The sequence below is a fragment of the Aquarana catesbeiana genome, linkage group LG08, assembly GCF_042186555.1.
Source record: "Aquarana catesbeiana isolate 2022-GZ linkage group LG08, ASM4218655v1, whole genome shotgun sequence".
Taxonomy (NCBI): Eukaryota; Metazoa; Chordata; class Amphibia; order Anura; family Ranidae; genus Aquarana; species Aquarana catesbeiana.
This window is the reverse complement of record NC_133331.1, coordinates 204328971-204389918: the sequence shown is the minus strand read 5'-3', so window position 1 is coordinate 204389918 and position 60948 is coordinate 204328971. Positions and strand designations below refer to the sequence as shown.

General features: G+C 42.4%; 2 protein-coding genes across 2 annotated transcripts; one reads left to right on the top strand and one right to left on the bottom strand.

Moving 5' to 3' along the window:
- Positions 1 to 1453: 1453 nt before the first annotated feature.
- TMEM254 (transmembrane protein 254) lies at positions 1454 to 30026 on the bottom strand. Its single transcript, XM_073596837.1, has 4 exons — positions 29839 to 30026; positions 27078 to 27181; positions 13196 to 13255; positions 1454 to 2076 (listed from the first exon to the last, which is right to left on the bottom strand). Exons 1-4 carry the CDS (start codon positions 29929 to 29931, stop codon positions 1959 to 1961), a joined length of 375 nt encoding a protein of 124 aa, XP_073452938.1. The 5' UTR covers positions 29932 to 30026; the 3' UTR covers positions 1454 to 1958.
- Positions 30027 to 57360: 27334 nt separating this feature from the next.
- Positions 57361 to 58287, top strand: LOC141106723 (olfactory receptor 5AS1-like). The gene has a single exon (XM_073597658.1). It carries the CDS (start codon positions 57361 to 57363, stop codon positions 58285 to 58287), a length of 927 nt encoding a protein of 308 aa, XP_073453759.1.
- Positions 58288 to 60948: the final 2661 nt, after the last annotated feature.

Here is a 60948-nt window from a genome sequence, read left to right as displayed (position 1 = left end):
ATTAGGTGACTTCTGAAGGCAATTGGCTCCACTAGATTTTAGATAGGGGTATCAGAGTAAAGGGGACTGAACATACATGCATGCCACCCTTTTCAGATATTTATTTGTAAAAAAAAAATAAAAATTTATCAATTTCCTTTCACTTTACAATTATGTGCCACTTTGTGTTGGTCTATCACATAAAATCCCAATAAAATACATTGACATTTTTTGTTCTAAGATGACAAAATGTGGAAAATTTCAAGGGGTGTGAATACTTTTTCAAGGCACTGTACATTCAAACAGATGTTTGCCTATACTCATTAATAGGGGTGGGCTCAGGCGTGTTCAGACCATAGTCTCAACTCACCTGAGCAATCATGCCAGGAAGCCCTCACTGCACACCACCAATCAAGAGCAGCATATGTGCAGCTGTGAACCAGGAAATGCCTCACTGCCTATGATTGGCAGTGTGCAGTGACGGCTTCCTGGCGGGACTGCTCAGGTGGGTTGGGACTAGGAGCCAAACATACCTGATGCCATCCCTACTCATTAACTGCTCTTGTATGGCCCCCCATGCCCAATTGTTAGAAACCTGCTTTGCCCAGCCAGGTGTATGGCCATTGTCTGTGGCCCAGTTGAGTATCAGGTGCTTGGCTGATGAAGTTTTCAGCACTGTCTCCTGTTGAATTGAATTTCCTGCTGCCAATCTGTTTCTCTTATCCTTCCTTGATTTTGCGATTTGTTGCTGCTTCCCTGGCTGCTGTCTCTCCTGTGGTTCTGTCTAGCATTTCTTGAACTTTAGGCACCCTTCTTGGGCCCTTCTTTTTCTCAAAGCTTAATTGAACAAGCTGAAGTTAGAAGCTGATTGGCTACCATGCACAGCTGCACCAGATTTTGCACTCTCCAGGTTTAGTAAATCAACCTCACAGTGCTCTCCTCCAATGATCAGACTTGGCCTGACACACACCCCCTTCACAGCCTTTCAGTGTGCTGCTGTTTCTTTGTCCCCAGCTCTTTTGCAGCTGAGTACAGAGGGAATGTGATTACTTAAAAAAAAAAAAAAAAGGGAGGTGCTTATATATTTTTTTTTATATCTATACATAAATGTTTTGCCTTTCATTTCTATTTTAAACAGAATAGGTTGTAAGGGTTTACAATCACTTGAAATTATTTAGGTGCTACTGCCAGCGAGGATTAAGGCTGGGTTCACATATGTGAGGCTGCAGGTTCGTGCCTGGGGTTTGGCACATGTCTGTTCAGGTGCGATTCAGGTCAGAATTTTTGCCTAAATTTGCACCTAAACTGGACCCAAACACGCACAGGACCCTTTTTTAATCCGGATCGCGGCTGCCCTGGACATGTGTGAACCGGCTCCATTGAGAGCCGGTCACACTCACATGTCATGTGAAATAAGGGCTTTGTAGGCAAAAGAATCAAGCATTAAAAAATATAAAGGCATTAGATACTATAATGAACACAAAGTTTTATAACCCTTTATTTGATAAATTGTAGTCTCCAGTTTAAAGCCTGCTATGTAAATTGCTTTTGTACTTGTATTTGGACACCTTAAAACAGAAAAGAAAAATGTACAATAAGTTTGTACTGTATTTGTTTTCAATAGCATGCTTACTGTCTCACTGCAATTCAGGTTTACTAAAAGGTGACCATTGTGGGTCATTTATTATTTAGTCTTGGACGATTTCCTTGGTAACATCATAGTTATACAGGTTCTACCTACTTCATACTTTCACTTAGAATTTGTTTTTTTTCCCCTATAAAGTTCCTGCTTGTGGTTTCTGAGGTTAAACTGAGTCTGTATTAAAAAAAAAAAAAAAAAAAAAAAAAGAGCCAGTGCATGAAAGTCTTTCAATTGATTTAAAAATCCCTGCAGCTTAAAGGTTTTGCATGAACATATACAACAGGTCAATCCAGGAAACCCATGGAAGCATGCTCGCCATACTGTCCTTTCATCTGCTCTAGCGTCTCTTCTTCACCGGCTTGTACGCAATAAGCAGAGAGAGAGAAGCGATTCCGAAAAGGAAGGTCTGGAGGACCCAATATCTTCTGGCTCCGGAGTCTGTGATTCCTTTTGCACTGGAAAAAGTGTGTCATGGATTAATACACAGCATATAACCTTTAAAAGGCAAATGGAACTTGCAGCGTAATTAAGAATAAAAACACGACTTGCATTTTAGAGATCATAATTGGTAAAAGCTGTATACTTTTTAACCTTTTAAAATGTCAAGACAGTTTACTTACAGATCTCTGGATGACTGAACAAATCTGCATTTAATTCTTCAGAGAATATTACCCCCCCCCCCCCCCCACACTTCCCATTTAAGACAGGATCCCTTTCAGAAAGAGATCTTCATGTAAACCAACTCAAAATCCTGGTACCTCGGGGTATGAGGGGGCACATGACATGGTCCCTGCCAATCCACAATACAGTAATTGCAACACAAGGGGCTGAGATCAGAGGAAATGGCAAACAGCCCCAAAAAGGTACATTTAGGCCCCAAAAAATGCTTAACACATGGCAGTCAGTTTGTCTTTCAATTCAAATTAAGTGATAGGTTTGTTTGTTTTATACTTACAGGAAAAAGAGGTCTTGTTCAAAGTTTCTGGAACTCATTTTTGCCTAGTATATTTCACACAGATTACTAAAAGTGGAATGCATCTTGGTATATTTCAATTCCGTTTCATAACAAATTATAGAAACAACAAACCAGATGTGCTGTGCTGGATATTTATACAGAAATGATTAACACAAATCACATGTTATAACAGAGAACGGGTCACAATACCTCCAGGTTTAGTTTAATCACACAGAACAGATTCATTTTAATCACATTGGGTTGCTATGGTGTTAACAAAAATAATTATTATATGCTAACTGAAAATATTGCAAAAAATAAAAAAAAATAAAATAATGTTTAGGATTGTAATTGTGGGGTCAACAGACGGTGTTTAAACATCCATTCACAGAGCATAGTGCCATCTGGTGGATAAAATGGATATTCCAAACTTTAAACAAAAGAAGCCTTCAAACACTGAGCATCATATTCAAATAAAAACCAGCTCCCACTGAGCAATATTTGGTTTTATGAGCATGGAGACATCTGCAGGTCCCCAAAGCCACCAGGATCCATTGTGCTGTAGAAATGGGTTATAATTAGGGGTGCTGAAATTAATCGTTGCATCGCGATTCGGGTGTCCCCGGTGCGGCATCGATGCATAAGGACCGGAAAATCGATGTCCGGTGACGTCATTAGTAGCCCCGTCCCTCCCGGGAAAGCGCTCCGAGCGTGTTTTTAAAATGACTTAATTTTAATGAATGTTGTATGACAATAGATGCTGTGCCCCCGCTGTATGTGCTTTTTAAAAAACAATGTCGCTTTATACCAAATTTCACCGTAGTAGTACGATCATGTGACTCCCGTCCCGTCCCTCTCCCGAGTCCTGACGTCAGCGGGGATTTCTCAGTCCCGCCCGCCTCTCTTCTGATACGATAACTATAGTCAGCGGGTGGGACTGAGAATTCCCCGCTGACGTCAGGACTCAGAAGACACGTGAGAGGAGAGGAGAGCGGAGAGGGCCGGGACGGGAAGAGCCGGGAGTCACATGATCATACTATTACAGCGACATTCGGTATGAGGTGACATTGTTTTTTTAAAAGCACATACAGCGGGGGCACAGCATCTATTGTAATATAACATTAATTAAAAGAAAGTAATTGTGGGAGGTTAGTGATGGTTGCATTTAATGGGCACAGGTGGCTGCGTTTGACGGGCACAGGTGGCTGCGTTTGACGGGCACAGTAAGGCTGCATTTGATGGGCACAGTGAGACTGCATTTGATGGGGGAGGTTCAGTATTTTTCAGTTTGTTTGCGCCCCCAAAAAAAATTTTGAGCACCAGCTGCCACTGGTCCAGCACAGAGACAGTACAGGGAACTTCACAGGGCTGTTTGTCATCTGTGGATTCTATCCCTTCTGACTTCCAAGCAGCCGTGTGTGTGTGTGAATCTCTGTACCCTGTAGTGCACCGGATTTGTGAACTTTTTAGGGAGTGAGGTTATTTTTAATTCAAAGCAGAGTTCCAGTCAATTTTTTGTTTATTAGAAGTCAGCAGCTACAAAAAAAAGTGCATCTTCTGACTTTTAATAAAAAGACACTCACCTGTCCCACAATACAGCGACATGGCCACCCAAACCCTCCATTCTCTCCCCTGCCTGTCCACAGCGCTGGCAATACTATTGTGGGCATCCGGCTGTGACAGCTTGCAGCTTCACAGCCGGGTGTGCATGTCTCACTGCACTCTCCTGCATAGCTGGGCAATCTTTTGGGAACTGTGATGTGTCCCAGAAGATTGCAGGGTGGAAGGGCCGCCTAGGTGGCCCAAGCGGAAGTGGGAGCTCGTCAGTAATCGTGATGCATCACGGAATCGAATCGAAGACCAGATAATCGTAATCGAATCGTGAGACCAGTGAAGATGCGCACCCCTAGTTATAATTACGCTCTAAATATTGCGCCATAGCCTTCTATGCAAATACTTTAGAGGATAAAAAGGTAAAGACTGGCGGGACATTTGAGGCACTACATATTATTTCTTTAAAAATAAAAAATGTATATAATAAAACAACACCTATGAAGCACAATACAATTCTTTAGAGAAATGATAAACAAAAGAACAATGTAGTTAAGAAGTTATTAACCCATAACAATTTATAGCTCTATCGTCTGTTTCAAGCAGTCCATCCAGCCCCCTTTCACGGTTATCAACAGGCAAGTTTGGGCTCAATGCGTTTCCCAGATTATAAGCAGAGTGTTTGGAGTCAATGCTCTGAAAATCTTAACATGTACCATTTAAAGAATTCATATACAGTGGGGGAAAGTATTCAGACCCCCTTAAATTTTTCACTCTTTGTTATATTGCAGCCATTTGCTAAAATCATTTAAGTTCATTTTTTTCCTCATTAATGTACACACAGCACCCCATATTGACAGAAAAACAACACAGGATTGTTGACATTTTTGCAGATTTAATAAAAAATGAAAACTGAAATATCACATGGTCCTAAGTATTCAGACCCTTTGCTCAGTATTTAGTAGAAGCACCCTTTTGATCTAATACAGCCATGAGTCTTTTTGGGAAAGATGCAACAAGATTTTCACACCTGTATTTGGGGATCCTCTGCCATTCCTCCTTGCAAATCCTCTCCAGTTCTGTCAGGTTGGATGGTAAACGTTGGTGGACAGCCATTTTTAGGTCTCTCCAGAGATGCTCAATTGGGTTTAAGTCAGGGCTCTGGCTGGGCCATTCAAGAACAGTCAGAGTTGTTGTGAAGCCACTCCTTCGTTATTTTAGCTGTGTGCTTAGGGTCGTTGTGTTGTTGGAAGGTAAACCTTTGGCCCAGTTTGAGGTCCTGAGCACTCTGGAGAAGGTTTTCGTCCAGGATATCCCTGTACTTAGCCGCATTCATCTTTCCCTCGATTGCAACCAGTCGTCCTTTCCCTGCAGCTGAAAAACACCTCCACAGCATGATGCTGCCACCACCATGCTTCACTGTTGGGATTGTATTGGACAGGTGACGAGCAGTGCCTGGTTTTCTCCACATACAGCTTAGAATTAAGGCCAAAAAGTTCTATCTTGGTCTCATCAGATCAGAGAATCTTATTTCTCACCATCTTGGAGTCCTTCAGGTGTTTTTTTAGCAAACTCCATGCGGCTTTCATGTGTCTTGCACTGAGGAGAGGCTTCCGTCGGGCCACTCTGCCATAAAGCCCCGACTGGTGGAGGGCTGCAGTGATGGTTGACTTTCTACAACTTTCTCCCATCTCCCGACTGCATCTCTGGAACTCAGCCACAGTGATCTTTGGGTTCTTCTTTACCTCTCTCACCAAGGCTATTCTCCCCCGATAGCTCAGTTTGGCTGGACGGCCAGCTCTAGGAGGGGTTCTGGTCGTCCCAAACGTCTTCCATTTAAGGATTATGGGGGCCACTGTGCTCTTAGGAACCTTAAGTGTAGCAGAAATTTTTTTGTAACCTTGGCCAGATCTGTGCCTTGCCACAATTCTGTCTCTGAGCTCTTCAGGCAGTTCCTTTGACCTCATGATTCTCATATGCTCTGACATGCACTGTGAGCTGTAAGGTCTTATATAGACAGGTGTGTGGCTTTCCTAATCAAGTCCAGTCAGTATAATCAAACACAGCTGGACTCAAATAAAGGTGTAGAACCATCTCAAGAATGATCAGAAGAAATGGACAGCACCTGAGTTAAATATATGAGTGTCACAGCAAAGGGTCTGAATAATTAGGACCATGTGATATTTCAGTTTTTCCTTTTTAATGAATTTGCAAAAATGTCAACAATTCTGTGTTTTTCTGTCAATATGGGGTGCTGTGTGTACATTAATGAGGAAACAAAAAATAACTTAAATGATTTTAGCAAATGGCTGCAGTATAACAAAGTGAAAAATTTAAGGGGTTCTGAATACTTTCCGTCCCCACTGTATCACACAACAAATGCAAAATCCAAAAGTGATAAAGGATACATCAGGTCCTACCAGGTGCAAGGAGCATCCAAAAATTGCCTGACACTTTGTCATTTTGTACTAAGCTTATATGTCGCCTTATAGGTGATACAAGCTTACCATTACTACTATAATATAAGAGATCATGTTCCTGTTTCTGAAACGGGCTTTTGGTTTTACCCACATAAAATGCGCCACAGCCACAGGCCATATAGGTAGACCACTCCGACTGTGGCGCATTTCACGTGGTGTCTGGATAATTGGAACATTGGGCTATGCCCATGGTAAAGTGTGTTATTGCCTGAAACAAAACCATAGAGTAATAACTTGTTAAAGATTGTTCTTTAGTTTTTATTTTTTTCTAAGGACATTTATTGTGCTTAATAGATGTGTTTTTATATAAATAAAATTTGCTATATAATTTTTAAAGAAATAATTTGTGAATTTGTAGTGCCTCAAAAGTCCAGCTAATCTTTACCATTATCTTCTAAAGTCCTTGTGCTATGGCTGAAAATCACACAGACAATAGAAGTGGCAAATGTGTGATTAAGCACTTGCTAAAAGCACTGTCATTTTTAAATGCAGAGCTTTTCCTACAATCTGGAATACCCATGTGCCTATGGCAGTCAGCAGCGTTTTTTTAATACTCTTGGTAAGGTGTTGCATTACGGATGTACCAAAACATATTGGCCGAAAATTGTGTTTTCGGCACATTGCCAAAAGATAAAAATTGCTGATAATTGAGCCAAAAATGGGGTGGGGCCCCGTCCCTGGTGCCGCCCATTACGGGGGTGTCCTGGCACGCCGCAGTCCTCTCCTCTCCTCTCCTCCTCCCTCCGCGATCTCCGTGTATCACAGAACTTAACTACACAGACCGCAGTAACAATGTCCCACCTCCTGTGACATTGAATCAGTGTGACATGATCACAGGAGGCGGGACATTGTTACTGTGACCCGGGTAATTCAAATGCAGCTCCGTGACACACAGAGATCGCCGCTCTGATTCGGGAACTGGCAGGCTACATGATGGGCACTGGCAAGCTGCATGACAGGAACTGGCAGGCTACATGACAGGCACAGGTGAGGCTGCATCTTATGGGCACAGGCAGGCTGCATCTTATGAGCACTGGAGAGGCTGCATGATGGACACAGGCAGACTGCATCCGACAGGCACTGGTGAGGCTGCATTGATCTCTTGTATCATGTCCCCAGTCTCTGACCATCTCCTGTGCCACGTCCCCAGTCTCTGACCATCTCCTGTGCCACGTCCCCAGTCTCTGACCAACTCCTGTACTATCTCTGCAGTCTCTGACCATCTCCTGCATCACATCTACTAGATGTGCACCGCATGGAAATTTTGCTAATACTATTAGCAAGGTGTTATATAAAAATGTATACATTTTATTTAAAAAAATACAAAAATAAAAATATATATTTTTTAAAACAGTCATTTTCGATATCGGTTTCAGCCTAGTGTATTTTTTATTTTCAGTATCGGTTTCGGCACCAAAAAACCCATTTGGTGCACACCTATGGTGCATAATCACCACATTGTCCCTTGAACTGGGAATGAATCAGATCATGTATAGCTACACAACAATCTAATCAATTAAATATAAAAAGGTCTAAAGCCAGCCAAAGATGGTTCCAATCTCGGCCAGTTCAGCAAGGAGCGGCGGGATTCAAACCATCTATGGGCAGGCTGATTGTAGAGTGAGAGAATCAGCAGCAACCGCTGATTAGTGTATTCTGATCATGTCTAGTACTGCTGTCAGAATATAGTGTCCTGACATTGGGATTCTTCCATCCAAGATTGTGCTGAGGTTTATACAAGTCTGAAACTCATGCTTGTGAGAGAGCAATCAAAGCATTTTTTATGGGTACAAGAAGAGTTTTGTTTTATTTAACCATGTCCCTTTAACCACCTCCGTAAGGTTTTACCCCCTTCATGATGAGAGCTTTTTTTGCTATTCAGCACTGCACTACTTTAACTGGCAATTGCATATTGTCATGCAACACTGTAGCCAAATTAAAATGTTCACACAAATAGAGCTTTCTTTTGGTGGTATATGATCACCACAGGTTTTAATTTTCTATTGTATAAACAAAAAAAGAAAAAAGACCAACATTTTCTACTTTTTATTATAAAAAACATATCAAAAAAAAAAAAAAGGACCAACAAGTGTATATTAATGTAAAGTTATTTACGCAGCTATAGACCCTATACTGCAATGGCAGTGATCAGCGACTTATAGTGGGACTATGATAGGGTGGCGGGCACTCTGGTGCTAACAGACACTGGCTGAAAGGGTCGCTAACTTACACAGACATTGCTAGTGAGACTAATACTGTATTCAGAGGTTATTAAGGGGTTAACTGTGTTTCTAACAGTGTGCAATGTGTGCTGCCTCTACTTTATCACCTGGCTGTTTTTTCTCCTTGCTTTTCAGAGAAAACAGCCAGATCAATTTTCCTATGTACACACAGTTCTGTGCGTATATAAACACAGAACTCTGTGTGATTGGACACAGCTGATCAGCGGGTTTCAGACAAAATCACTGGCCGAAATCTGCTGCACCCCAAACCCGGAAGAAGGCCAGTCACGTACATGTACGTGACTGTACCTGCCACCCACTTGCAGTACATTTCCTGTGAGCAGTCAGCTGGTGGTTAAGCTCCTCCTACTGTTAGCGTAATTCGGCCACACCCAGTGTTCACCATGGCACACTGTGTGTGCCGCATTACAGCTCTGCTTAGGGTGGCCAAAGGTTCCCCAGGTCTTTTACAATCCTAAAAATACCCCTGGCTGACAGATACACTCTTGAGATGAAACTAACTGTAGGAAACACTGATGTGCTGGAAAGATGGGGACATGTAGGTTACACGGTCTTGATGGCTACCTAAGCTAGAAAGTCTCTCTGGTAAAGGGAGGCAATAACAAACCTGGTGTGTTTCATACGGAATTTCTAAGCTCCAAGATGAGGTGGATGCCCACTTTTCGGTTTTGAAATGGTTTACTGAATAGAGAAGAAGCCCCAAAACCAGTCTACCACAGAAACTGGGGCAATGACACCTTGATCCAAAAGACCCCAGAGGGCTTGAGAGAGATTTGCTAATTTGTGCAGTAACACAGGAAGTTTAGAGATGAGAAAAAAAACTCTGGCTTGTAGTCCTTGGATACCACACCTCCCACACCCAGGCATGTGAGATTTAAGCAGTCCTAATGTTTGCAAAGGTTAACAAACATCCCCCCACTCTGGAACATGAGAGCACACCTTCATGCCGGGGAAGGTTTGTCTGAAGATTTACAGTACATAGTTTATAGTTGCTAGACTTTCAGCCACAATCTTTGCAGATGGACAGAAAATTAGGCTTGGGGGGATCTGAACATAGATGATATGGGAGTAGAGAAATGAAAGCAACCTCTCTTACCTGACAGAGAGGCAGAAATCTGTTCCTTAAGCTTATTTCTTTCACCATCAGCAGCTTTCTTGATAATGGTATCATGAGCAGATCGAAAGAAATTACATCCCGCAAAGGCCATGCAGAACAAACACTTCCTAGATGCGGGTTCTGAAGTCCAGCCAGCACTTCAGTAAAAGTGTCCTCCAGTGTACAAACAGGGGACCCATGCAGGAAATGACACTGTACACCTCTTAGCCCATCATAACTGTAGGCTAAAGCTACAATCATTTGCCTCAAAGGTTCAATAACCAAGGGATACACCTCAGCAGTGGCAAGATCTGCTTTAGGGACTTTGACCAACAAGAGGGAGCAATAGCAGAGAACTAAGACTCCCCAGAGGCAAGCTCATCAAGTAAAGACTAGAATGAATCAGTCTCAGCAGCTGATGGCTCATCAACCACCAGGGCTGTGGGTAGATAAGATACAGAATCTAAAGGAGCATGCTTGTGGAGTCTTCCGTTAGAGCCAGCAAACTAACTGGTTGATTTGGGCCAAAAAGTCTTTCATTACTCTGGAAAAACCTTAGTTGAGAAGGCAGACACTGGCGACACTCAGCAGAGCTAAGAAAGACTCTGTCCATAGGGCAGACTCTAGCAACAGAGGGCAAAATGACAACAGGCTGCAGACATCAGCTAAATAAGTAGGTGTACTGTAAATAGCCCCAGGGCCAACAGTAGAGTGTGAATTGGGGACACCAGGTACAGTGGGGCTGCCTTCTCTATCACCTATCCCTCTATGTCTAGAATCAAGGGTATGAGGCAAGGTCTCAGGTACTCCTGAAACCCAGAGAGCTGGTAGCAGGTGAGGATCAGAGGTGACCAAAGTCAATGTAGGTGGACAACAGGATCCGAACAGAGATTGAAGTTCCGAGTGGCTCTTTGCAAAGTAGGAGCAGCAGCAGAGAGATGCTTTCTGAACATTGTATGGTGAGAAAGAGTGCAGACACTCCACCAAGTGGATGACTTCAGCAGCTCACAGACCTTTATACTTGAGATATCTTGTGCTGCTTGGCGTGACAAATCCATTCAAAAAGCAAATATTCAAATACAGGGCAAGAGCTGGGGCAATGCTAGAAGCTCTAGACCTGGAAAGCACTCTGGCTAACTTTTTATGAGCATGAAGTCTGGAAAGTGCCCTATGCAGAACCCAATGCCTTAAGGTCCAGGCTATTCACACAAAGTCAAGTCCAGCATGGCCCGGATGCGGCACACCAAAGGCCAGGCTGAAAAGGCTACCTGCAATTGGAGAGACCAGCTTTGGCAGCAATGTAGAAAAGTCTTTAAAGAAACAAAGAATTTTGACATTTTGAAAGATAAAAAAAAAAAAAAAAAAAAAAAAAAAAGTTGCTAGTAAAAAATAGGCTAGTCTGTCATGCAGCAGAGCTGAAGAAGAAAAAAAAACGTTCATCCTCCTAGGACACTAGCATAAAAACAGAGACATGCTGATAGTAGAAGGGGCCATCTTGAGCTGGCCTACAGTATTGTTCAGTGTCCAATCATCCTGTATGCAACAGTATAACCAGAAGGTAAAAGACTCTCTGTCCCTCGTAAATGAGGTATATGCCTCCAATGATTTAAGGCATTAAAAAAAAAAAAAAAAAAAAAAAAAAAAAGGGGAGTGTATGGTGGTACTCCATCATCCTAATAACAGTAGTCGACATGAAAGCCTAGGGGGCACCCCCACTATGCCCCCAGCAGGGAAAATGGACTATCTCAGTACACAAGAATTACAAAAAACATAATAAAAATAATGATTAATAATGTTATTTATACAAAAATATCAAAAGAAAAAAAAAAAAAGACAGTTCTATATTAATATTAGGAAAAAAAAAAATAAAAAAAAATATATATATATATATATATATATATATATATATATATATATATATATATATATATATATATATATATATATATATATATATATATATATATATATATATATATATATATATATATATATATATATATTTATTTATTACACACACACACACACACACACACACACACACACACACACACACACTGCCCCCCACCTCAGGCCAAACGCGGTACTGCACACCGCTGTGGCTTGAATCCTGCTCGTTTTGCGAGACAACACTTGCAAACCGATTTTTACAAATACAGTGCTCGTATTGCGAAACGCTTGTTAACCACGTTACTCGCAATCCGAGGTTTCACTGTATATTTACATACACACACTATATTATATATATTTATATACACATACACACACACACACACACACACAAACACACGGTGACATCTTCAAAGCATATATTGTTCCAAGCTAGTAACATAATGTCCTCAGGTAGACCTAAGGGAATGCAATATAATACACTGGATCCTCTACATGTTTTGCAGCAACAACGGCTTCTTCAGGAGGATTTATATAGAGATCATCTATAACAGAACAATGGAACATCACACTAGTTCAAAACTCATATAAAAAAGGGGAATAAGGGAGGGAGAATATCATTAAATTGCTTACCCAAGAGAAACCAGCATTCGATGGCAGTGAGGATAAAAGCGGCACCTGAAGGTACTACTAGTTCTGTTATATATAATCTCTATACAATTCCTCCTGAAGACGCGGTTGTTGCCACGAAACATGTAGAGGATCCAGTGTACATCAAAGAGAAATTATATTGTATGCCCTTAGGTTTACCCGAGGCACTTTATATTACCAGTTTGGAATATATGCTTTGAAGAGGTCATATATATATATATATATATATATATATATATATATATATATATATATATATATATATATATATATATATATATATATATATATATATATATATATATATATATATATATATATATATGTGTCTCTTTTTCAATATTTTTGTATAAATAAAATTAATCATTTTTATTATGGTTTTTTTTAATTCTTGGGTACTGAGATAGTCGTTTTATCGTGCTGGGGGCACCGTGGGGGTGTCACTAAGCTTTCATGTCATCTCTCTGTCCCTCAACGAAAAATAAAACTATATATTTTAGTTCTGGCTGCAATAGATAATTTAACCACAGAAAAAAAAAAAAAAAGTTAATAGTTTTAGTGGCATAATTATAAAGCATGAAATGTGACATTCACCAAACATTAACTGTAAGTGAATCAGTCACTGAAATTTAAAACCACATTCACCAGAAAGATACAAAGGTAAGCTGAGAAGTGTAAACCATTGTAAAATAAGTATTATATACTAACCTGCAGAGCCGTAAACTATAAGCAGCTTCAGCGACATGTATTAACCACGCCACCCAGAACCTGGCAAGATAAAAATTGATAAAATAGAATGGATTTACTTATTGCAAGCAGCATGTGAATCTAACACATCTAGCATAAGCAACAGAAGGAAGGGGGAGGGGTGATACAGTTCAAGCAAAGCTGAATGACTGGCTGCCTAAAGTTCACTGGCTCTTTTTGGTGATATCAGATTAACACGTGGATACATTTGATAATACAGATGGACTCAAAGGTTTCTGGCAAAGCATTTATGATTTCTCTCAAGTTTTACACTTACCAGTTTTTTTTTGCTGACCTTTTAAAGCAGTTGTAAAGTTAAACATTTTTTATTTCCTAAAATAAAAATAAACAATGGTATACTTACTTGCTCTGTGCAATGGTACTGCGCAGAGTGGCCCTGATCCTCCTCTTCTGAGGTGCCCTGTTGGTGCTCTTAGCTCCTCTTTTTCTCTGCACATCACCATAGGGAGTAGCTTCCTATGGGGCACATGTGCTGACTCGCTCCTGAACCAGGCTGTGAGTGTCCATTGGGACACACATCACGGCTAGGCCTGCCCCCTGCTCTCTGCTAATAGGATTTGATTGACAGCAATGGCTCCCGCTGATGCCTCTCTGTCCTGTGAACTCAGGAAGAGAGTGAGGACTCCTGTTTAATGTATAAAGCAAGGGGGCGATACTGGTACTGAAAAAAAGACCGAAAAAAAACATGTCATTTTTCTCCTCCACTGATGTGCACTGATGAAGCTGCACCGATAGGTGGCAATGATAGGTGACACGGATTGTCAGCACTGGTGGACACTGTTGGGACTGCACTGATAATCAGTGCCCATGTCCCTTTCACACAAGCCCATTAATCAGCTTCTCCTCTCGGAAAGGAATGCAGATAACTGGCTTTACATCGTGATCAGCTGTCTCTGGACACAGCTGATCAAGTGGTAAAGGGCCACTGATTGTCCCGTTACCCCGATCTGTGATCAGCTGTGTCCTAAGGACACAGTGATCACAGAGCACAGCACGATCACGGGAGGACGTTCACGGACGCCCTCCTGGCAATGTAAGCCCGCGCTGTAGCCGTTTTTCGGTTATAGCGCAGGCGGGAAGAGGTTAAGGTAAAAAAAAAAAAAAAAAAAAAAATGTTTAGGCATCGGTATCCCACCTTACCCCCTCATTCCATCCAGCGCTGTGCACGTCTGCAACTTTTCTATCCCCTGACTTCCTGGTATCACTGGCTTTGCTGAGGCAATGGGAGCCATTGGTCACTGAAAGCCAGTGACAAGTCTTGCTGTCTGTGTCTATAGACACAGAGATTGAGGCTCGGAGGCAAGCCCCCACAATTGCCCCATAGAAAGTGGCTTTCTATGGGGCAATTGCCATAGAGGAAGAGCCAGGAGTGCTAGCAGAGAACCTGAGAAGAGGAGGTCTGGCACCACTCTGTGCACAGAAGCATTAAACCGGTTTGGTATTTAGGGGGGAAAAAAAAAAGCATTTACAATCATTTTAACGCAGGCAATGCATTAAAAAGGTAAACATTTCTAGCCTTTACAACCACTTTAACAAAACAGGTTCTCCAAAAATAATAAAGCGTTTCCAAAGTTTTTATGCCATTTATGACCCCCATGTAAAAAAAATGTGCACTGATAAGCTGCTTCTGCCCACCCAGTACATCAGTGTTGCTGTCTGAAAACACTGCCTGCATGGTAACAATGCTTACATGACTCCCCTGCTGTGGGTATAGCTGAGACCAGTGGATGAACGAAGCGCAGTGCAGGCACTGGGTAAAAAGAATAAATTTTTTAGCAGATTAGGATTTAAAGTAGTGGGAGGAGGGGTGGAAAAAGGCTGGCTTAAAATTTCATTTAAAGCTGCATTATAAGGTGCAGTGCTGGTGAGAATTCCTTCAATCTCCTTTTAGAAACCTCAACATGAAATAAGACAAAAAAATATGTACCCTCCCTGAGTTTAGTAGCACAACGCTGGAGGTGGTGGAAGGCCGGTGTAGACAGGCCAAAAGACTCCTATTTATCTGGCAATGCTCTAGATACTGGAAAACTGCATCTGATGAAGTCAAAATTGTGATATTCTTGAAAAGGTTCCACTGAAAACTAATCTGGCCATACACTATGAGATTTAATCTAACAGGTTCCTCCATCCTCACTACATAGTATGGATGGACAAAGCACTGTGCTGGGCTACTTTAATAGGTCAGCCAACTACAGCAGCTGTCAAAATACCCAAACAATAGAGGCAGCCATTGTATGGCCAACATATCTATCAGGCTCTTTTGATTCTAAAATCACCAGTGCTGCCAACAGAGCCTCCTACTGAGCGAGTTTTGGCTGGTTCATCAGGAAATCGGACAAAATTTGATCAGTCTATGGCCCCCTTAAAAGAGAATTATGGCAAAAAAAATAAAAGAAATATTATTATATATATATATATATATATATATATATATATATATATATATATATATATATATATATATATATATATATATATATATATATATATATATATATATATATATATATATATATATATATACACATACATACACACACACCGGCTCCAAGAGTGGGTAATCACATTACTGCTGATTGCTCAGTTCTCGGGCTCCAGTGAATAGAGAGCGGTGACTGTCACTGGATCAGTGTTTCTCAATCTTTTTTCAATCAAGGCACCCTTTAAAAATATGGACAGTCTCGAGGCACTCATTCTAAAATGTAAAAAACTATTCTAATAGTTTTACATAATGCAGCAACATCAACACACGTAGGAGACCCAACATTAGAGGCGGTTTATTCTTCCAAAGCAAATACATTTTTGCACACTGGTACAGACTAGTATTCCAATGTTTCTCTTCTCCCTCAATTTCTCGCCATCATTTAGCCAATGTGACCCCAGTGCTGAGGGACAGAGGGGCAGGAGGGTCAAACAAGGATGCTAAGGAGGAAACAGACATTCTTATCAACTGATGACGTCATTGGTTGTTAGAATGCCACTGAACAAAAAAAGGAAAAATAATTGGTGGGACTTTATATGAAGCACATAACTAAGTCAGACGAGCCAATCCATGTAAAACATATTAATTTATTGCAAAAGGTATACATACACATAAAGGATAATAAAAGATATACAATCATATAATATAATATTGAATCTCATTGAATAAATAACATTCCTAGATAATTCATGATAAAACAAATGTCTCAACATAATGTGCATAGTAATATAGTATTAGGTCTCAATATAAAAAACCCGAACAATACATAATATAAGGCGCTTGTCTCGACATCTTAATATATGATAATAGACTTATGGTATGTAAACTGCAATTGTAATAGTAGCATGTAGGTATAGTAGCAAAGAAGAATTGGTTCGTACTAATAGACTTCAATATAGTAGAAATGGGGCCTAAAAACTGTGACGTAGCATCGTAAAAAAGCTCTACGCGTTTCGTGGCTACATTGCCACTCGTCAGGAGCAGATGCATGATTTTAGAGGTATCTATAATAAAAAATGCCAAAGGAAAAATATAAGAGATAATAAAAAATAAGGCAAAAAAGAAAGAAAGAGGGGGAACAAAAATGTCCCAAACACTCTCACCTATCTTTAACATATGGGTACGACTGGTGATGATATTAATGGTAGATGGCACTGCAAGAGATGCTGTTCCCGGGAGCTGAGACGGTACCACTGGAAACACGGCTTTGAAACTAACCACCAAAATAGAAAAGATACCAGATTTCAATCGGGGTATAGATGGTTGATAGTGTGACCGGTTCACAATGTGAGTGCTTGCCAAAGCTTATCTGTAAAAATAGATTATTAGGGTAAGGTGAACTGAGACCACAGCTAATGTATTGAATAGAATGCGACCTAGTGTGTGTATGTAAGGGAAAAAGTCCATAGGTGTGGAAAAGAGAAAGAATAAATGGAGAAAAAAGAGAGATTTCAAGTGACCAAGGATATGTCGTGAGGATGAAATTGTGTATAAAGTAGAATAGTTAGTGAAAAAGAGAATACCTATTTACCTTGGAAGGTTTTGGGAAACCAACATAGAAAATCCAGAGGTGCAAAAATGTGTTACCTGATGGTGCAGACTGAAGTGTAACAGAGGGCGTGTAAGGTACTAAATATCAGCCGCAGACCAATGAGAACCGGCAACGTCACGCAGCCTGAAGAGGGAGAGGTAGCGCTGAACATGTGGGCGTGGCGTCGACTCGCAGCGAGCGCATCACCCCGCCCCCTAATAGGGGGTGGAGAGGGAGCCCCGGTGCGAGTCGCAGCTCCCGGGAACAACAATGCAAAGCCCAACCCCATCTAACAGAGCTGTTCCCAATGAGAGAAAAAGAAACGTCTTGGCATGTACAAGTCACAAATAATAAGAAAGATAGTTAATGGTTTAGTTATGTGCTTCCATCCCCGGAACTTAAGAAAAACAAGACCTAAGGCCTGAGTGGGACTTTAAATGAGGCAATCCTAACATTTACCTCCATCCCCAATGCGTTTGAACAAAAAAAGGAAAAATAATTGGTGGGACTTTATATGAAGCTTTTTCTCTCATTGGGAACAGCTCTGTTAGATGGGGTTGGGCTTTGCATTGTTGTTCCCGGGAGCTGCGACTCGCACCGGGGCTCCCTCTCCACCCCCTATTAGGGGGCGGGGTGATGCGCTCGCTGCGAGTCGACGCCACGCCCACATGTTCAGCGGGTGACGTCATTCGTGACGCTGCGCCGCTGACATGCGTCTCCATCTGCATGCTCCACGAGGGAATTTGGGCGCCAAACGCCGGGCCGGTTCATAAGCTCGGATGTTGGCGCTACCTCTCCCTCTTCACGCTGCGTGACGGGCCGGTTCATAAGCTCGGATGTTGGCGCTACCTCTCCCTCTTCACGCTGCGTGACGTTGCCGGTTCTCATTGGTCTGCGGCTGATATTTAGTACCTTACACGCCCTCTGTTACACTTCAGTCTGCACCATCAGGTAACACATTTTTGCACCTCTGGATTTTCTATGTTGGTTTCCCAAAACCTTCCAAGGTAAATAGGTATTCTCTTTTTCACTAACTATTCTACTTTATACACAATTTCATCCTCACGACATATCCTTGGTCACTTGAAATCTCTCTTTTTTCTCCATTTATTCTTTCTCTTTTCCACACCTATGGACTTTTTCCCTTACATACACACACTAGGTCGCATTCTATTCAATACATTAGCTGTGGTCTCAGTTCACCTTACCCTAATAATCTATTTTTACAGATAAGCTTTGGCAAGCACTCACATTGTGAACCGGTCACACTATCAACCATTTATACCCCGATTGAAATCTGGTATCTTTTCTATTTTGGTGGTTAGTTTCAAAGCCGTGTTTCCAGTGGTACCGTCTCAGCTCCCGGGAACAGCATCTCTTGCAGTGCCATCTACCATTAATATCATCACCAGTCGTACCCATATGTTAAAGATAGGTGAGAGTGTTTGGGACATTTTTGTTCCCCCTCTTTCTTTCTTTTTTGCCTTATTTTTTATTATTATCTCTTATATTTTTCCTTTGGCATTTTTTATTATAGATACCTCTAAAATCATGCATCTGCTCCTGACGAGTGGCAATGTAGCCACGAAACGCGTAGAGCTTTTTTACGATGCTACGTCACAGTTTTTAGGCCCCATTTCTACTATATTGAAGTCTATTAGTACGAACCAATTCTTCTTTGCTACTATACCTACATGCTACTATTACAATTGCAGTTTACATACCATAAGTCTATTATCATATATTAAGATGTCGAGACAAGCGCCTTATATTATGTATTGTTCGGGTTTTTTATATTGAGACCTAATACTATATTACTATGCACATTATGTTGAGACATTTGTTTTATCATGAATTATCTAGGAATGTTATTTATTCAATGAGATTCAATATTATATTATATGATTGTATATCTTTTATTATCCTTTATGTGTATGTATACCTTTTGCAATAAATTAATATGTTTTACATGGATTGGCTCGTCTGACTTAGTTATGTGCTTCATATAAAGTCCCACCAATTATTTTTCCTTTTTTTGTTCAAACGCATTGGGGATGGAGGTAAATGTTAGGATTGCCTCATTTAAAGTCCCACTCAGGCCTTAGGTCTTGTTTTTCTTACTTGTTAGAATGCCACTGTCTAGAAAGTCGTAATGGTGCAGAATGAAAACCTGTGGCTTTGTGTAACTAAAAGGCAGGCTTGATCCACTTGCTGGGCTTGTATACAATTTTTGATAACTTTTTAGGCATTTTGCCAAGGCACCCCTGAAGAAACCTGAAGGCACCCTGGTTGAAAAAGAATGCACTGGAGCACCGAGCTGTAGAGGGGACATAAGCGACTGGCTCAGTCTCCCAGTGACAAGCCAAGAGCCAGCTGCTGGTCAGGCACCTGGGTGGATCCCGACAGTAGTCAGGATCCCGACAGAGTTTGGACCACCTCTGGGATATAAGGCGCTGAATACGGACGACGCCATTTGTGGTGAAACGTACGTCGGGAGGTTGACGCTCTGACGTCATCGCCATCTTAGTGTGGACGGGTGCTCGCTATGCCGGCCGGCTGTTTGCTGTATTTTAATCTACTCATGTGAGTTTTCTATCTTATTTCATTAAACCATTTTGCCAGTATTACACTATGGCCAGTTTCTTTTTATCTACATGCCTGTGAGATGTCTATTTGGGGTCCTTGCCATATCCTTCGAGCCATGTTGTAAGCAGTCTAAGTACGCCAGCTGGATTTCTCATATCAGGACGGAATACAGGCTGTTTTTGCTTGCCTTGTGGTAAGCGCAATATTTGTATGGTGGTGGATCACTGAGTGTGGTGTCTCTCTCATTTTCATCGCTGAGTTTGGATGTGTTCACTCAAAGGTTTCTCTTTTGCTGTTTTTTTTTTTTATGTACTTATGTAAGTTTTCTACCTTCTTTCATTGAAATCATTTTGCCAGTATTACACTATGGCCAGTTTCTTTTTATTTACATGCCTGTGAGATGGAAGTCTGGAGTCCTTAATATATCCTTCCAGCCATGCTGCATGCAGTTTAAACACACCATCTGGATTTTCCATACCAGGACGAGATACAGGCTGTTTTTTGCTTGCCTTGTGGTAAGCGCAATATTTGTGTGGTGGCAGATCACTGTATGCAGTGTCTTTTCCATCCTTACCACTGAGTTTGGTTGTGTTTACTCAAGGGTCTCCTTTGGACTGATTTTGGATAATCACTTCACTTATGATTTCCATCCATTACATATGGACAGTAACTTTTGTTTCATAGATATATGTATGGACTTATGCATCTTTTCATTCATTTTTTAATGCTTTTCACACACATATGCATTTTCTAATGGAAGTCTATTAAGATTACTTCACGCGTTTCATCAATATTTAGCGTGGTTATTTCTTTTTTCTGTGAATACGGGTCACAGCATTGCAGAAATAAGTGCACTCCTCTGACCCACAGGAGAAGTAGGGACAGAAGAGCTTCTTCTTTAGGTTTTTAGATATGGGAGGAAACCTCTAATAACGTATATAAGATCCATTAAATCAGTCTTGTTTACAATTTCCTTTCTTCCTGAAATGCTGAAAATGAACCCATTTTGGAGTTCAGTCTTTTGTGTCCAAAGGTGAGGAGCACTTTGTACAAAACACTCATTGAACTCTTAGCTCTGCCTTCCTATCTGATTTTGCTAGAAGAGGGTAAAGAGCACTTCTATTTGTATGAATTCTCTACATTACCTTTGCCACAAAAGCTAAGCTGGCAAAGGGAGGGATCTTTTACATCTGAGCACACCAAATTATAATATGCTGTTTGTACTTTAAAATGTATGCAATTTAAAACAAGCATTTCAGTAAAAAAAATTATAACTGCTAACGCAAATAAAGCAGGCAACACCTTTCCCTTAGCAGTCGCATAGCTACCCCACCCATATCAATGGAGTTGTGACCCAGGCATATACCATCTTAATACCTCTCTCCCAACCCCATATACTGTGCAGTACTCATACAGAGATAGCAGTCATTGAATACACGGTTTGACCATACTTCACTGTATTTAAAAACCAGCTCCATATCAAGCCTCTCCAACTACCCACTCAAAGGTGTGTGGAATTTAAAGCTGAACTCTGGGCACACAAACGTTTATTTAAATGCATTTTCTTCAATGGCCACAAAGGATCTAAATCCACTATGTGTGCACCAAATACCTTTTCAAACATAAGCATAGTGCCGACAATCATTGGGCTGCACACAGTGTGCGTCTAGAGCAGCAATTGTCAACCATTTTTTAGTCACGGGTTGCAGGAAATAAATTTGTACGATTCCCCTATCGACACAGACCGAGGAATCCCTCCTGCCTAGAAATTGCCTGCTCCTAGCAGGGGGGGGGGGGGGGGGGAGCCGTCCTCGCTGGAAGAAAACTAATTCTCAGTAGCGGCTATAGCAGCCACTATCGATAATTCGCAAGAGAATCCGGCAGGCTGGTTGTACCAAGTTGATCCATCAATCAACTTGGTACATTCGGCCTGCCCATTAACAGTTCGAACTGTGTATGGCCGGCCTAAGAAGCTCTTACTAGTGAATCGTAAACAGAAAATACATTACGTGCAAATATAGTCTAATGGTAATATTTTTAATAATGAAATGAAGGGTCTGGCAACAGAGTCTCTCTAAAGTATAATAGTACGAAAAGAAAAAGTACCATTGCAAAACTTATTTAGCAAAAAATAAATCATAATGATACACACACACACACACACACACACACACACACACACACACTTTTCCTGCTGCCCATGCCAATGAACATTGCCCTGTTGCAGATAAATCTCCCAGATCAAAGTGGAACTTCACTCTCTCAATCAACATGAACTACTTTGAACCCTTATGCTGCTTGTATTAGTAAAGAGATAGGAAAATGTAATGTATTTGCTTTAATTTTTTTTTTTTTTTGGCAAATGATGTGATACATCCCAGAAGTCTTCTGGAGAAAAGAAGGGGTTTTCTCAGTTTCCCGGCTAAGCACACCCTCCTGCCTCAATGCCTGCAATCAGGGCAGATGGATTCTAGGAAGTGAATGCTACATAAATCATCTGCCCTTACTCAAGATGACTGCGGCTAGAAATGCTGGGGGGGGGGGGGGGGGTCAAAGTGGTTGCTCAACAAAATATAGCATTGTGACATGGATGTACATGAATATCAAAAATGAATTAAATTGTGTTTTTGGTTTGTGGTGCTCAGATGATTTGTAGTTCCATTTTAATTTTTAAGGCAGGGTCATAATAACGTAAACCTCTGGATAATTAAAACAACAGAGAACTATTGGCAGCACACACTGTCAGGACATGTTGCTGCAGAAAGTCTTACCTCTGAGTCACCCACAGCCTCCCAAAATTGGTATGCAAACAGAAAGTTACTCCACATTGCCATTTGCATTGGCAAGCCTCCTACTAAATACAAAACAATGGTTGGGCCTGCTGATGGGTAGCTCAGGTACCAGGTATGGTATTGTGAGAGGGGGTGATGGGCATTCCTAATACTAGGAGTGGGTGAAGCGAAGGATGCCCAAGGCATTGCTGAGGTCAGTTTCTGCCTACGCAGCATAGCTGCACGTGTCCATAGCTTTTGCTGATACCTAGCCTTTATTTCGATTTGATTCCAAGTGTGCTTTAAGTTATAGAGAGAGTCAGATGATAAGAATTTAATGCTTAGAGAGGAAGGATTAGAATCACTGTTCTAAATGACATGTACGTTTCTGTACCATGTAACAGTGTTGAAATATGATTTTACATAAAGCCTTGATCTACCGTACACTAGACTCCAAGAATCTGGCTGTAATATTTTTATCCTGTTGCTACTATACTCCAGCAAAACTCCACAAAATTTTCCCAGGAACCTCCCACTGTGCTGGAGATGCTCTATATCTGCAGGTACTCCCCTATTTTGGACCATCTTGGCAAACACTATCATTATCCAACTAACAGATACACAACCTTATGAACAACCCCATCTACTTCCTTCTGCATTTGTGCAATATGGACCTAAATGAAAATATAAAAAGTCCATACTCAATTATCTGATAAATACTGCTAGAATAAGAACTCCAAAATTCTGGAAACAATCATACATCATACACCCCCACTGTCATAGGTATGCATTAGGGTGTGCACTCCAAAACTCAAACACACACGCCTTTCTCTGCAGCCTCATCTGCTTGGGACAGTGAATGAATGGGAAGTGCTCTGTGCTAAGCGGCTTCCTGTTCATTCACAAACTGATTCATAGTAAACACAGTTTATGATGTTTCTGTTATGAATAAACACAGCAAGTGTGTTCACCGAGTTCATTTAGAAAAGGAAAGTGCTGGAAAAAAAACATTTACCAGCCCCTTTCCCCACTCTCCATCCTGAAAAATCCCTCGCAGCAGCTGGAATGATGGGGGGAGTGTAAGGAAGCCAGCAGCACTGCGGGCGGGGAGGAGCAACACGGGGGAAGCCCAGGCAGGAGAGGAAAATCAGCCTTGTATGTAGTGATTAGGGTGTGCCCAGTCACACCTATGCCCACTGTACAAGAATAGTGTAGAGAACTGAACATTAGCTGCAAGATGGGGGATTTAACCAAGTCGCTCCATGATCAGAATAACAAATTCTGGCTCACCTGGTACCCACTGTTACTATTTTGCCACTCCAGTCAATACAACCTCCCCCCTTGCAGTCTTTAGGACACAGGTCCCAGAAGACTGCTGGCCATTCACAAAGCACACGCATGCACAGTGGGTAGCCAACTGTGAAGCCGAAAGCAGAATAGCCATCTGCCCACAGTTGGGATGCCGGACCTGGGAGCTCAAAGGCTAATGAAGAACTAGCCGGGGTGGGGGCACTGGATCCCTGGACAGGTAAGTGTCCTTTTATTAAAAGTCAGCTGACTTTTTTTTGTTCTCCCCAAACGAAACAACTGCTTTCATATATTATGCACTCAGATGGCCTGGTCTCTACATCTTTTTACTGAGGTTCCATTTATGTTGACATAGGTCATTACGTCCCTCAGATATGCCTGCAACCTTGAAGAAAGAAGAAAGAAGAAAGAAGAAAGGAAGAAGAAAGGAAGAAGAAAGGAAGAAGAAAGAAGAAGAAAGAAGAAGAAAGAAGAAGAAAGAAGAAGAAAGAAGAAGAAAGAAGAAGAAAGAAGAAGAAAGAAGAAGAAAGAAGAAGAAAGAAGAAAGATCCTGCACAAAACTGTCTTCAATAAAAAAAAAAAAAAAAAAAACAAACAACAAACCACACAACACCACTCCAATTAAAAACTTTGAATAACAAAAAAAAAAAAAATAATTAATTAACAAACAGCTGGGCAGATCTTTCATTTGCTAGGAAGTCTAATGAGAGCATATGGATACAGATCTGTTCCATTTGATGCTATGTCAGTAAAAGTTTATGCAACTCTTCTGAACTGCTGGAGATCTGCAAACAGTCCTTTACACATAAAAATAAATAGTAAAAAGTACTATAAACTCTTCTAAAAATCACCAATCCTCCTGGTTGCTTCAGGCAGAAGATACCAGGAAGGAGTGCTGCAGAGACACAAGCTAGTAATGTCATTTAGCCAGATGATACCATCTTTTAACCTCAACGGGCAGAAGAAAACGTAGAGATACACTGATGCCACCAGAGAGTCGTCCAGTACATAGTCTGAGGTCTGGTGATGTGGTAAGGTTGCCTTCACACAGTTCTGACGGCATGCATGGTAATGCACACACATTGGTGTGAAGGGCCCATACAGTTTCCCTTTGCCTTTCACATCCAACTGCAGCACATGGATGTGAACCAGTCCCACAGGAAAGAATAGAATTTTTTACTTAAAATGCATTTTCATGCAGCAAAATGCATGCTCTTTGCTGCAACAAAATGGAACTTTGTGAACAGGCCCTAAGTGGCAGCATCTTATTGCCATGCCACCTGTACAGCCCATAGGACTAGATACCTATATTGGAAATAAGATTTAGTAAACTGATAAAATGAGGAACGTTTTGGAGAATTCAATAAAGTCCTAATGACAATTTTCTAGTGTTAGTTTACTTAGGATTCATGTACACAATAACTCCTAAACTTGCGTTTTGGAGGTTTTGGCGTTTTTTTTTTTTTGCCAAAGCTCCTAAACGCAACCCCATAAAAGCCTGTGTGTCAATGTACATATAGGCTTTAAAAAGAGTTAAAGAGCTGCTGCGGTTATTGGAGGCTCAACCTCCCTCTCCTGAATGTGGAAGAATAGCATTCAGGATAGGAACGTTTTGACCACTGAACGCAAAAAGCGTGATTTTGCCGTGTTTTACTTTTTCCCGTGGCCAGTGGTCAAAGTAGGCTATGTGTACATGAAGCCTTAAACTGGTTCTTCAACCTTTTTGAAGAAAATTTTAAAAAGTCAGCAGCTACAAATACTGTAAAAAGACTTCTGGTGGGTCACCGTGGTGATCCCACCAGAAGTGGGGGGCGAGTACCTGTCAAAATCAAGTACCCGCACCCCGTCTTCCCTCCCAAAAAAAAAGTGCCAAAAATAGAGGGGAGGAGGGCATAAAGTGGAACTTCCCTTTAGGGAGAGGATCTGCTTTCAGAACTACTTGCACCTAATTCAGGCAAGCATTTGCACCAGTGCTGGCAACATCCAGACACATGCAGGAAATTCAGGTAGTTCTTACTAGCTCCACTCGCTATGGTCACTTACTACAAAAAGTCAGCAGGGGAATTTATGGAGGGTGTTTTAGACACCCTTCAGGCTAGGTTTCCACTAGTGCGACTTTGCATGCGATTTGGGACTGAAAAGTCGCATGACAATTCGTACCCCATGATTTCCAATGAGTACCGTTCATATCTGTGCGACTTCAAAGTAGTCCCTGCACTACTTTGGTCCCCTCAACTAAGGTAGCTACAGATTCTTAAAGTATTACTGCTAGTTCTCAGGATAAAGAAAAATGGCAGTGATTAAGTCCAACGCTGAGCTGGTGCATGGAGCTAGGCCAGTACTCTGAGCAGGCCGTGCCGGGAAGCTGTCCTATATGTAACCGAAGGGGAACTGATGGACTAGTTCCCTTTCAGGTCCACTTTACTTTTGATTGACACTGCACAGCAGATTAGAAAGCCGTTATTTGACCAAATAGTCTATGGATCTGCCTACTTCTGTGAGCTGTCAATCAAAAGTAAAGCAGGCCTAATGGGGAACTAGTCTTTCACTTCCCATCAGGCTCTGCCCACCTATAGTCCAAAACTAGGGGTGCACTAAGGAAGTAATGTCCAGTATGTCCGCTCCAACCACCGATTCATGTACAGGTACATGGATTGGACTCAAACACCTATACTCCCCAATGGCATTCTAAGGCTATATTTCCACTATTGCGTCCCCAAAGTCGTGTGATTTTTTGCCGCGACTTGAAGCAATGCCTGTGAAATCTTGAGGTCTATGGACCTCAAGTCGCATCAAAGTGGGACCAAAAGTAGTGCAGGGACTACTTTGAAGTCGCACAGATATGAACGGTACTCATTGGAAATCACGGGGTACGACTTGTCATGCGACTTTTCAGTCCCAAATCGCATGCAAAGTCGCACTAGTGGAAACCTAGCCTAAAGGGTGTCTAAAACACCCTCCATAAATTCCCCTGCTGACTTTTTGAACATAGGAATTCCTACAGGTGAAAAAACTGCCAGGACTTCTACCTAAAGCCTAAAAATACTCTGACCTTCATGAAAAGTTACCATCCCAGTTAAATCTTGTTAGCGATACCTCTGGCGAGAAATAAATGGTATTGAATAGATGACTGTGAAAGGTTACCCGTTAAACAAGGTGCTATAGTGATTCTTCACCAGATATTGAACGAATGATCCGAGAGGTCCAAGATGCTCATATGGAACCTTTGTTGGCCAGAATACCGTCCACTGAAAAAGAAACAAAGGAATCTCTCAGATCTTATTTGTGCATGTTAAATAGGCAGGCACATTACAAGGGAGTAAGTAATGTCATTTTCAGTTAACAGAATTATTTATCGAAAAGCCTTAAAGTATTACTAAACCCAGCAGTATATAGCAGTCTTGTGACGTCTATCAGTGTCTGGTTAAAGCTTGTAGAAGTTTTCATTTGCCCTTGACTGTCCTATGAGGCTGCAGGACCCCTTACCCTCTGTCTGGACAGTGCTGATTGGCCCTGTGCTGATCACATGCACCCTCCAAAGAAAAAAAAAAATCTCTAGCAATACACACCAAACTGAGCATGTGAAGAGCGACTTCTGTCTTAGGAGGATCAGAGAAGACAGGATCAAACAGCCTTTTTACACAATGTGAAGGATTAACCCCTTAGGTTCCACAGTGAGTATAACAAGCGTGCTTTACTGCATACGCAGACTGATTTTACTGTTGTGGGTTTAGTAACACTTTAAGTGGTTGTAAACCTCAGACATGAAATATGAACAAAGCATTCCCTTTATAGTGTGTACTTGTCTCAGTTAAGAGCACTAAGGGGTTTATTTACTAAAGCTAGAGAGTGCAAAATCAGGCTCACTTCTGCAAAGAAACCAATCAGCTTCCAGGTTTTATTGCCAAAGCTTAATGGAACATGCTGAGGTTAGAAGCCGATTGGTTACTATGCAGAAGCGGGTCTGATTTTGCACACTCCAGCTTTAGTAAATAAACGTCAAAGTGTCATTTCCATCCGCTAGTCGATCAAATTGTGTGTGGAAATTGAAAAGAGCTCATAAAATTGATAGAATGACGTTTATGATTCTGTGGTTTGCAGTGTTTATTCCATTCAATCATTGTGGTCACACTGCTTGATGGAATGATCGTATCGAAACACGTGTAGTCACATTTGGGCCCCCGTTCACACCTGACCATTTGGGAATCGCAGACAGAAATGTCACAATTCTGTCCGCGATTCAAAAATCGCAATGCAGTCGTGGCAAAATGCATCACCCGTGTTTGGGTGTCAGTCACTTTTAATGGCACCTTAAAACGTGGTGAGGTTTTTACAGTGATTGTCACTCGGCAAACTGCATTGCGCAAAACTTGTCACCCAAAAAAAAGCAGGCGCTTCTTTTGGGCGACAAACTTCGCATGATGTGGTTTGCCGCGGCAAAACCACACCATGTTTGAGATGCCAATAAAAATGAATGGCACGCAAGGTGCGTTTGCCACAATCACACTGTGATTTGGAATTGCGGGCAGAATCGCAGCAATTTTGCTTGCGATCCCAAATTGCCAGATATGAACAGGGCCTTAGGGGTGGCCATATACACTACAATTCGATTGCACAATCCCTGTACCCCTCAATTAACTTCACCAAAACAAGGAAGAACCTACATAATCTGATCAACTTCTATCCAATAACACAGGCCTTTACAACATAAAGCTATTGGTAGAGCTAATGTTCCATACTCACATCAATAAGTGATCGATTTTTTTTATGACTGGAATAAATCAATCTATAGTCGAAAACCCATTTGTTCAATATGCCACACAAGGGGAAACCCGCATCCAATTTTCATAGCAAGATTGTGACTGGCTCTCTATGGAGGCGGTTCACACTTTTCCGCAGTGACTCGGGTGTGAATTGCAGGAGTCCTGTGCTTCTTTTGGACCGTTTCAGGCCTGAATCCAGCCAAAAATTCAGGCTGAAAACGTACCTGAAACTGTGAATGGAGACGCACTGGACTCCTGCTGTGACCCGGAGGTGCTGCTAAAGGCCCGTACACATGATCCGAAAATCGGGGGGGGGGGGGGGGGATGGGATACCACTTTCAAAATGATTGTACGATAATTGGATCGTTAGTACACAGCCTTCGAGAGCCAATCATGACAGTTCATTCAATATTATCTGATCGGACAAGCATGAACATTTTTCCCATACGATACCACCATTTAATCAGTACAGTTGTCGTTCGAAAATACAAATACATGACGTCACTTCCGATTTTTTATTCTATGAGAATTTTCGTAAACTCTTGGTGTTCAATATGAGACTGCATGCAACAACAAAAAAAAAAAAAAAAAACAGACAATTTTCAGATTGTGTGTATGAGGCTTCAAGCTGAGCATACACTATGCAACCTGATTGGACAATCTTCTGAAAGCTGTGTACTAACACTCCGATTATCGTACGATTGCTTGGAAAGCTGTATTTTTCTTCTGATTTTCGGATCGTGTGTATGGGCCTTTAGACTACAGTAATGATCAGTAAATCACCTGGGATGAGATGTATGCTGGAAAATAAAGAGTGTGTGTGTGTATATCTGTGTGTGTATTCGCTGCCTGTCACCTATAGACACATTACAGGAAATGCAGGCCTGCCAATGACTGTGGGGGTGACACTCTGATGAGAAAAGTGTGTGTGGGGACACCCAGCTCCCACCTTGGATAGAATGATGGTGTCTGCTGATCACCCCTATAGAGATAACTCAAGTATGTCCTGATCTGTGATGACAGCTTGGTAATCCTATAGTAGTCCTATGGTGGAATGTCATCACGTGATTCCCCCCCCAGTACACACAGCCTCCAATGTGCTGACCATAGAATGATCGCTCACCACCCCTCCCCCCTCTTACTGCGAAGAACCCCATAGACAGGGTGATGACCGCCATCCACAACAGGCTGGCTCTCTGGAAGTGGGCAGAGGCAGCACTGCCAGCCGATGCCATGATGCCAGGACCTTGCACAGTTCCGATATACCCGGGATCCTACACACAGCTTCCTATGTGACAGCCAATAAGGAAACACATCGCCGACACTGAGCCAATCGCTGTGCGGCCACGCCCCCTTGCCTGCTCCTGTATTCATGTATCTCTATTGTACGATGACCCCAGGGAGGGGGAGGACCAATTATCCTCATTATTGTGTTTAACCCTCTGGCTGCCGCAGACATTTTTATACACAATATTAGTGAATATTTTCAGTAAAAGTTCACCTTAGGGCACACCATCACAGTACATTACCCAATGTTTTGTAACATATTAAGTGCTTCTAAAGTCATTTTTGATTTACTTTAATAAATAAAAGTAAATATATGCAAGGTGTAAAGGCATTTAACAACAGACACTGTTGTTTATCACCCTTTTCAGTCCATCCACTGGCAGCTACCTGCAAAGTACTCTGATTATGTTGTTTGAACTCCTTTTTCCTGTTCACCATGTTCACTACAATTTTCATGTTGCTCTTTACTGAGTTGCAATGCTGAGAAGAGCATCTGTCAAGAGTGTAGGCAGGTGCATACTACTTTCACCACTGCAGGTGGCGCTCAATCGTAGCAGCATTGCAGAGAGAGAGGAAGTCAGGAGGAACATTCTCCTCTATGGTTTCCTGGGTCACTGGGGCAGCTAGCTGTGACCCTGCCAGCCATCTTGGGTCAGTCAGAGTCCTTTTCTTTTTGTACAAAGGTTTTTATTGGACATATAAATCAACATAATAATACATATAGACAATGAAGGACACATCATGTGTACATGTTTGCGTAGACTATAACATTTCAAAAATAATAGTCTGAGACACTAGGATTTGCACAAGATCATAAAATTACAATGGGAATCTTATAAGATCAACAAATATTAATAGTATAGCAAAACGCTAGTTTCCACTATTTTGCAGATATAGTTGCAGAACTTTATATAACATTTGTGGTAAGAAAAAAACAAAAAGATAAAAGTAAAACATAACTTATCACTATGGAAATAAAGAAAGGCAATATATATTCGTGAGTTGTTTCTCATCATGTGTCCGAGCCCAGCAGGACCTATCCTGTGGGCTAGAGAGACTTAGAAAAGAGAAAATAAGAGGAAGGTATGAGAGGGGAGAGGACCAGAAGGAGGGTGAAATAGGTGTGTAGGATAAAGAAAGGGGGGAATAAACAGAGAAAGAAGAATAAGGAGAGATAGGAGTCCACGGGGTGGGAGGGGTGGAGACATACTAGAGAGACAGTCAGAGTCTTTTTAAGACCCTGGCTCCTGGAATTGGCACACTTTTCTGTTGGTAGTATATGGACAAGTTACCCACCTGACAGGGACAGTGAATAGCGGTAGGGAAAGGTTCCGGGCGAGTAGGTAAAGAATAGGGACATCCTAGCTGGAATCCTCTCATTTGGGTACAGACCAGCCAGGCCACATTCCGCCATCCAAGACAGATGCTGTTAGCACATCTGAGACTTGCTCTGTGCTACATTGCTGTTTCTTCTGTGAGTTCCCCGGTCTTGTGCCTTCCTGCTGGGTTGTTTGTGAAAGTTGAAATCTCACTTTAATACAAGTTCCGTTTACTGCAACTGGACTCTGTGTGTTTACTGCTGCCCCACCACGCGGTACCTCCCCACCGCCCCTTCCAAAAAGGGGTATTTTTGTGTTGAGCGGGACCAGGCTTCCAACTCTCCCAAAAAGGGTTGAAGATATTTAGCCAGCATAGCTTCTCTAGATATATCAACAGCATGTCTGGTCAAATTATTTGGTATTAACCCTTTTATTTGCAGGTGTGGCTTCACACTGTCCTCTAGCACCCTGGTGTTTAGGCAGGGCTGCTATTAAATTTAGTTGCCAGGCAATAGTTGCCTTGGCCAATTGCTAGGAGATCAGTTGATTTCCCCCTAATTCTGTAATTGCTGCACTTCTCTCTTCTGTCACTAGGTGGCATTATAGCTGGTGACATTGGATAAGAGAAGGGCATAGCAAGGACAGTATATGAATGAATAGATGTCTCAGCCAATGGGCAGGGAATTTCTTTGGTCCCTTGGCCTGCTGGGAGCGCCTATTTTTTTGGGTGGAGTCAGGTTATAGGGGTTCTGTGCCCCCTGGATGGCTGTCTGGGTGGACGTGTGTTATGCTGCCCCAGGCTGCTAGGCCAGAAACCTGAGGCCTATCCCAGAGACATCTGGCTGCTAGGCTGTCTGAGGCCTATCCAGAAGCAGGAGAGCAACGTAGGTTTGGGACTGCTGGCTTGTAGTCCAACCAGAAGTAGTGGTTCTTGCAGCCGGGGAACCAGCTGTGGTCAGAGGTAGAGGGGAAGATGTCACCACTAAGGGACCATCCACCTTGTTGCCAGAGACCACTGTGAGTAAGCTGAGGACAGTGAAGAAGTGGGAAAACTTCAGCAAGTGCCAAGTCAAGGACCCAGCAGGACAGCAGAGGTGATGCTTGCGGAGCATCAGTGAGTACCAAGCCAGGGACCTAGCGTGTCCGCAGGGGTGATGCTTGAAGTGTATCTGTGAGTGCCAAGCCAGGGACCCAGCAGGGAAGCGGGGGTGATGCTTGAAAAAGATACTGAGTACTAAAGTGGAATAGCTCAAAGGATTCAGTGGCTATTGGATCCGAGGTCTAGTGAAAGACTGGGAGTTCATTGAGTAAAGATCATGAGTGACTGTGGCGTAAGGAGAACTGTTTGTGTTGCCAATAGTTGAGTACAACTACTGTTAGTAACTGCTACAAGATTGTTGCCATAGGAGACAGCGGTCCTACTTGTACAAAAACAGTATTATAGAGATAGAGGGGAGGAGTCAAACCAAAGCACCACATCCCAATAACTTAATTGAAAAAAATGAGGGGACTTGAGGCCAAAGAGAGGCCAAGGGACTTTAACGGTGCTTGATAAACAAATTAGGAATTTGTAGAGTAAAAAAAAAAAATATTTTATTCATAAATCCTTTAAAAAATAGACATGAGACAAAACATAGATAAATCTTTACAAAACAATTTTGATAAAAGTGTGATACAGAGCTTGATACCACTTTCTCAACATGTTTGGCTTTATTAAGCTTCCTCAAGAGATATAATGTGGCATCTGATCAACTATAAAATGAAAAATAAACCATAAATATTCATGTCTAAAGATATATATAACAACCAAGTTGCATTAAATTAATATTGTAATATACATCATATAAAAAAAAAGGCATTTTTTGGAGTATGAATTATTACATGGTGTAGATATGTAGATATTAGTATATATCAGTATATAATATATCGGCATAATTGGAAAAAAAAACACAAATTATCCATCTTACCTATATCCTAAAATTTGTGGATATATATTTAGAAATCGAGATGGTGCACCAATAGATTATGCCCTTCAGTCCAGACTTCCTGGTAAGGTATGCCCCTTTTGCATCTCTGAGAATGTTTTTCCTGTGCCTATTCCGGGCACCAGACTTTCCAAAATGGCCACAGATCAGTGAATGCTCCTACGTCACTGACGCCGTCGCCATTTTACATATCTACACCATGTAATAATTCATACTCCAAAAAATGCCTTTTTTTATATGATGTATATTACTATATTAATTTAATGCAACTTGGTTGTTATATATATCTTTGGACATGAATATTTATGGTTTATTTTTCATTTTATAGTTGATCAGATGCCCCATTATATTATCCTGAAGAAGCTTAAGAAAGCGAAACATGTTGAGAAAGTGGTATCAAGCTCTGTATCACACTTTTATCAAAATTGTTTTGTAAAGATTTATCTATGTTTTGTCTCATGTCTATTTTTTAAAGGATTTATGAATAAAATATATATTTTTTACTCTACAAATTCCTAATTTGTTTATCAAGCACCGTTAAAGTCCCTTGGCCTCTCTTTGGCCTCAAGTCCCCTCCTTTTTATACAAAAACGGTGTCTGGCTGGAGGCCTTCACCTGTATAGCTGTCTGCCTATAGAAGTCTCTGAGTCTGCTAATTATCATTGCATCTACCTAAGGGTATCCTGGCCCTAGCTCTCTCTCCCACAGTTCTGTTCAAGGGACAATAAATCTCTTTGCATTCAAAAAGTGTCCTGCATTACACCCACCATGCCTTTTAACCCACTCTACACAGAAGGATGTCAGCTGTCCCTGACTCTGGAGGTCACCATTAGGCCTCTGGGGACCTGGGACTTTGCTACAGTCCTATTTAGTACACTGTGCTGTACATTCCCAGTTTTACACTATCCTCTTATGCTTTTCTAAATTCTTTATTTTGAAAATATTTACAATCATACAATAAGTGTGATACAAATATAGTTGTAGGATCGAAAAAAGGAGCGAGGCATAAGAGAACAACTAATTATAACTTGGTACTTCCATCGACCCAGGTATAGAGAAAAAATGGTAAACAAAGCATGAGGTGGCATCCCTCTATATGTGATTCGTCTCTAAATCCTCCCACCCCTCTCTGATGAGGATATGATAAGAACTTGTTATGTCCACACGAATGTGCCTCAGTAGGCCACAAAAAAAAAATTGTGCATGACTCACAATTATTTGTAGGTGTTGGAATGGGTACACAGAGTAGTTTACATTTCAACTATTTCAATGATCATTTGGCATCCAGACATCCGTTCACCTGAAGATGATTTCTTTGACTTAGTTCTAAAAAGGTGTAATTCAGGCGAGTCCTTAAAATATGGAGCATGGAGCCCTCTTCCCCCTGGCACCGCCAGCACATGGAAGGACACTGCGGAAACAACAATCACAGGGACCCTATACCATCGGGAGAGAATTTTGTATCCTGTTTTCCAGAGGGCGCTTGATATAGAGACCCTATGTGTCATCTGGAGCATTCTGTCTTTCTGTTTGTGCATAAACTTGATTTTATTGTCATTTCATTTTCCCCTGTGGTAATTAATTCCTGGGTGAACTCTTCCGGTGGTTGAGACAAAAGTCTGTGTGAGGAGGAGAGACCATGTGGTAAGGGTTCAGTCTCCAAGCATAGGTGCTCGAATGCACTCAGCGGAGGCGGCAGGTAATACTTACCATGCATAGAACTGAGTGTAGCACCCTCTAGTTAGTGTGCTAGAGAGATAGCATTTTTTTTGGTAGTGTAGGTAAATTGTCAGACTTGGCTGGCAGCCAAGCGTGTGTGCTTTCTTCTGGGTCAGGGTTAAGTTACTCAGGCAGAGCTGGTGACTCACATGCAGCATCACCAAAACCTCCCACTTCTTTCCAGAATATTCTTGTATCTTCTGACAGCGAAGGAGGAGAGGAAAGGTGGAGCTGCCTTGGGAATTCTGAGGAGCAATGACCAATCCCCAACTTGGATTGGCAGAGGGCAGGCCTCCTTAAATACCCAGGGTCAGTCCAGCTGGGGAAAATTAGTTTGAGGTGGAAGCTGGAGATGGAGTGCTAGGCTGTCGTGGCCTTGGAGGGAGCTCCCCAGTCTAGGGGGGGTGACCTTGGGCAAGGGCTCGGGTGCGGAAGGAACCCTCTGAGAACACGTGGAGGTGTCCTGGACAGGAGGCACGGGAGCAAGGAAAGGACAGTGGGAGAGCACTGCTGGGCAAGTCTCCGGGAGGGACTACAAGTCGCAGCCAGGAGGGCTGGTGAGTGTCATACAGTCAGGAGGTCTGAGAGAAAGCAATCTGGGATGGGTACAGTGCCAGTGGAGTGGACTGTGATGGCATGGGCAATGGAGAGAGAGGCAGCTGCAGCCAGGAGGGCTGGCAGGGCCTTCAAGATGCAGTACTGGGCTCAGTAGCCACGTGGACAGCTAGTACTAGGACTACCTATATATTTTTGCTACACCATAGGGACCCGTGGTCCCTGCCTGCAAACGGCATTCACTTTAGACCTGACTGAGTCAGTATCAGGCCTGCATATCAGTGCTAGATGGGCCTGGAGAGTGAGTTTTGTAGAAGCTAATGACGTGCTGGAATTGTAAGTAAAGAAGTTGTATATACCAAGGGTGTATATAGTTGTCCCACATATCTTTCTGCAATCAGTTGGGCATCTCATGAATATTTCATCCCTATACAAGTTAAATCCCCTCAATAAAAATACAAAAACAAAGTTCAAGAACTGTTTTTCTGCCTGAAGGTGAATTAGAACTATTTGCCTGGCTGGGCAGGGTGACGGACGAAACACAACACTCAGCAGCCCCTGCGGGAATATCGGTACATGAGGAAATGGCGTAACTGCAGGGCTTGCCAAAGCGGCAGAGGTGGGTCAAATCAATTTGCAAAACTGCAAAAGACGGAGCACAGGTATAGTTCCTGAACTGGTGGAAGTGAAAGGCTCCCAGAGCCAACAACTACGTAACTGAGAAGAAAATATTTTAGCCAATCTAGCAGGAGTTAAATAAATTCTGTGCAAGAATTTATGTTGGATAAGATGGCCTCTCGCAGACACGAGTCCAGTGAATGAGGAGTCCCAGATATTGTCCCAGTCATCCTCATCCATGCTAGGGAAATTAGCCAACTAAGCATTATGACAGGGTAGAAGAAGCCTGGCAGTATCCACAAACAGTTGCCTATATATGGATGATAGTTCATTTTTAAGGGGGTCATCCCTTAGTAAGGTCTCTAAGTCCCCCACATGCACTACGAAAACTGAGGAGCCAAACTGAGTCTGAAAAGCATGTCTGAACTGCAGTTAGCGAAAGAGTTGAGTGTTAAGTAATCTGAAATGAACTTTTAGGGCTTCAAATGCAAGCAATGTCTCACTCTGCACCACAGATCTTACGGTTTTCAACCCAAATTTAATCCAAATGATGGGATCTGGATAAGCGTAGAACTGAGGTAACTGAGGATTTTTTCATAAGGACATGTAAGGAGAAATTGCATTATCCCCTCCAAGCACCTGTAGCGCTGGTAGATTTTTTAATCTACTGCTGATAGGTAAATCTAGTGGGTTACTTGTTAGGTGAAGTTAGATTTGCCTCTGTTCCAGCTTGGCTGAGTTGCGTGTAGTTTTACACTGCGCTGGTGGGTGTCGTTGTCACCATGGGCCAGTGTTGGAAAGGCAATGTGTTGAAGCGTATGAGTGCTCCTCTGTCCCGGAGACAACTCGGTGGAGGTGGTCCTCCGAGTTGCATTCTGGGAGATGGTATTTATGGGACAGACGCCATGTTTAGGGGTCTTCTTTCCATCCACCTGCTGGCCCTCCTGGCCGACAGGTATGCATTAGGAATACCACCTCGTGGTCCTCTGTTCCAGGGGCCCACGTCGCTGCGGCATGTGGGTGGGCCCAGAAGCCTGTCTGGGGCCTACCACAGCAGCAGAGGAATGGTCCTGGGCTGTCTATCCTGAGAGAAGAAGTTGGACAACTGAGGAGATCCCAGGGGAGGACCCGTCATGGAAGGATCATGCAGAGTGCTGGTCTGGAGAGGGGCTTGGTGACTCAGTTGGAGGACGTATCCTGAAGTAATCTTACTGCATAGTACTGCCGGGTTGGCTTAAAGGTTCAAGTGCTGTGTCTGATATTCATCGTAAACCATTACATCCTGTGGCAGAGGATCGTACCGGTTCTGTTCCAAACAAGTCTGTGGCACAGACTTTTGTTCGTGCTGCGTACTGGCTGCTAGGCAAGTGAGAGAGGCCTATCCAGGCGGGTAAAGATTGAATCCCACAAGGGGAGTGCATTCAACTACAAGTGTTCAATTCCTAATAATGTACTAAAGAATACTACGAAAAGGTATTTGAGCTTCCCTGCAACTTTGCTTCTACCTCTTTCCTGCTACTTCCTTTATTACCTGTTCATTAAAGCATTGGAAAAGATACTCAAGTGTTTGGTGCCTACATTGTCCGGAGGTAAACTCAATGGGACCCTAGACCCGGTGCCGGTGAAACAGAGGTGGCGAAAGTGAAGGTAACAGCCCGCTTTAAACCAGCAGCTCCACCAAGAGTTATTGCTACACACCTCTAATTTATTTAAAGGAGAAGTACAGTCAAAGCCCGTTTGGCTATACCTCCTATGGAGTGCAGTTCATTCTGCATTCCTGTGACCACTATTCAGCAGACAGCGGGCTGAAGCCCACTGTCGACTGACATCACAGAGTCAGTCCAGGCTGGGACAAGAATAAAGTCGGGATCTGCCCACCACCCTGGACCGACACCTGGCTCACCCTCTCAGCGAGCTGCTGAGAGCCTGAGCCAGCCGCTCCACAGCCCAGTGCTCCAGTGAGCTTTCTTAAGATACTGTAAGTCAATCTCGAAATGAGGTCCCCCATATCACGCATTTATGGGCTTCCTAAATCGACATGCTGCTTACTTCAGAGTTTTGGTGTGAACGAAAGTACTTTCTAAGTTCCAATTCCACTGCTGCTTTCGTCTGAGAATCCTGAAGAAGGGACTCATTCAATCGCCATTTGCAAGCTTTGTGAGATTTGAGATTTGCGATTTGCGATTTATACGAACTTTGATGGCCACTGAAGAGTGATCCGAAACTAGGTAGTCAGGATCATTGCCATTTGTACCCTATGAATGTCTGTATGCTTTATCAGAAATCAATCCTGGAATATGAGTTATGCACTGGCGAGAAGTAGAAATAGTCTCTTTCCAATGGATTTAGGATATGCCAGATGTCGACCAATTGCTCGACTTGAAGGATCATTTTAAAGTGGCGTAAAAAGGCATAAGAGTGATGAGATGTCCTACTGGACACATCCAACAACAGATCAGGAGCCACGTTAAAATCGCCACCTACGATCAAAACGCCCTCTGAGAAAGAGGATAGAGCCTCCAAACAGTGCTCCACACAGGAAATCTTCTTTACATTTGGAGGGTATAAATGATAAAGTGTCACCAACTCTCCCTCCAATTCTCCTTTCAGGAAGAGGTAATGGCCCTGGTCATCCATTAACAAGTCTCTAAGTGACCAAGAAGCTGCCCTTAAGGACACAATGCTAACTCCCCTAGACTTTGCAGCTGGGGAAGTGCTGTGGTATGCCAGGGGAAATCGGGTGATATGCAGGTTGTGATGTTTGGTCATCTGAAAATGCATCTCCTGTAAAAATGCCACTGTGGCTCTACATCTCCACAGATCTCCAAGCACCGTGAATGCTTTTCACAGGCCTCGTACGATCCAAGAAACAAATTTAAGCGGTAATTTAGGTATGTTGCGGCAGGAGGAAGTGCCAGCAGGCTGCATATCAACTGCTGGATCAATAGGCTAAACTGGCGAGTCGGGCACAGCCATACCTGTAAACAAGGTGGGGGGGGGGTGAGAAAATATTATATATAAAAAATAAAAAGAAGGGAGGGGAGTTCCTGTTCGGTAGGAACTAAGTCGGAGCCAGGATATGGGGTCAGCAAAAAATAACAGAAAACTGTAGCTGAACTCTAGAAAAATTCTCCACGGTGGCTGAACCCAAAGTGGACTGTCCTATTTGGGGTAACAAAAAACTTAGGCAGCGTGAGAGTGAGAGGCTGGGTATTTGATTCCTCCCACCTGCTGCTCGAAGAAGCTTCAAGAATGTAGGGCAGAGAGAGTCAAATGATCAGTATGAATATTTATCAAGCCCCAGCTAATCCCTGAAAGGAGGCTTCCAGAAGGTAGATGGGGTGGTGATATTTGGGGGGCCCTGCCAGATTATTCTTTCCTCTGGTGGGAGGTAGACATGTGCAGTGCCGGAAAATTAGTTTTTTTTTTCATTTTTGTTTCATTCGGGTTTTTTTGTTTTGTTTTTTTTTGTTTTTTGGATCATTCAATATGATCAATATTCGTTATTTCAAATAAATTCGTAACTTTGGATGAATTCGAATTCGTTACGTGCCATTGGTTTAGATGCAGTATTCGTTATTTTGATAATTTATAATAATTCGAAAGAATGAAAATCCAAAAGAACGAAAATCCAAAAATAAAAACGAAAATCCAAAAATTTGAAAGAATGAAAATCCGAAAATAAAAACGAAAATCCAAAAATTTGAAATTCTGAAAGAACAAAAAACAATCGGAAAATTTCTATTTTAATTAAAATATTAAGTTTATTAACCATTATTATAGTTTTTTTTTATTTTTATTTATTAATAATAATAAATAATAATAAAAACTATATTAATAGTTATAAACTATTCAGTTATAGGTATTGGAATTAAAATTTGGCTGTTAGTGAACGTAACGAATACGAATTTCTCTGAAGTTACGAATTATCCGAAATAATGAATGCTGCATCTAAATGAATGGAACGTAATAAATTAATAATAATAAAAACTATAATAATAGTTATAAGCTATTAAATTATAGGTACTGGAATTTCCTTTCACATTTGTCTGTTAGTGAATGTAATGAATACGAATTTATCCAACGTTACTAATTATCTGGTATTTGTTACTTTGAATAATTCATAACTTTGGATAAATTTGTAATACCTATAATTTAATCGTTTATAACTATTATTATAATTTTTTTTATTTTTATTTACTATTAATAAATAATAATTAAAAAAACTATAATAATGGTTAATAAACATAATATTTCAATTATAATAGAAATTGACGGAATGTTTTTTGTTCTTTCGGATTTTTGTTCTTATTTTCGGATTTTCATTTTTTTAAATTTTTGTTCTTTCTGATTTTCAAATTTTCGGATTTTTCATTTTTATTTTCTGATTTTATTACTTTCAGATTTTTGGATTTTTTTGTTCTTTTAGAAAACATGTTTCCAAAAAAATTTGTTTAACGGTCTTTCGTTAATTCGGACATTTCTAAATTAATGAATATGCCGAATTTTGATGAAAAACGAAACAAATAGCACATGTCTACTGGGAGGGTTCCAGTTCTCCTTGGGGCTGCTGCCTAAAGAGAAACAAAAAATTGCAGGCTGGGCCCCAGCAGGAGCTGGGCTGACGGTCTGGAGAAGATTGCTGATGGATTTTTGCTGGAGGGCACTGTCCTGAAGTCTTGGCCTGGAGAAGGATCTTTTTCTCTCTCACTGAGGATCTACAGGTGGACACAGTGAGTAAGACCCGATTTAGGACTTTAGTGTGGGCCTGCTCCTATAAGGGCTTTCTGCTAAAAAGTTTGTCCTTCCATGGATTTCTATTATCATTTTGGAGTATCCTGTGACCCTCAACCCCTCTCCTGTTCTTCAGCAATACAATTCTAAAAAGACACGTGTATCAAACACAAGGCCCATGTGCTGAATCCGGCCCGCCAGACCATTATATGTGGCCCTCGCACCTCTCTTGCAGATGTGGTACCTCCCTTGTCTCCACCCCTGCCTTGTCTAAGCAGTCAGCAGCAGAGAGGAGGACAGAATTCCTACAGACTCTGTGCCTCTCTGTGCAGGTGCAGAACATCCTCGCCTCCGGCACCCCTGGTCTCAGAATCCAGCAGACCCCAGCAGCTGACACCAAACCTCCTCTGGTCCTCCTCCAGACCCTGCACTTTCTGCTTCTCAGCTCTGCCCCCAGCTTCCTTCCAGCAGCAACACAAGGGTGGGGGACTATTGACTTCTAATGGTGGGGTGGACTCTTGACATTTGATGTAAAGGGAGGGTGGGGTGCTCTGGACATCTAGACTTACAGATACAACTGGCCCTTTCAGGGCAACCATAATGCCTACATGGCTCACGATGGAATTGAGTTTGACCCCCCCCCCCCCGACCTAGACTGAGCCATTATTGTTGCGTCGTCTGTTGCTTACAGCCTCTTTGCTACTTAGGGCATGTGACAGACCCAACTGGGAAGGGGGCTTTTGGAGGGGACTAGGGGCTAGCCTTCTACCCACTAATTATGGTCCATGGAGGAGACCAGGGATTTTGTCTGCTTCTCCCGGTCAGAGCATGGAAAAGAGCTCAGTTCAGCCTCTGATTACATGGAGAGAGAAGATCATTCTCTAATGATGGACAACAGTGATGAATGCTGAGAGCGAGGCTTGGATAAATTCTCTGAATAAAGACAATAAGGCTTCCTTTCTTAAGTGGATGGAAAGATGTGATGTTAATCTTGTACAGGTTAATAGTCATAGGAAATATGGTGGCCCTCCTGTAGACTGGGTTGGAGAAGCTTCACTTGGGGCAGAAATATTTATCAACAATCTCCCCCAAGAAATCTATGAAGATAATTAAAGTGGAGTTCCACTGAAAAAAATAAAATTAAAAGTCAGCAGTTACAAATACTGCAGATGCTGACTTTTAATATATGGACACTTACCTGTCCAGGGCGCCCATGATGTCAGCACCCGAAGCCGATCTGTCCTTCGACTCTCGGGTGGCGACGCTGCCATCTTCGGTAAGGGAATCAGGAAGTGAAGCCTTGCGACTTCACTTCCTGGTTTCCTTCTGTGCATGCGCGAGTTACTCTGCGCTATCTCACTGGTCCCTGTTGTTTTCTGGGACCCGTGTGTCTCCCAGAAGACAGCGGGGGGCCGGACATGACATAGATCGCCGCAGATACTGCGGCAATCTATGCCCGGAAGTGGGAGCAAATACCTGTATTAGACAGGTATCTGCTCCCCCTAAAAGATGCCAAATGTAACACTGGAGGGGGGGAGGATTCCGAAATTCCAGAAGTTCCATTTTTGGGTGGAACTCCGCTTTGAATCCACTTTTCCAAATTGCTGGAACATTGTATGAGTTTTGTCTTATGATGACGTGTCTAGTGGACAGATTACACAAGTGAAAGCTGGTTAATGAGATGTGGACAGCCCTGGGTCTACTTTCTAGGGGTACTGGTGCTGAACTGTCTGGTTTAGCAGTGACCTGAGTCACCTAGGCTTGTCTAGGTGACTGACTAATTATTATTTAGCATACTGTTTAATTAGATTACTGTTTATGCTGACTGTTCATTAGATGTACTGTTAGATGTACTAATGAGATTACTGTTTATAGTTTGCGTTGTTTAGGGTAATGTGGTATATATTCTGTGTGAATCTATAATAAAGTCACTCCCCGTTTGCACCTAAGCTAGTGTGGTCTAGTTCTTGGGTGCAATGCTCAGCTATAATACATAGTTCCTGGTTCCAGAGTGGAGGAAGCTGTATCTTGGCAGAGACACCCAGGCTGGGTCCTAGGCGGTCTGTCACAGGGCACACCTGTATATTTCCAGTGGCTTGAGTGCTACATACAGTTAACTCATCTACATACGTTTTGTGTTCTACTCACTTGTCAGTTTTTAAGACCACAGATGGATTAGGACTTAAAACAAGGATAGTCCCCCAAAATGACTATATATACACTATATTGTGTGTGTGTGTGTGTGTATATATATATATATATATATATATATATATATATATATATATATATATATATACGCCGCTCCGCTAGTTTGCATAATCCATCTAAGAATCATTCTTTGTGTGTGGTTGTGCACTGTGCAGGGTGTCAGACTAACAGGTTTCTATTAGGTCTGCAATTTTTTTTACAAGCATGTGATTAGAGCCTGAGGCTTAAATTGCCTTCTTTTATGTTGTCCTTGTGCCTGAGGCTTAAATTGCCTTCTTTTATGTTGTCCTTGTACCTGAGGCTTAAATTGCCTTCTTTTATATTGTCCTTGTGCCTGAGGCTTTAATTACCTTCTTTTATGTTGTCTTTGTGCCTGAGGCTTAAATTGCCTTCTTTTATGTTGTCCTTGTGCTCTGCGCCCCGAACCCTCCCACTTTGTGACCTTAGCAAATCAATATTCGCCATCAGCTTCCGGCTTCTTGTCGCGGCCAATCAGGACAGGAGGCTGAAGATTTGAAACCAGGAAAGAAGACCGGGTAACACAGAAGCCACAGCACTGGGCATCAGGAGTTTGTAGGATGAGTGCGGACCTGGAGGGGTTTGTTCATGGCACCAGCCCCCCCCAAAAAAAAAAATATTTTTAGCACCAGCCGTCACTGAGTATATATGTTGAATTGAAATGTATAGTCCCCTTTTCTTCCTCTTTTTCTTTTGTTTGTACACTATAGTTTAGCAATGTGGTTACAGAGCACGAGCTCAGTAATTTAGTCCCCATGCGATGTGTTATTATATTTATTTTTAATGTTAAAAATAAAACATAATGACTCCCATAAAAATACACTCTAAATAAATAAATATATTACTGCAAGATATATAGTTTAATTGTACAGCTCCACATAAGTGATCTCTTAAGGAACCCATTAGAGAATACCAATGTATTTTAACTAGTCTGGGAACCTCAAACCTTCAGAGCAAATTTACATTTTTTTTTTTTTTTGGTACATATAACAAGATTATCTGTTATCTGGGTTTTTGTTTCATTTTTACAACTTGTTCTAAATGTTTTTATCCTCTGTTCTCTATTGTACAGGAGATGTTAACAAAGGGATCCACAATTCAACAATAATTTATCCTAATTTATTAAAACAGATTTTTCTACAGTGTAAAGCTTTACCATCTGGATTGTAAGTTTTCTTATTTTTGCTTTTACCATATCTATGAGTTTTTACTGTATCTATGGAATATATTAGAAATATTTGCCCAAATTAATGATGGTTAAAGGAGCGTACATGTAAAACAAAATTAACCAATGAAACGTAATACAATAAAAAATGTATTTCAAAATGCACAATTCTATTATTAGGTTAAAAGGTACTGTATATACAGCATTACTTAGGCTAGACTTTTTCTATTAAATTAATATTTGCCTACCTTAAAGTATCGATTTTGATGTAAGTGAATGGGCACGTGCCCTTGGTACAGCTTTATGAGGTAGGGGCACACTACGAGCTTGCTACACAGCACCTTTTCCACCTCTCCTCTGGATTCTCCAGCTGTTGCCTTGCCCAGAATCGGCAATCTCTCTTACAGCAGGGAGAATATGCAACTGGACTGCGGGCAGCACAGAGAGCAGCGGGAACAGGCTCCCATCACTAACCCTCCGGACACTGCCAGGAGCTTCTTTGTGTGTACTGCTTCAGATATACCACCTCACTCCATTCACCTTCCATGGGGTGAGTTGAGAGGGCAGCTGTCTGCATTCCTCCTGGCGGGGGGTCTCCTTCTCCTGGAGGGAGTTGTGGAGGGGGGGCCTGTATTTGGGTCCCCTCTGATCACCCACCTGCACTCCTCCTGGCCAGGGATCTCCTTTAACCGGATAAAGGGGAAGGGAGGTGGGTTCCTGTACTCAGAATGCAGGTCCCTTCTGATCACCTTGCTGCACTTATTCTGAATGAGGATCTCCATCTACTTGAGGGGAGTCAATATCCCTGTATGGGAGGGAAGGGTCCCTTCTGATCACTGCTTGTACTCCTTGATGGTGGGAAATCTCTGAATATATCCCATGTACACCTGGAGGTGTGGGGGAGCTCTCCCTGTACTCCAATTGGGGATTTCAGATTACTGCCTGTTCTCGTGGATGGGTGTCCCTGATTACTTCTTCATTAAAGCAGGCCGTGGTTACTTGTAGACCCTAATTAGTAGTTAAACTTTATAGGGAGGGCTTTGGTCTTGTTACTTGTGAGCTCTCAGCATTAAGTTATCACAGCCTGACTGGCCAGGATATTTTACCTGTTCACTCATAGGGGTCTCTCCAGTCCTGTAGTCCAGTGTTGGGGTCTCTGGGTGGCCTTTACAATCTCAGTATGGGAGGTCAAATTATTGCCCCCAGGCAGTTGTGCAGGGTCCTTCCTATCCCTTTCACACCAGCCTCTGTTAGCATTACTAAAGACAGTCCTTTTTTTATCTCCTCCTCCTCCCCATGCACAGACATGCTGGTGGGGCAGACACCGGATACATAATAAAACTGCTATATATGATCCATGTGTCCTTTTACGTACAGATCCTATAGGGACACAATGAGATTGCTGTGGGCTTTGGATTATTGCTATGGGCTGTATATGATCCATGTGTCCTTTTACACATATTTCCTATAGGGGTACATGATAACAATGCTTTGGGCTTGTTCAATTAGGGCCAGGAAGGTGGAAGCAGGAAAGGCCCAAGCCTTGGATGCAATGTTATTATGTAGAAGGGGTAGTAAGTGCACTGGGAGTTTGCAGCAGCTCTATGCTCCTCCTGCCTCACTGACAGGAGTAACAGCAGTGTCTTTCCTGTCAGAAGGAATAGCAGCTTTTATAGCTCCTAAAAAATCAATGCCGAAGCAAGTATACATTTTCCCCTGTTAGCTCCATACTTTGCCATGGGACAGAATGTGCACTGCTAATAAACTCTTCAGTTCACTGTGGTGTGCCACAACCATTGACACTTTTTTAACATATGCCATAACCATTACATAGGTTTCAGCTTGGAGCTGCACACACTACCTCACCGGAGCGGGCACAGTTTGACATCTTTGCCCTGGGCACCAGATAACCTTATCTTTTTGCAGGTCCAAATTAAGGCCCGCTGACAAAACAAGACTACCACCAGATATAGGAATTCAGCGAACAAATCATCCAGGTGTACCCAACGAATGTTAAAAGTTTACCCAAAAGTCATATTTTTGTTAAATGCTGAGACTGGTGCACCTCAGTCAGCCCCCGTCTTCTTATTTGCTATTCCAACAATATGGCTTCCATAGATCCTGGTTCTTTTCCTGTTAACTTTGGCTTTTCCATCCGCCTTTGTGTGTTCCAGCTCTTCCTGCTACATTCTCCATAATATGAATTAAATACACATGTTACAGGGAGAGTTTTAATCCCTCAGCAGGTATGCAGATTCAGAAAGTCAGAAGCAGAATTTACCTCTCAAATATCAGTTGTAGGTGGGCTGACCTTTTATGCTACCTTTAGTGCCGGTTCACACAGGGGCAACTTGTCAGGGGACCTAGCCGCCTGACAAGTCGCCTCCCGTTCTGTACAATGGAACCATTCTAATAGGAGCGACGCAAGTCGCACCGACTTAGAAAAAGGTTCCTGTACAACTTTGGGGGCGACTTGGGGCGACTTGCATAGACTTCTATACAGAAGTCGTTTTGCAAGTCGCCGTGGCAGTCGTGTGTAGGTCGCCTCGGTGAGGCGACCTGCAAGTCGTGCTGCCCCTGTGTGAACCGGGGCTTAGACTTCAGGTATGCCTACATGTATGCATACAAAATATTGGAGATCTTCTGTTAATTGTATCTTTAGGCACCTTAACAATGAAAAATTAAACCAATAAGAAGGAAGGCTGGGTACACTGAATTAATGATTTATTTTAGAGGCTAATAATTATTTTCTTTTCAATAGGTTTCATTATCAAAAGTAAGAGTACAATTTGTTATCACAGGTAAAGAAATTACAGTGACAATAATAGCAGGTATAGTGTGCTGCCCGCTAGAGTTTAAAAATCGGGGTGCTGGTGTCCTTTCACTTATCCAGAAGTGCTGACATGTGTGTAGAAAATGTGAGACACTTCTCACCTGGTGCATATAAGTGTAGGTAATGGCCACAGGGGGCGAGGCCAGTGGCGCGGCACTGGCTGAGACCATTACCTACACTTATATGGACCAGGCTGGGTGTGCAGCATCCCACATTTTCTACACACATGTTGTCAGTTTTCAATCAGAGTGGGGTATGGGAAAGGATCAGAAAGGAGGGGGATGGGGCGGAATGAGTGTCACAGAATAACAATGGAGAGTTCTAGGTCACAAAAAACGGGTGGGATTTTAGGTCTATTAATCATCGGTCAAAGTCTGTAAGCAAAAAGTGTGAGATGTGTGAGTCCCAGGTTTCCTTGAATTTTTTTTTTTTAGTTTCTATATTTTTATTTTAACAAAAGGAAAATGAACAGCCTCTTCCATAATTAACATACATCACCTGTATATAAGCAACCAACAACATATCATCAAATTCAATATTGTTTAACCTTCATGTTGAATCTTGGGGAATATCAAAGACAGGAATTATCTCCATCTATATTCCACTTTCCAAAATGCTAACCAAACCTGGTCAGGGGGGAACGCAACCCCTGATTCAGGACCGGAGCACAGCAACTACCCCCCTTAATGTTCCAGACATAGCAGCTAATATCCGACTATTCCCCTCCTTTCCTTTTTCTGCCCCCTCTCCCCCCACCTTAAAAGGAAAAAAAAAAACACCTAAACCTAGAAGGAGAACCCCCCCTAATTCCACCACCCTCCTCCCCCCCATCCCCAAAAGGCTCCCCTCCTCTCGATTTAAGTTATACTAAAGGACCCATGTCCTCCTCCCTCATCTCCTGGGGGTCACATCAGTAAGTTTTCTTCCTTCCTCTGAAGAAACAAAAAGATTCCATGGCGACCATGTTTGCATATAGATTTCTCGTTTTTGTCGAGACGTCCAGACTAGATCTTCCATTCGGTTTACTTTCTCTACCATCCTAAGCCACATTCCCACTGTGGGGGGCTGTGTCTGTTTCCAAGTAAGGGGGATACAGGATTTGGCTGCATTCAATAAGTGGCACAAGATGGACTTCCTGTATAGCTGGGATTTCGGATAAATGCAATAGGAAGAAGGCCAGGTCTTTCAGGTTTTCAATATTGCTGAATTTTTGCCTGATCTCCCGAACCTCTTTCCAAAATTTCCTAATTCTAGGGCAGGACCAAAAAATTTGTTCTAGAGTCCCCTGTTCTCTCTGACAGCGCCAGCAACCATCCTGTATGTTCGGAAAGCATTTGTGAAGTATAGCTGGGGTTCTGTACCAATGGAAGATGATCTTATAATTTGTTTCCTGCATTTTCGTACAGGTTGCTGTTTTAAATATGGAATGTATTATATTGGTACTTTGACCTGCCGAGAAGGTTCTACCCAAATCCAGTTCCCATTTTCGTAAAAAAGGCAACTGGTAATTCTCCATTGGTTTGACCAATAATGCATACATCTTAGAGAACGTATGCAAAAGTGGTCCTTTTCCGTACAATACTTCTCAAATGGCAGCAGGCTGCGGTCCAAGGATTCAGGAGGATCCATAGTATGTAAGAAATGTCTTAATTGTACCGCCTGCCAAAAGTCTAATTGAAAAAGGCCATTTCTGTCTGTCAGTTCCTGAACCATAGGCCAACATCCTGCTCTTAAAAAATGCAAGCCTGATATAATCCCCGCTTTATCAATATGTTAAAGGATCCCTTCCGTAGACCTAAAATGAATTATGGGTTCCCCAGAACAGGGACCAGGGGTGAATCCCTTAAGCATAGCAAACCCTTGGCAAAAAGATTATTGCATATTCGTAATGTTGGTCCTATAGTTGGGTGTGACTTGGTCATGGATGGGAGATCACTGAAGCACCATGGTGCCCTATGCAGTAACTCTCTACTCTGTGCTTGTTCTAATCTTGGCCAGATTTTTAAATCCCCATGTCGGCACCAGACGATCATTCGACTTACTAGGGCTGCCCAGGCATGTACTGGCCATTGGGACTACAGGGAGTTTCCCGGTGGGCCGATGGCTCAGTGGGCCGATTTCAGTGACAGTGGACCGCTGCCTCCCTCCAGTCCTCTGTCCCCCCCGCAGTGCTCACCTCCTCTCCCTGGCTAGTTATGCAGCGTGCCTGAATACAGACATGATGCTCAGGAGTCAACACTTAGAAGCTCATCATACGATCTGGAAGGAGGGCGGCCTCACTTTCCTGCCTAATCTTGTTCCATTGGGGGGGGGGGGGCCAAACTGATTCTTTGCCCCAGGTGAAATAATGTCTAGCTTCCCCACTGGTACTGCCTATAAGAGAAATAATGTAGAACGGCTAATAGCTGGGGGGGGGGGCTTGGGTGGCAAGCCGGCATGGGAGAGACCTGTCAAAGTGGGCCAGTCTGGGTGAAGTCCAGGGCCAAATTTTTGTCCCAGTCCAGCCCTGGGGCTGCCTGATAACATTTGTACATATCGGGGCTCGCTAGCCCCCCTTGTTGTTTTGGCAATGTCAAGAGTGTCCTTCTAATCCTTGGGTGTCTATGTGCCCAAAAGATATAGGAACTTTGGCAAGATGTTAATTTTTATTATACTGCTCCTTCCAAACCTAGAATGAAGTCCCTTATGCCATCCCTCCAGCAGATCTCGCACCCTACATAACAATGGCAAAAAATTAAGCTCATACATACGCGATGGGTCTGCAGGAATGGAAGTCCCCAAATACCTCAGGGACTGGTCCGTCCATTTAAAATTGTGGTTTAACTTCATTAATTTTACAGTTTCACTAAGAACCGCTGCCACCAAAGCTTCAGATTTAGAAAAATGTATCTTAAAGAAAGACAATGCACTGTATAACTCTATTTCCCTGAAGAGATTTGGGAGAGAAATCATTGGATTGGTCAATGAGAAAAGCATATCATCTGCGTATGCTGACACTTTGTATTGTGTTCCTTCCACCATTATCCCTGAATATCCATGTTCAGCCGGACTCTACACAGAAATGGCTTGAGAGACAGGGCAAACAATAAAGGAGACAGTGGGTATCCCTGCCTTGTCCCATTTGTGAACGTGAAGGAAGGAGATAAAGCTCCGTTTACCTTGACTTGGGTTGTAGACCCATTATAAATACTTGCGATCCATTTGAACATTTTTTCTCTTAATCCTATATGTCGTAGAACAGCAAACATGCACCCCCAGGCAACTCGATCAACAGCCTTCTCTGAGTCAGTTCCAAGGAACACACATGAGATCTTGGTCGAGTTGGCTATATAAACCAAATTCAAGGCTTTGATGGTATTGTCTTGGGCTTCTCTTGTTGGGACGAATCCCAATTGGTCCTGATGGATCAAGGTTGGCAATTGTTGTTGTAACCTTAAAGCTATGATCTTACTGAAAAATTACTGTAACTTCCACATTGCTTAGGATCTTTACCTTCTTTTGGTATCACCGAAATCATGGCTTTCAAGGATTGTAAATGGAAGTTAGTTGTATCTCCCAGTCCATTCAGCATCTTAACTAGATACGGCCCCAAAATGGGTAATAAGAGCTTATAGTACTGAACTGTGAAACCATCTGGTCTTGGTGCCTTTCCCATCTTTGCTGTTTTTATTACAGTTTGTAGTTCTTCTAGTGTAGTTGGTGATTCAAACTCCTCCTGTGTGATAGTTGTCAGACTTGGCATTCCACATGATGCCAAATAATCCTCCATCTCCGATTGGTCTGGTACATCCAAATTCAAATTATAAAGTGAGGAGTAGAAATCACCAAACACCTCAGCAATTTGTTTAGGTAATTTAATTTCTTCTCCCTTGGTATTTAAAATTGAAGGAACGTACGTCGTTGAATGTAGCTCGCGCAAGGCTCTCGCAAGTTGTCTACCGCATTTGTTACCGGACTCATAACTACATTTACGTCCTACTTGAAGTGCCATTTTAGCTCTGTACTGGAGTAAATCAATCACTTGTCTACGGGTACTTAAGAGTTCTTGTTCTATTTCTATAGTAGGGGCATGTTTGTGTCGTGCCTCTAGTCGATGGATATTTGACAACATCATTGATAATTTTATATTCATCTTTTTGCAGGTCCAAATTAAGGCCCACTGACAAAACAAGACTACCACCAGATATAGGAATTCAGCAAACAAATCATCCTGGTGCACCCAACGAATTAAAATTTACCCAAAAGTCATATTTTTGTTAAATGCTGAGACTGGTGCACCTTTGTCAGCCCCCATTTTCTTATTTGCAATTCCAACAATATGGCTTCCATAGATCCTGGTTCTTTTCCTGTTAACTTTGGCTTTTCCATCCGCCTTTGTGTGTTCCAGCTCTTCCTGCTATATTCTCCATAATATGAATTAAATACACATTTTACAGGGAGAGTTTTAATCCCTCAGCAGGTATGCAGATTCAGAAAGTCAGCAGCGGAATATACCTCTCAAATATCAGTTGTAGGTGGGCTGACCTTTTATGCTACCTTTAGACTTCAGGTATGCCTACATGTACAATTAGGGGGGTGAACAAAAATGGAGATCTTCTTTTAAATGGAGATCTTTAGGCACCTTAACAATTAAAAATTAAACCAATAAGAATGAAGGCTGGGTACACTGAATTAATGCTTTATTTATTTTAATGCTTTATGAGACCATTACCTACACTTATATGCACCAGGCTGGGTGAGCAGCATCCCACATTTTCTACACACATGTTGTCAGTTTTCAATCAGAGTGGGGTATGGGAAAGGATCAGAAAGGAGGGGGATGGGGCGGAATGAGTGTCACAGAATAACAATGGAGAGTGCCATGTCACAAAGAATGGGTGGGGTTTAGGTCTATTAATCATCGGTTAAAGTCTGTCAGCAAAAAGTGTGAGATGCGTGAGTCCCAGGTTTCCTTGAATTTATGCATTGAGTCAATTAGATTCATGTTAACTTGTCATTGGAAAATGTGTTGTGAACTATGGCCTTAATTTCAGACAGTAAAAAGGTGGTGCATTGCCATGCTTTTGCAATAATTTGTTTAGTGGCTGTCAGGACATCATGAGTCTGAATTGATGTTTTGTGAGTCCATCCAGTTTAAGGTTGAGTAGAGCTTCACCTGAGTTCATGGGTATTGTGGTGTCTAATAGTAACGTTAATATGTTGTATGTATGTTTAAACAGAGATTTTGGGACTTTTAGACAAGTCCACCATTTGCGTAAATACATTCCCTGTTCTGGACAACCTCGGAAGAATTGCGCTATACAGCCTGGGTGTCATGGTTATGCAATAGAGTTTGTCGATCAACCTACCTGTCTCCATGTGTTCATCTCTAGAGACCACCTGCCCCTCACCTGACTGCTTTTGTAACCTCTCCTCTAAGCATTCCTCTCCTCTAAGCATTCCTATCAGGGAACCCTATATTAACCTGTGCACTGCAAGCCAGCAGTGCTGATCAACCATTGTGTGTTAGCCTCTGTGTGTACTTGCTGTGTTTCCTACATCTGATTCCTGTTACCGACTTTGGCCTGTTCTTAGCTATTAAAGGCTCTGGTGAACACCTGCTGGCTCTTAGACTCCACGCCCTGGGGAATCTATGCTCTAGCTCCCAGTGGGATCTGTGTCAGTGATCCAGTAGACCTGCTTCCTGAACCTTCCAGGGATCTATCCGCAGCAGTCAGTCCTAGGGTCCACTACCTAGCGGTGCACTTCTGACTCCTACAGAGTGCATCTGTCACCTAGCCTCAAGGTGACCTGACAGTTTCATCAGCCATGGACCCGGCTGATGTGCCGCTACCCGCAGATGATCCGCTGCAGGGCTTAGTTCGCAGACTTGAGACCCAGGAATCCCATCAGACCCAAGTGATGCGATTCCTTCAGGATTTGGCATCCCGTTTTGAACAGGTTCAGGCCTCATAAGGACCCCCGTTTCAACAACCTCAACCGCTATCTGCTGCTGCACCTATCGCACCAGTCGCAGCCACACATTCATTACAACTGCCCGTTTCTCTGGGGACTCAAAGGCTGGCAGGGGGTTCCTTAGCCAGTGCATGATTCATTTTGAACTTCAGCCCCAAAATTTCCTGTCCGATCGGGCGAAAGTAGCCTATATTATATCCCTTCTGTCCGGCAAGGCGCTAGCTTGGGCTGCCCCTCTGTGGGAACTGAATGATCCAGTGGTTTCTAGCCTGTCTGATTTCTTGAAACGTTTTCGAAATATCTTCGAGGAACCGGGTCGTGTCTCCTCAGCGGCTAGCGCTCTTTTACGTCTCCGTCAAGAGTCCGCTTCTGTGGGACAGTATGCTCTTCAGTTCCGTATCCTAACAGCTGAATTGAGCTGGAATAATGAGGCCCTACTTGCAACCTTTTTACATGGCCTCTCTGATAGAGTGAAAGATGAATCAGCAGGAAGATCCCTTCCTGCTGATCTGGATGGTGTCATCACCTTGTGTAACCAGATCGATATTCGCTTTCAGGAGAGGGCCCTGGAAAAAAGATGCCAGCACTCCCCGTTCCTTAGACAGCTTGAGCTCCCAGTCCCTTCTCTTCGATCCGAGGAGCACCCCCTGCCCGCTGAGGAACCTATGCAGCTGGGCTGGACCAAGTTGTCTCCTGAAGAACACGCTAGGCGTAGAACTCTGGGCCTGTGCCTCTACTGTAGGGCCAAAGGTAATTTTCGTGACACTTGTTCTCTTCGTCCGGAAAAACGATCGGGGCTAATACATCTGGAAGGTGGAGTATTAGACCCTGAAGTATCACCTTCACCTTCTCGTCTTCTTCTTTCTGTGTTCCTTCATGTCGGCGCTTCCTCTCGTTCGGTCTCGGCACATCTGGATTCCGGAGCCGCTGGCAATTTCATGGACTGGGGAACTGCGTCTTCCATGAGACTTACCCTTTTGCCCCTTACAACGCCATTGGTGGTCTTGGCGATTGATGGCACTGTTCTCCCAGGGGGCCCTATCCGCTTCCAGACCCTCCCTGTTAAGATGTCGGTAGTGACACTCCACCAGGAGTGGATATCCTTCCTTGTCTTACCTAAGGCTTCGTCTCCTATCATATTAGGTCTTCCTTGGTTACGGCTCCATTCTCCACATGTTGACTGGACTGCTGGACAGATCTTGACTTGGGGTTCCTCCTGTTCCTCCTCCTGCCTACTCAAGGTTACCCCAAAAGAGAATCCTCCTGTTGCCACCATCATAGTATCTTCTGCTCTACCTGGTGCGTATAGCGATCTATGGAATGTCTCCTGCAATAGTCCGGCTGAGGCACTCTCTGGGTCGTGTGGCACTCTGGATGAGAAGCCTACCTGTGAACCTGAGCCGATCAGTCACTCCAGTTTGCATGGCCATTTCTCTTTGCCTGTCCCTGGACCCCCTTGGACACACACCCAGGCTGACTCGTCCACCAGTTCCACAGTCGCTACGCCCTGCGATGCAATTCTGGTGGTCGCTGCACCTGGCAATGCTGTTCAGTTGGCCTCTGCACCAGTCCAGCCTATGCCCAGTGAGCTTCCTGCTTCTTGTTCAGGACCTTCTGTAACCTGGCCTCACCCTACTGCTACTATGTCCGTTCAAACCTGTTTAAGAGGCTCAATCCATCCTTTGGATAGACTGCCTCATTCGGCCAGGTGGGGTTTTCAATCTTTTGTTCAGGGCTCTCTGTATTCTGTTTGTGTTTCAGCTATCCAGCTTAACTCTTTTGACACGTCACCTTTTAACCAACCTGACCTCAGGGATCCACTGACCTCTACCCAGTCTGATGGTCCTGTGTTGGATGTCCAGCACATCTTTAAGGGTCTGGGGGACCTAGCTCAGATATCTGATGGTCTTCTCGTGCCCTTACCCATTTCTAAAAAGCCTTTAGTCCTCAATAAGTCCTTTCGTCCTCTCCTTACCTCGGTTCCGGTCTCTGAGGATAATCTAAAGTACGAGGTTAGTCAAGTATTGGATTCCCGGCTCCGTAAAGGCATTCTTCAGTACCTTATACATTGGAAAGGGTTTGGTCCTGAGGAGAGGTCTTGGATCACTGCATCTGAGGTCTTTGCTCCTCGTATATTGAGGAGGTTCCATCTGGAGTTTCCCTTTAAGCCTGGGCACAGGCGGGGGAGGGGGAGGTCTCATAAGAGGGGGGGTACTGTCATGGTTATGCAATAGAGTTTGTCGATCAGCCTACCTGTCTCCATGTGTTCATCTCTAGAGACCAGCTGCCCCTCACCTGACTGCTTTTGTAACCTCTCCTCTAAGCATGGCCCCACCCTAGGCCCTATCAGGGAACAATATATTAACCTGTGCACTGCAAGCCAGCCGTGCTGATCAACCATTGTGTGTTAGCCTCTGTGTGTACTTGCTGTGTTTCCTACGTCTGACTCCTGTTACCGACTTTGGCCTGTTCTTAACTATTCCTGTCTGCTCGTGACCCTGACCTTTGGCGTGTCCCTGACCATCCCTGTTTGCCTGTGACCCTGAACCTTGGCATGCACTCTGTTGTCCTTATCTGCTTGTGGCCCCGACCTTGGCTTGTCCCTTACTTCCTTGTTGTTCCAGCCTGCTGCCTCCTTCCTCTTCTCCTGTAGTCTACTGTTAGCGTGAGCTGTGAGACCCTGGGGGCCGTGACCTGGAGCCAGACTGCAGCGCAGTCCATCCTTACCATTAAAGGCTCTGGTGAACACCTGCTGGCTCTTAGACTCCGCGCCCTGGGGAATCTATGCTCTAGCTCCCAGTGGGATCTGTGTCAGTGATCCAGTAGACCTGCTTCCTGAACCTCCCAGGGGTCTATCCGCAGCAGTCAGTCCTAGGGTCCACTACCTAGCGGTGCACTTCTGACTCCTACAGAGTGCATCTGTCACCTAGCCTCAAGGTGACCTGACACTGGGGTAAAGTGGGCAAGCCAAGAAGGGACCCAATACCAATGCTATAGAACTTTATAGTTGGTTTCTAATGCTAAAACATAATGTGAACATGACTAATTTGGTATTTAGGGTCCCTAATCCACTTGTCCATGAAATAATGATGTGGAAGAGATTTGAGATGAGAATTGTACAGCAAAGAGATCAAGCTTGGGGAGTGTGGATTGTCTTGACATTTCTGTTTGAAGGAGTCAAAGATGTCATGTCTGATTGGGGACAAATCATGGTGCTAACAATATTTTTGATTTCTAGATATCGGAACAATTCGGATTTAGAAAGGTTATATGTGGCCGGTAACACTGGGAATGATTTCATCTTGTTAGTGGTAGAAAGGTGGTGGAGTTATGAAAGTTCATGTCTGGTCCATTGTCTGAATGTGTTTGAGGCTTTAAAACCTGGGGTGAAAGAAGGATTTTGAAAAAACGACATCAGGGTAAGTGCCGTGATAGAAGACCACCTGAGTATTTGAGAGTGTCCCAGAGCATCAGAGAATGGACCGATATTGGATTTTGTAGGGTCACTATATAGTGAAGCCACAGCAAAGTATCCATACTTAAGGGATCACAATTGATTGCTTTAGGTGATACCCACAGGGACGTCTCAATGACAGTGTGATAATTGGTTGGTGGAGCTAGTTGGGAGGCCTGATAATAATTTTGTAAGTGTGGAAGACCTAGCCTGCTTTGGATTCTGGGTCGATATAAGAAACATTTTGGCAGTCTAGGTCTCTATTGCAAGCATAGAAATTGCATAATTTACTTTTGTTGATTGCAGAGAATTTACTGGGAGACCCTGGGTGGTAATGAAGCTAATAATTATTAGTAGTAGCCACTGTGTAGACATAATAATATATGTATAGCCAAAACTTTTTTTTTCAGGTGTGGGATTTTTTTGTTCTCTCTGTGTACCATTGGGGAAGTTTCCCCTTACTTCCTTTGCCAGAGATGCAACATGAAGGTAATCTTCCCCTTATCTCTTGTTCTGGGAACAACTCTAAAATGTTGGCTATTCCCTCACTTTCTTTCTTGGTGACAATGGTCACCAGTACAAATAGAATGGAAATGGAAATGGAAATACAGACTGTAATTTGACAAGGTCTAACCCTTTCCCACTTTATCAATTCAAAAAAAAGTTTGCCTAAAAATACACCTAAATTTTATTTGGTTAAACTTGAATGAATTAATTGTAATAATTTGTGTATTTATATTAGTACAGAACAAGCATGATTTAATTTGCATTACCCTTTGTTAATTTTTGGTTATTAAATGTAAACAATGGAATGGAGCTCGTCAATCAAACCTATTCAAAAAAATTCATCCTTCTTGGACTGTCTGATATTCCTTGTTTAAAACCAATCTTGTTTCTGATCTTCTTTATAATGTATATGGTGACATTATCTGGAAATTGTCTTCTCATTATCATGGTGAGACTTAATTCCCGTCTCCAAAACCCCATGTACTTTTTTTTAACTAATCTTGCCATCATTGACATCTGCTTCTCATCAGCAGTGGTGCCCAGAATTCTGGTAAACACCATATCACAGGATAAAACAATATCATTCCTAGGATGTGCGGCCCAGATGTATTTCCATCTGGCTCTTGGAGGTGCAGAGTGCTTAATACTGACTGTCATGGCCTTTGATAGGTATATTGCGATTTGTAAGCCATTACAGTACAATACGATAATGGACAAAAAACTCTGTCTATGTCTGGCCATTGCATCCTGGTTTCTAGGCTTTAATAATTCAATTATCCAAGCAACGTTCACCTTTCAGCTGCCCTTCTGTAAGTCTAATGTCATTGACCACTTTTTCTGTGAGATACCGCCTTTACTTCGGCTCTCCTGCAAGGATATTCATCTCAATCAGGTAGCAGGCATCATTGCAACTACCATCTTTGCATTCGGTACGTTCTTCTTAATTTTTCTGTCCTACCTTTGCATCACATTAACTGTGATAAACATCCATTCTGTAGCAGAAAGAATGAAGGTTTTCTCCACTTGTGTCTCCCATATTGCTGTGGTCTCCCTCTACTATGGTACCATCATGTTCATGCATGTACGACCTCAGTCCAGTTACTTTCCAGAACAGGACAAAGCAGCCTCCATTATCTATACAGTTGTGACTCCAATGGTTAATCCTGTAATATACAGCATAAGAAATAAGGATATCAAAGACAGTATCAGAAAGTCATTAAAGATGATCTAAACCCAAGAACAAATGTAATATATTGCAGCTTATAAGTCTATCTTTATCTTGCCAGAATTCAAATGTCCTTGTAACTTCCTGTGCAATGTACTGATATGAGTATTATTATTATTATACAGGATTTATATAGCACCAACAGTTTGTGCAGCGCTTTACAATATGAGGGCAGACAGTACAGTTACAAAGCAATTTAATACAGGAGGAATCAGAGGGCCCTGCTCGTTAGAGCTTACAATTTAGAAGATATTGTATATCAAATAATGTTATCATTCTTCCAAGCTATCTTATGTGCACTACAGAAGAATGTTCCTTGTGCAATGGAGATGTAGAGTGGAGGAGTGGTTACAGTGCCTTGAAAAAGTTTTCACACCCCTCTAAATTTTTAATATTTTGTCATGTTACAACCAAAATTGTATTATCCCTGACCTGTCTGGTGTGTTCCTTGGCCTTCATGATGCTGTTTGTTCACTAAGGTTCTCTAACAAACTTCTGGGGGCTTCACAGTACAGCTGTATTTATACTGAGATTAAATTACACACAGGTGGACTCTATTTACTAATTAGGTGACTTCTGAAGGCAATTGGTTCCACTAGACTTTAGTTAGAGGTATCAGAGTAAAGGGGGTTGAATACAAATGCATGCCACACTTTATAGATATTTATTTGTAAAACATTTTGAAAATATTTATCATTTTCCTTCCACTTCACAATTATGTGCCTCTTTGTTCTGGTCTATCACATAAAATCCCCAAAAAATAGATTTACGTTTGGTTTGGTTGACAAAATGTGGAAAATGTCAAGGGGTATGAATACTTCTTCAAGGCAGTAGTATTCCAAATCAAGGAAGCAGCCTTGTAACACCCATGGTTCCCTCCAGAGATATAACAAAATTGTAGGTGATATTATCTGCTGCTATAGGCCAACATCCCTAGAGTATATGAAAACAATGTTTCCCCCTACAAATGGGACTTTAAAGGCACAAGATCGTCACAAACGTTTCTCTAAAATATTAAGTTTAATTGTATCAAAATGTAAAAAGTTTTTATATATATATGAAAAGTAAAAAACAATGCTGGATTTACATGGTATAAGGTACGGATTATCATACTACGTTAAACGTGGCAGAAAGGCATGTAATGATGTTACATGGAAGAGTGCAGTGACAATTCCAACGTGCTTCGGAGTAATATTGACTCCTTCCTCAGGGATAGTCCTTTTTGCAATCAATGTACGTGTAGTCTACAAGGCAAAAAGCAAATTTGCAAAAAAATTTTTCTTTGTTTATACAGAAAATGGCTGCTTATACAGCAATGAGTGGAATGGCTGATATGATACTCACGATGTCTTGAACCCATAGCTCAACATCGGTCAGCAAGTTTAAAACAAGGGAGATGATGTAGAATGACCACCATGGAGAGAGAAACACATGGACAGCCGAACAGACACAAACACTGAGATTGAAATCAATAGAATGAGGAAAGAGGTCTCTGGAGGACCAGACAAGGGGCCCGAGTTGCATAGTTACATAGTCAGGTTGAAAAAAGACACAAGTCCATCTGGTTCAACCAAAAAAAAAATAAAAATACAATCCCATATACATAATCCTTCACCCACAGTTGATCCAGAGGAAGGTGAAAAACCCCAGCAAAGCATGCTCCAATTTGCTACAGCAGGGGAAAAAATTTGTTCCTGATCCCCCGAGAGGCAATCTGATTTTCCCTGGATCAACTTTACCTATAAATGTTAGTATCCAGTTATATTATATACATCTAGGAAAGAATCCAGGCCTTTCTTAAAGCAATCTACTGAGCTGGCCAGAACCACCTCTGGAGGGAGTCTATTCCACAATTTCACAGCTCTTACTGTAAAGAAACCTTTCCGTATTTGGAGATGAAATCTTTTTTCTTCTAGACGTCAAGAGTGCCCCCTTGTCCTCTGTGATGACCTTAAAGTGAATAACTCAACACCAAGTTCACTATATGGACCACTTATGTATTTGTACATGTTGATCATATCCCCCCTTAATCTCCTCTTCTCAAGAGAGAATAAATCCAGTTCCTCTAATTTTTCCTCATAGCTGAGCTCCTCCATGCCTCTTATCAGTTTGGTTGCCCTTCTCTGCACTTTCTCCAGTTCCCTGATATCCTTTTTGAGAACTGGTGCCCAAAACTGAACTGCATATTCCAGATGAGGTCTTGCTAATGATTTGTACAGGGGCAAAATTATCTCTTTCTCTTTCTGAAGTCCATACCTCTCTTAATACAAGAAAGGACTTTGCTTTCCCAGTATGCACTGATACCAAATGGCATCCCTAGGGGGAAAATAGAGTAGTCTACAAAGTATATATGTAAGCGACAACATGTGCCCCCTCCCACCTGCGGCCTCCCCTCCTCCCAAGCTCTACTGCATAGAGTACCTGTCACCTGCCCAATGCTATCACATAGGGGTTTATTAACCCCTTGTGATAGCAATGAAGTAAAAAAAATAAAAAAAATAAAAGAGCAAAGTTAAAAAAAAAATCATAATAAAACATAATAAAAATTTTTAAAAAATTACGAAACCCATGTAGCCCCGCACACCTGCGCAAACGCAAGCCCAGGGTGTGCACGCTTATGTAAAACGCAGTTGCACCACACGTGCGAACATCAGAGTGAGAACAATA

Excerpts from the sequence above, each read along its gene's own strand:
- TMEM254 (XM_073596837.1), bottom strand. The coding sequence starts at position 29,931 with ATGGCATCGGCTGGCAGTGCTGCCTCTGCCCACTTCCAGAGAGCCAGC. Across the intron at positions 27,182-29,838 it reads TGTCTATGGGGTTCTTCGCA|TGGACGGTATTCTGGCCAAC; the intron begins GTAAGAGGGGGG and ends TTTCTTTTTCAG. Across the intron at positions 2,077-13,195 it reads TATAGTTTACGGCTCTGCAG|TGCAAAAGGAATCACAGACT; the intron begins GTTAGTATATAA and ends CACTTTTTCCAG.
- LOC141106723 (XM_073597658.1), top strand. The coding sequence starts at position 57,361 with ATGGAGCTCGTCAATCAAACCTATTCAAAAAAATTCATCCTTCTTGGA.